The sequence below is a fragment of the Maylandia zebra genome, linkage group LG1 (genome assembly GCF_041146795.1).
Source record: "Maylandia zebra isolate NMK-2024a linkage group LG1, Mzebra_GT3a, whole genome shotgun sequence".
Taxonomy (NCBI): Eukaryota; Metazoa; Chordata; class Actinopteri; order Cichliformes; family Cichlidae; genus Maylandia; species Maylandia zebra.
This window is the reverse complement of record NC_135167.1, coordinates 34,558,532-34,630,620: the sequence shown is the minus strand read 5'-3', so window position 1 is coordinate 34,630,620 and position 72,089 is coordinate 34,558,532. Positions and strand designations below refer to the sequence as shown.

The 72,089-nt window shown below is 39.1% G+C and overlaps 4 protein-coding genes and 1 long non-coding RNA gene across 11 annotated transcripts in view; 3 read left to right on the top strand and 2 right to left on the bottom strand.

Moving 5' to 3' along the window:
• slc67a1 (solute carrier family 67 member 1) overlaps positions 1-1,094 on the top strand; it is a 17,156-nt gene extending 16,062 nt beyond the window's left edge. For all 6 annotated transcript variants that reach the window (XM_076885399.1, XM_076885402.1, XM_012916011.4 and 3 more), the window contains one exon: positions 1-1,094. This exon is cut by the window's left edge and continues 873 nt beyond it. The gene's annotated coding sequence lies outside the window, so the exon portion shown is untranslated.
• A 17,077-nt stretch (positions 1,095-18,171) lies between these two features.
• LOC105940531 (uncharacterized) lies at positions 18,172-19,681 on the bottom strand. The gene is made up of 3 exons (XR_001167306.5): positions 19,391-19,681; positions 19,156-19,219; positions 18,172-18,766 (listed from the first exon to the last, which is right to left on the bottom strand). It is a non-coding gene; the product is annotated as an uncharacterized LOC105940531 (long non-coding RNA).
• Positions 19,682-25,313: 5,632 nt separating this feature from the next.
• LOC101475152 (photoreceptor-specific nuclear receptor) lies at positions 25,314-30,539 on the top strand. The gene is made up of 8 exons (XM_004575144.4): positions 25,314-25,691; positions 26,083-26,233; positions 26,882-26,985; positions 27,127-27,429; positions 28,071-28,249; positions 28,876-29,116; positions 29,461-29,566; positions 29,864-30,539. Exons 1-8 carry the CDS (start codon positions 25,601-25,603, stop codon positions 29,994-29,996), a joined length of 1,308 nt encoding a protein of 435 aa, XP_004575201.1. The 5' UTR covers positions 25,314-25,600; the 3' UTR covers positions 29,997-30,539.
• Positions 30,540-34,437: 3,898 nt separating this feature from the next.
• LOC101474681 (receptor for retinol uptake stra6) lies at positions 34,438-47,783 on the top strand. Of its 2 annotated transcripts, none has more exons than XM_004575142.3 (17): positions 34,438-34,675; positions 34,862-34,928; positions 37,012-37,097; positions 37,171-37,310; positions 37,576-37,742; positions 38,299-38,406; positions 38,780-38,847; positions 40,539-40,618; positions 40,730-40,791; positions 40,892-41,054; positions 41,155-41,230; positions 41,464-41,597; positions 41,993-42,110; positions 42,208-42,309; positions 43,153-43,316; positions 43,529-43,666; positions 44,639-47,783. In XM_004575142.3, exons 1-17 carry the CDS (start codon positions 34,575-34,577, stop codon positions 44,920-44,922), a joined length of 2,058 nt encoding a protein of 685 aa, XP_004575199.2. In that variant the 5' UTR covers positions 34,438-34,574; the 3' UTR covers positions 44,923-47,783. The 2 variants fall into 2 exon arrangements, with proteins under 2 accessions (XP_004575199.2, XP_004575200.2); XM_004575143.3 differs by having other exon boundaries at positions 34,439-34,675; positions 44,663-47,783.
• A 1,041-nt stretch (positions 47,784-48,824) lies between these two features.
• On the bottom strand, positions 48,825-56,769 carry LOC101474301 (immunoglobulin superfamily containing leucine-rich repeat protein 2). Its single transcript, XM_004575141.5, has 2 exons — positions 56,528-56,769; positions 48,825-54,565 (listed from the first exon to the last, which is right to left on the bottom strand). The coding sequence occupies exon 2, from the start codon at positions 54,553-54,555 to the stop codon at positions 52,447-52,449; it is 2,109 nt and encodes a 702-aa protein (XP_004575198.3). The 5' UTR covers positions 54,556-54,565; positions 56,528-56,769; the 3' UTR covers positions 48,825-52,446.
• Positions 56,770-72,089: the final 15,320 nt, after the last annotated feature.

The following is a 72,089-nucleotide window of genomic DNA, read 5'->3' as shown; positions in this document are numbered from 1 at the left end:
TGTGAAAATTGGCCTTTACTCTAGGTTAAAAGAGCTTACATGTCTATGATATTTAGTCAGGGTACTGATTTCCTCACTCTGATTATCACAACATTTGGGTGACAGATGGTGTGTCAGTGGTAATCCCAGCTACCCATCAGCTTGACCCTTTGCAGTGAGCCACCTCCTCCCAAACGATCATGCAGCACCCTCGTCCCCAAAATCTCACCAAGCCTGCTGAGCTACGCAGCCAAAGAGCTGCTTTAAACTGGTGAGTAATGGCTGTGTCAGCAGTCAGTAGATGAGCCTGAGGGTTGGGGAAGGGTTAATGGGCAGTGGGCGGGTATAAGAGCCCCATTGGATCCATTGTTAACACCAGACGTACAGTAAACACTTACTGTACTGTGAATTCATGCCAACTGCAAACACAAAAATAATGTGATTCAAATGATAATATGAATAGCTCGTTTGTTCTTTAACAGCATAAAACTGTAAATAATTCTGTTTTTTCTTCATGAGCATCTGGAAACAATACATACCTGAACTCAACTTTCCAGATCAAAAAAAAGTAAACCACATTAACAGAACATAAACTATCACCCTAACTTTTTTGTACAGTCAAAAAAGGGCATGATAACCAGGTGACACAAAAATGTACCCCCCGGTATGACTCATTGTATAAATGCCACAGTTTTGAATTTTCTGAAATTGAAAAGTCTGCATCTGTCTCCTGATTTTGTGATAATTTGCGCACATTTTTTCTCTCTCTGACATGCCTTTTAGAAAGTACAACTCGCTTTCATTTTGTAAAACAAAGTAGTGGCATTGTATTGTTAACTTCACAAAATATTGCAATGGTCAGTTAAGTTGCCTCATTTGCTGTAAGCTTCTTGTTTCCTCTGCATTTCCACGGGGGTCCTAATCTCATCTAAAGTCATCTGCCTTAATCCACAGCAGCAGAAGCAGTGGTTGAAGTAAATTAGGTCTTTGACTGATAGCCATCTGCCAACAAATGTATAAACAGTTTGTTTTACTGCTGCTAATGCAGAAATGAAATGTAGACAGAGAAAAGTAGATGTACATAATCTGACATTAAAAATGACTTTAATGGAAAATGACAGATTATTTATTGAATCACTTTCAACATTTTGTTTTTAAAATTATTGGAAAAAAACACTGCTGATAGGAGCATAAATAATTACTCATGTGTTTTGAAGATGCAAGTTTTAGGTTTTTTTTTAGAGATGGACCGATCCGATATTACGTGTTGGTCCGATACTGACGTAAATTGCTGGATCGGATATTGGAGAGAAATAAAAAATGTAATCCGATCCATTAAATATCAAAAAAGCACCTCACAAAACTTGTGACACGGCATAACTCGGCTCATAACCGTAGCACGTCGCAGCAGTATGCATCACGTGGGCTGTGTGTATTTGTAGCCTTGCTACCAAACCAGCATTTAATCTCCGAGGAAGTTATCCCAGAGAGAAGTAAAGCAAGTGTGTAAGTTCATCTCTGAATGTTTGTAAAGCATTAAGCTTAACAACCGATATATGGAGCGACTGCCTCTGACTGTCTCTCTCGCTCCCTCTCCTGCTGCTACTTCAATCATGAAACTGATTAATGATCAGCTGATCAGCTTTTCTGTCGCGAGTCCGTCTCTCTTGTTTGTTTTTGGCCCACTTTGCACCAGAAAGAGGAAACCAGCGGCTAAACAACAGCAGCATGTTTAACCTTGATAAGCTGTTGTTAGAATTTATTTAATATTTCTTTCTACACCAGGATCCTTTTCTACGTAGCTGACGGTTGGTAACTGTGCAGGGGCGGATATAGCAAAGTTTAGCCAGGGGGGCCGATAGGCAGTGTTGGGGAGTAACGGAATACATGTACCGCCGTTACGTATTTAAAATACAAAATATGAGTAACTGTATTCCGTTACAGTTACTGTTTAAAAAGGTGGTATTTAGAATACAGTTACTTTGTTGAAATAAATGGATTACACGGCAGTACTTTCCGGTTTCATATTGTTGCGGGTCAGGACTGTTTGGGTTTTGTTTGACAGCTACGTTCTGTTGTTACAGGTGGCAGCGTTGCGGTTGCCATGGTTACAGGGTGACGCTCTCTCTCTGCGTGTTTCCTGGGTGAGAGAGCGCCTTTTTGTTGTTGTGCTAAGCTAATAGGCAGAATGCTACAGGTATAGCTCTAAAGAATGTAGCATCATGGGCAGTGTAGTCCGTGCTGCAGGGAGAATGGAGTGCCATACCCGTTATGTGTCTGTGAGCGCGAGAAGGGAGAAAAAGGCGAGTGGAAAAGTATGAAACAATAAGTTCCATTGGAGCAGCCTTTCAACGCCTCTCTTTGTCTCTCGCAAGCAAAGTTGACCGACACAACAAAGTAAAGCTATTTTTCGGCTACGAGCCCGACACAGAATCCGCCGTATTAGTCAGAGGTCCAGTTCGGAGCCGCGGACCTTCAGTAACAGTAATAAATCACAGCAATAGTACATTCACGTAGTTGTAAAAAGCATGATAATATATTAAGTAATCCAAAGTATTCAGAATACATTACTCTCATTGAGTAACGTAACGGAATACGTTACAGAATACATTTTGGGGCATGTATTCTGTAATCTGTAATGGAATACATTTTAAAAGTAACCTTCCCAACACTGCCGATAGGGCATTAACATGGAAAAAGGGGGCACAAAGACATACTTTTCTTTCTTATTCTCATTTTTAAATAAATAATTATCTGAATCTTATACCCAAAGTTTTAATCTGATGTAAAATGAATAGAAGTCCATTACTGTATATAGTGACTATTAAGTCTAATAAACCCTAGTAAGCTAGTACTTTTTCCTTTGGGAAGATACCATCTGTGCAGTCTGCAATTCTGTTGAAGAAAGACGTTGAATCTATTTAATTATTCTTGAAAAATAATTTATTTCTGTGCATTTTTTCCCCCACACTGCATCAAATTAAAGTTGATTACATCGATTAAGCATCATGAGGTGGAGGGTGGTTCCCTATTTTTTTTGCTGGGAGTTTGCAACCCTATTAGTTAGGTTGCTTAATATTTCTGCTAAGTACTCTTTAAAATACCAGAATAGGAAGGATGGAGTAGGTTTAAGGTTATTAGTTTGATCAGTATTGCTGAACTATGAAATATTTTGGGTGCAGTGTATTTTTTACATACAGGTATAACAGAATAGCTTTAGTGTTGTTGTTTATTTAAACTTGAGTATGAACTTATACAAAAGGCAGCAAGATAATAAAAAAACAGTTTTATTGATTAAAAAACACACTATTCGTATCAGTATCGGCAGATATCCAAATTTATGATATCGGTATCGGACATAAAAAAGTGGTATCGTGCCATCTCTAGTTTTTAAAAAATAATAATTTTTGCATACATATCTATAAGTATTCAGGTCAATTTGTGAGTGAGATGCTATAATATCTCACGCAGTACTTCATAGTAAATAAGTAAATACCTGGAACTTGTAATCCTACTCTTTGATCATAGATGACATTGACAAGGATTATTCAATCCTTATATGGGAATACTGTCATATTCCCATATATCATTGTGATGTTGTTTATTCTATTACTCTTGTTCTCTTCTGCTTGTTCTCTTTTTTTCTTTCTCAACAGGTGATCCAGGTGATCGATATATGCATTTTTTTTCTTTTTTTTTTTCTTCTGCCCATTCTGTTGGTTTTTGTTTTTTGCCCTTCTCCCCCATCCCTCTTCTCAGCTGTTTCTCTTTCCCTCTTTCTTTCTCCCCTTCTTTCCCCAGTCAAGTCTGTCCCGTATTCAGCAAGTGAAAATAAAATAAACAATAAAAGGTGAATCAAATGGACCATTACGGCAAGGCTGGGATGGTCAATTTGGTAAAGTAAATCTGTTGGGCATCTTTCTTTGCCTTTAGACAATAATTCTGATGGCAAAAGAGCCAAACGTGACAGGCAAAAAAAAAAAGAAAAAAAAAAGAAAAAAAGACAAGGATTATTCAAATCTTCTTAAGCTGATTCTCAATTTAACTGTAACAGGAATTTCAGTGCCCAAGATATCAAATACTTCACTAACAACACTGTAAATACAATAAAAGTTTAATCTTATAATTGGAAATAATAAATTAAATTTATATACCTTTTAACAGCAATTAGCTCTGGTGTTCTGAGTAGGTTTAATTATCATTTGGAAGGATAATATTGTGCCATCATAAAATTATTTCTTTCAATTTCTTATTGAATGGAAAAATGGCATCAGCTGAGGACTTGACTGAAAGCACGTACAGTAGATTTTGCCCTTTTCTGACTGGTTGTAAGCTTTTTTCTTTACTTTTATAATGCGCTTTGTTAGAACTGGATGATTTTAAGTTTTCATTGTTTATTGGCCTTTGACTGAATGTTTTTACTTTATCATGTACTCCAATATCTGCCGCTCCTCTGATGTGACCACGTCCACCCCCCTTCTGTATCCTTTAGAGGCCATTACAGATGCACGAGAGGCCATATAGTCTGCTAGCAGTGTCCAGCTCTGCGTCTCTGTCCTGACCTAGATCTCTGACAGTAAACAGCTGCTTCCTAAAGCGATGTCGTGCAGCCATCAGCAGAATGGCCCGAGAGATAAATGTCAGATTGGACCTCGGCTGAGCCTCTTGATACAGCTCAGGGTTTGTTTAGGAGATCTACAAACCCTTAGCAGTGAATGGCTGTGGGTAGTTGTGTTTTATGTGTGTGTTTTGTTGTTTTTATTTAACTTAAAACTGTTCACATTCAAGGCGTACAAGAGACAAAAAAAATAAATAAATCTTCACACTGCCTGAAACTTCACTATAACTTTATAATTATCCTTGAGGTTGGGGCTGTTACAGTTGGAAGAGGATTGCAGTTGGTTTAAATTAGAGATGGCACGATACCACTTTTTTATGTCCGATACCGATATCATAAATTTGGATATCTGCCGATACCGATATGAATCCGATATAGTGTGTTTCAACAAAACTGTTTTTTTAAAATATCTTGCTGCATTTTGTATAAGTTCATACTCAAGTTTAAAACAACAACTACACTAAAGCTATTCTGTTATAACGGTATGCAAAAAAAAATATTTCATAGTTCAGCAATACTGATCATACTGATCATATATATTAGACTTAATAGTTACTATATACAGTAATTGACTTCTATTCATTTTGCATCAAATTAAAACTTTGGGTGTCAGATAATTATTTATTAAAAGCTAGACATTTTAAATGAGAATAAGAAAGAAAAGTATGTCTTTCTGCTCCCCTTTTCCCTGTTAATGCCCTATCGGCCTCCCTGACTAAACTTTGCTATATCCGCCCTTGCACAGTTACCAGCGTCAGCTACGTAGAAAAAGATCCTGGTGTAGAAAGTAATATTAAATAAATTCTAACAACAGCTTATCAAGCTTAAACGTGCTGCTGTTGTTTATCCGCTGGTTTCCTCTTTCTGGTGCAAAGTGGGCCAAAAACAAACAAGAGAGACGGACTCGCGACGGACTGATTGAAGTAGCAGCAAGAAGAGGCAGTTGCTCCATATATCGGTTGTTAAGCTTAACGCAGGAATGCTTTACAAACATTCAGAGATGGACTTACACACTTGCTTTACTTCTCTCGGGGATAACTTTGTCGGAGATGAAATGCCGGGTTGCTAGCGAAGCTCCACATGCTATCCAGACCACCGACAGGTCCCGCATGCCACAGCCGCTCTATCACGTGATGCATACTGCTCCGACGTGCTAACGTTCTGAGGCGAGTTACGGCGTGTTGCAAGTTTTGTGAGGTGCTTTCGTGATATTTAATGGATCGGATTACATTTTTTTATTTTTCTCCGATATCCGATCCAGTAATTTAGGTCAGTATCGGACCGATACCGATACGTAATATTGGATCGGTCGATCTCTAGTTTAAATGAGACAAATATTTTGCAGGGTAATATGCAGAGCATGTTCCACAGCTGTCCATAAAACAAATATATGTGGTATAATTTCAGCCTCCAGTGTTGTTACTTTGCAATTTTAGTATCTATTTAACCGGGATCCGAAAGGTCTTTCAAATAAAAAACTGTCTGTGCCTCCCTTTCATAAATACCCATATGGGCCTCTGTACATATACAGTATACTATACAGCACTGTGTATTTTGTTCCCTAGTGTGATATGACAAATGGCTTAAAATGCCATTTAAACAATAATCCAAACCCAAAACTGTGTTAGGTTGACTAAAAAAATATTTGTTGTATTTACAGGATGTCTTTCTCCATTTAGTGAATAAATAGCAATTGTGACAAACTGGAGTGATATCAGCACAATATTAAAGGTACTGTCAGTAATTTTTTTTAGATTATTTAACAGAAGAAAAGGATAGATTCATAAATCTATCTCATAAACATTCTCATAAACTTGTAATTAATCCATTAAAAACATTTAGGAGCAGGCGCCGGTTTGTGGAAGCCACCATGTTCCCCCCACCATACTTAAATACAGTGACATCACCCTTTCAAATAATCGCATTTTACCCATGTGGCTAGAGACTGGTTATTAGTGGTGCAACGGATCAAAAATCTCTTGGTTCGATTCAGATCATGGTTTTAATTCATGGATCAGATCAATTTTTGGATCAGCAAAAAAAAGAAAAAAAGAAAAAAAAGTAACATTTACTTATTTAAGTATTTTTTGCCTATTAAAAAATTCAACTTAAGACTCATTCCACGCAATTATATGAAAACAAATTAAGGTGCAACACGATAGATGATAACAAGTAAGACTGGTTTCTGAGTTTCACAGCTGGGGTGAACAATGTTAAGCATCAGGCTTTCAAATGAATTAAAAGTCTGTCTTGGTCTTTCATTAATTAATAGGCTGGTGTGAAAAATTGCTGCCACACCGCCCCCTCGGCTTGTGCTTCCAGATTTCTGGTAGTTAGAATGACTCGGGGGTGTTGATTCATTTAAACTAGCATAATCATCCTGCTGCAACCAGGCTTCTGTAAGGCAGAGTAAATCGATTTGTTGATCAATTATTAAGTCATGTACTAACAGAGGCTTGGAGGAGAGAGACCTAATATTTAATAATCCACATTTCACTGTTTTACACTTTGGTTCAGATGTGGATACTGTATTGTTCTTTCTCATTTGTTTGTAAGTGTGTAAGACATACTGTATGTGGATTAGGAGGGAATAGAATCATTTCAGGGTCACAGTCTGCTTGCTCAACAGGTGTGTGATAAATAACTGGCACCATGACTCGTAGTATCAGATTTGGTTGTTCCTGCTTGCAGGGTTTTAAAGACTGTTGTGGTCTTCATTTGAATATAACCTCTGCTATAGTTTTGTTCATATTTAACCAAATAAAAATGCAGACATAAGTGTACACATATTTAAAGAACTTATTTTAACATTGCACTCAACAACAAACAAATCCTCCCTAACAAAAAAGTAACTTCAAGGGCCAAATTGCATTATATTTCTTCACGTCAACATACAAGTAGGGGTGACTTGGGCTGCAAGTTGTCCCTGGGCTGCAAGTTTGAGACCCCTGCTTTAAACAATACAGAGGCGGACCGTTTGTGTATATATGGATACTAAATCACGTATCAGCTGCCAGGCCAAACAGAGCAAACTTCTTGCTCAGGCTTAGCTGTCCCAGTCCCATCACCCCATGCCCACACTCCTGACACTGAACCAGCCACACTGATATCTGAAGAAGCAGGCAAGTTCTTTGATGTCAAAGAAATGTCTTATTTCAGGAGGCCCCTTGGGAAAGTTATCTTTTTCTACACACTATTTTATTTGTAATAATACTAATAATATATTATAATTATAACCCACATATACAACACCTTTGGAGAAGTATGTTCTTTGTATATTTTGACTGTTGCAGGTGATGAGACCTTTTAGTAAACTATAACTGATTAAAACCTACTTGAGTTCCACCAGGCCTCAGGACAGAGACACAGTTCAGCTGGCTATAATTTGTTTCAAAATTAATATTGAAAGGATTATTTAAGTTCTATTTGCCAATATTTAATATTATTAGAAAATATGTAAGGAGTAAAAAATATTAGTATTACACCACTTTATAGAGAATTTAGATTTAGTTTCAGCCGTAAAGCTGATGTATATTTAATTGTTAGGTACCAATCAATGAAAAAACGAAAAAACAAAAAAAACAAAACAAAAAAACAAAGCAAAAAACCAAATGAACCCCTAATGATGTCATCATTCAGAATATTGAAATGTAAAACATGGTTTCAACAATACAACTTTCCCCAAATTAAAAAAATCTCTGTATCGAAGCAGAATATTATCCATATAACAGTGTTGTATTATTTTATCACGGTTTGCAATATTAAAGTGGAGTGGCCCAAAGTCTTTTTTTTTTTTTTTTCATGGGAACCCAAATTCCTGGTGGCACCCCTGAGACACACACACACACGCACACACACTGAGAGTGAAGCGAGAGAGAGAGAAACACAGTAACAGTGACAGGCTTAATGTGGTCAATTCAGGATCCACTGAGATGATTGATGTGGAAGATAAAGATTGCTGCCAGAGCTTTCCATATGACACACAGGTAAGAGGCTCAGCAGCCACAGTCAGATCCCAAAGGCAGCTTTATCATGCTGTTATATAACACACACACACACACACACACACACACACACACACACACACACACACACACTGATGTGGCCGATGTAAGGGCGCAGCCACACTGCCATCGTCAGCACTGGCCAGATCAGATTTAACACCCAACCCCCTCGCACACACGGCCAATCTACCCTCCTCCTTGAGTTCCCTTTAGTGATCCATGGTAACACTTCTGTGTGTGTGTGTATGTACACGTGTGTGTGCGTCTTTCATTTGTGTGACCTGCTGAGGCCAGGCAGGTTACTGAGTGTCAGTGTAGTGATGTAATCTAGAGTCTATTGTAATGTGCGAACAACAGATGTAATAACGGACTCGTTCTCAAAGATGGACTCACAACAGAACCAATGAACACTGTCTGTTTATGCCATATAATAAATATTGTATGACACGTACATGCAAATGCAACCGTTTGTTTGTATTTTAATGCTGTTGTCTGTGAACTGATGCAATGCTTTTATAAAGTGTAATAGTTACAGTAGTGCTCAAATTTCATGTTGCAGGGTAACATGATAACGTCACAATATGTAATCTAGATTAGAGCCTGCAGGGACCTGAGATGTACCAGTGTGTTAAGTTTGCCCAACTCTTGATGTTAAAGAAGGAATTGGGAACCAAAGAAACAAAAACACAGTAAATACACACAGAGACTGTGTGTATTTACTGTAAGATTTATACATGCATATACTGAAACACAGGTAAGCGTGAATTAATTAAGCAGTTTTTATTCAAGTGAATAACCCCCCCCCCCCCCCCCCCTTAGATCGATCGATCTATCTATCTATCTATCTATCTATCGATCGATCGATCGATCGATCGATCTATCTATCTCAAAAACAAAAGAGACATTTTGCGGGACAGATAAAGGACGTTTTGTCAGTTTGAGGCCAGTGGATGTTCGTCTGTGTATTGAAGTATAACAGAGACTCATTATTGTCATTACATAACACGGCTTCTCTAATCATACGTTGAATCCTAATATTAGACTGCTCCCATGCTAATCGATTTGTCTTGGCATAATCTATGGCCTGCTCATGTAAGCAAGTCTCCTCCTAAAACTTGATGGTGTCACTGTGTACTGTAGCTTATTACTATTATGTAAACAGCTATACTGCTGTATTTGGCCTGGCTAGCAGGCTTCAGCCACTCAACTTGATGCTGTCTTCTAAATAGATCTGATCTGCAGCTCCACACCGTCGCTCTCCCACAGCAGGGATCGCTTTTATACAAAGCGGATGTTTTTGATAAAGAGAACAAAAGCAGTGGATGACTTTAAAATGCCTGTTAATTCCTTTCATGTTTTATTCTTCCCTTTTTAAAAAAAAAAAGATTATTTCACTTTGATTGTTTCTAAATTAATAAATGGGTAAACCCTATTAGTAGTTTAATTTGGTGATAAAATGCTGACAAAGGAACACGTGATTTGTTTTTCAGCAGTTACAGTTTTTCTTGATTGGTTTGGCTCATTTCTTGAAACAGAAATTACATTCTCAAAATAACATGGACAAACCTCCAAACCTCTTGGTAAATGTTCACAACAGAATGGCATTTCTCATTCATTTTATCAAATGGCAAATGCCTTAGTACATGTCTCAATTGTCTCAGTGCATCTTTGCAAATGATTAAGTACAGGTAGCCTACAGTTATACAGTTAGCCCACATTTAGCACATTTTCCAAATGAATAGATCTCGTAGATCTAAACTGATTAGTTGATTCTCAGTCTAATTATCATTCCCTCCAAAAAATGTCAGCATGATTTCATTGTATAAGTACTCGCATGCACAACTGTTTGTTCAATTGTCAAAATTGGTCAAGAACATAATACCATGAATATTTGATAAATTGATGACAGTCATTGACAGTCAGGTGAAACTAGACTAACGAAGGGGGAGTGTCACACACAGGTGTTTTCCATGATTGTGTGCTGCCAAACACAGATATATAGTAGGGGTGCAACGATACACAAAATTCACGGTTCGGTTCGGTTCGATACTTTGGTGTCACGGTTCGATATTTTTTCGATACAAAAAAATGTTCATGCATTTTTAATTTGTCATTTATTAAAATTATAAATATATATTTTAACTCAAAAGTACAGTTTTTAAATTTAACCCTAACCCTTGTGCGTGTTTTTTATTTTGACAGCGAATGCGCACCTGCGGACCACTTATGTGCAGCCCTGGTTATTTAGCTCGTCATATTGCAGCCACAGAAATTCTTTTGTCCATGAAACCATAAAGCTGCACTTTCTTTTTGCCTTATAGTCTGATTTGTCATAACTTCTTCGTTTTGTGGTAAGCTTTTCTTTGGCTGTCACTTCTTCACCCTGACCTGTCTTATTTGGCTCAGCAGAACTGAAATGCTTTTACACGCTCACTCACATAAGCTCAGCGATTCTCTGCGCGATCAACCTCTCACATGTTTAAGCTTGCTGCGGGAGATTTCACTTGTCATGTTTGCATAGTAAGCTAACGATTAATAAGACGATGTCAGAGGAATTGGTGCACAAATTATCATCACTCACAGATCAGTGCTGTCGCTCTCTATACACAGTTCGCACGATTGCAAAGTGAAAGCAAAAAAACAAGCGCAAATTCAAACGCGACTTCAATATGTCACATATTGACAGTGGCTCACCGATGCCAATGACATAATTACCCAGCTACATTTCTGAAAGAATGCAAAAGCATTGACATATATTTTTCCTACAATAGCCCGACGGGCAGGGAAGAGATAGATTTTGGTAGCCCGACTGAAAAAATCGCTAGCTCCGGGACGTCGGGCTAGCGATATTGCGAGCCCTGTATCTGATTGAGGAATCACTCATCTTTGGAAAAGAGAGTTTATTACAGAGAAATGGCTCTTTCCAAAATAAAAGCTATACTATCCGCTTCTTCTGGGCTATATTCTCAGCAGCATAAGGAGAATCATGTGCTAACAGCTGTCTAAATGACTCGGCTAAAGTTAGTAGCATGCTTGCTTTTTTTTGTCTGCTTCCACTTGTCTTTGCACTAGGATGATGTCGGCGTAAATGTGCAGTCATATTCGTCGTGTTCCCACTAGTGCTTTCAGGTTAATCTCGTTGAAATGACCTTAACGCCACAACACGGCAAATCTCCGTTAACGAGCTACCGCCGATCGCTCCGTGCATGGGGCTAGACGGCCAACACGTTAACGAGCTAACTGCGCTAGCACACTAGTTCACACCAATGTAATTGAGCATTGCATGGCACATCCAACATACTGTTTTACTTTAGTCCATGACTCGCTTACCTTCAGGGTCATACGTCACATGAAAACCAAAATAATTCCAAACGCCAGAACTGAATGAGGGTGGGGGAGGTGCCCTGCGCTCTTCCTTCTGACTATGCTGTCTGTGTTGAGCGCTCAGTGGATCTGCGCTGGACAGTGCAGCCTAGGCGGAGTAGTCGAACACAGATTCACTGAGCGCTCAACACAGACAGCATCGTCAGAAGGAAAATTGATAAAATAAATTACAAATGTTGTATTGTTCGATACATATGCGTACCGAACCGAAAGCACTGTATCGAACGGTTCAATATCGATACGAATATCGTTGCACCCCTAATATATAGAGCTTGACCAGAGCCAGTCCGATCTCTGAACATGGATAGACAAGGCCAAGCAAACTGACAAGGGGAAGTTCTTCCTCAAGGAAGAGGAGGAAGAAGAAGAAGAAGAGGAGGACTGAGAATGTGTGGTGGAGAAATAGGCGGAAGAGGCCGAGGTGCGCGAAGACACTGTGCTGTCCCGAATGAAATTCGGGCCACAATTATAGACCATGTCATAAACCATGGCCTCACAATGGCAGAGGCAGGTCGTCGAGTGCAGCCTAATGTGCCTCGCTCTACAGTGTCCTCCATCATCCAAACCTTTCTCAGGGAAAACAGGTATGTACTCTATTTAATCTATGATGGAATTATATGTTGTATAGGACAGGGCACTATGCGTGAGGCAAAAAATGTATAACTTACTGTAGAGATTTTGTGTGCATCTGCCTACAGTAGTAGGTCTATACTAGCAGGTGGAGAGGACTAGTGGAATGTTTTGATACTAAATATGACAAGAAATATATTGAACAAATTACTGTAAACTATGGAATTACATAATTTATACAGTTTAGAGTAGTATTCCAGTCACTGTGCAATGTTGCATTAGGATTGTGGTGAAGTTACTGTGAGTAAAACAATAATACAATTACACTGATAACTTACTGTATTCTGTTCTTTGTGTAGGATTGGACGACAACCTCGCGTGGGTGGCAGAGGAAAACTTCTCATTGAACAACAGGAAAGAGAGATTTGTAACATGGTGATGGCAAATGATGCCATCACATTGAGGCATATCCGTGATGCCATCCTTCAGGACAATCATATATTCCAGAACATAAACACAATAAGCATCTCCACAATAGACTGGGTTTTGAAGAAGCATCAGATGACAATGAAACAAATCTACAGGGTACCATTTGAGAGGAACTCTGACAGAGTAAAGGAGCTGCGCTACCAGTATGTAAATGTAAGTCAGTTACATACTGGTCAGTTACATTACAGGTACATACTGTACCTGTAATCACAGTAAGCAGTAGTTCACTTATTTGGTTTCAATACCTCCTTTACCTGATTTCAGAATCAGTATTTGCTTCATCTGACTTCAACAATTTCAACAGAAAACTGCAGTTTACTGTATGATACAATTCTCATTACAATCCTTATTTTGTTGTCCCCCAATCAAATCTATCTAATACTGTAGGTTTTACTGTAACATCTCAGTAAGTCATCAGTATTTCCCACTCCCCTTTCTATCAAATACCCCTGCAGTACTTCCTCATAGGCCTATCACTAGTTTAGAACCACTGGAGTAGTAGCCTGTAGTATATTGAACCTGTGGGGGAGAGCATGTAATTGTCTAACTGTAGTATATGACTCTTCTGTATGACTGATTTTATGTTCTTTACTCTATTTTAGAGAATAATGTCATTGGAAGGACATGAGACCCCTTACATCCTGGTGTTCGTGGATGAAGCTGGCTTCAACCTGGCCAAGGGCCGAAAACGTGGCCGTAATATTATTGGCCACCGGGCCACAGTGGATGTCCCAGGTCAGCGAGGGGGCAATATAACTATGTGTGCTGCCATTTCTGAGAATGGTGTGGCCACTCACATCCCCAGTCTTGGCCCATACAACACACACAAGCTCCTCATCTTCTTGGATCGCCTATATACCAATTTTATCCCTGAAAATGAGAGAGGTCTCATAGGGCCTCACCTACCCATTTATGTAATTGTGTGGGACAATGTCAATTTCCACCATAGGGGCTGGTTTGCAACGCATCCCATGATGGTCATGGGGTTCCTACCACTTTACTCTTCTTTCCTCAATCCGACAGAGGAGTTTTTCTCTGCTTGGAGGTGGAGAGTGTATGAGCATCATGCTCAGGATCAGCCGTCCCTGCTCCATGCTATGGCCACAGCGTGTGACGACATTACAGGAGATCAATGCAGGGGATGGTTGCGGCATGCACGCCGTTTTTTTCCTCGTTGCATCGCAAGAGAAAGTATCCGCTGTGATGTGGACGAGAATCTGTGGCCAGACGGACAACAGCGTGTAAATAATCAGGAGGGTGAAGACAGTGGACAAGAGCAGGAGAATGAGTACAGCGACCACTGAATAAGTCCTTGTTTTTTTGATTTTGTGTTCATACAATTTGCTACTGTAATGTACATTTTCTTTTTACATATGTATGAAACTTTCTTTGCCTGTGAATAAAAAATGGTTATAATTTCCTTGGTAGTGAGAGTGCAATCTGTGATGTCAAACCTTGGAGGCTACTCTTTTCTGTTGTATATTGTTGGTCCTCTGCCATAGTGACAAAACATCTAAACATTTTGTATGGCAGTACTCACACAATGCCAAAGGGACGATGCATTTTGGGGGCACTGACTATTCAGATTAGAAAGAAATGTAGTTTTGACACATGAGTGAACTGTTTTAGGAGAGATATGAGCTTTTGCAGGTGGACCATGTTGTTGTGATCAACCATCCAGGTTTATTTTGACAAAAGCACCAAGAATGATGAGAATGTCCGATCTGTGTCGAGAAATGAGCCAAAACTATTGAGAAGGATCTTTGCCATTTTGGAGACACTGACTGTTTAAATGAGAAAGGGATTTAGATTGAAGCCTGAGTGAACAGTTTTGGAAGAGATATGAGCTTTTGCAGGTGAGCTATAGTGTTGTGCTAAACTGTAAGAGTGTTTTGCCAAATGATCTTAGAGTTTTGAGAATGTAATTTCTGTTTCAAGAAATGAGCCAAACCAATGGAGAAAAACTGTAATAGTGCTTGTAGTTTTGCATTTGTATGCTTATGTGCTTTTCAAACATGGGTTTGAACCATGTCTCGTAGTTTTCAGAATGATCTTGAAATAAGTGGAAAAGTAGAGAATGGCAGCAAATATTCCTACAATTGACCTTTGGACTAAACCAAGTTAGGCATGCTGAGGCCTACTAAGAGCATGACAATCTGCCTGCTTTGAGCTGATTGTTTTCTTACCTGGAGGGTAGATGTAGGAGCAGTTATGACAAACAATTATAATTTTTACTGGATGACCTTACCCGATGTTAACATGTTCTCATCTCTTCCACAAAATCCTGAATAAAATAGCAGAGAACTGTAATTACAAATTTCTACAACAGAAGTATTATGTAGACTCAAGTAAAAATCCAAGTGGCTTGTGCGACATATAATAAATCTGTTTTGTTTTTTTTCATATGCCGTGCGCAGTGATTACAGTCAGCCAAGTAACAATACCGATAGGCAAAGTAAAGGCTAATTACTGGTTGTGAAATGAAGGTGAAGTAGTGCTTGATAAGATCTGCAACAAAAAAGTACCACAGCCATTTTATAAACCCAAATATCTCAAAATTTTTAACTCCAGCGTTCTTAATCCATTTTGGTAATTATACCAATCCCAACCTTCTATACCGGAGTTTCAATAAATAATAAAGCAATAATGCAGCCACTTACATACTTCCAAGCTCATAAGCTATTTAAAGGAACCACCAGCACGTTCTGTGTAGATTAAAGCTGCATTATTTATGAATCTGAAGCAAGTCACATATGAGGCGGTCATTTGAGCACCTACTGGTGAAATTGCTGCTTTTCAAGCTTTTTAACTTCCTAAAATTTTCCAATGAAATGGTAATAAGCGATGGATATTATATTGCCTATAAATACACATACAGTACTGTGCAAACGTTTTAGGCAGGTGAGAAAAATGCTGTAAACAAAGAATGCTTTCAAAAATGGAAGTGTTAATCACTTATTTTCATCAATCAACAAAATGCAGTGAATGAACAAAAGCAAAGTCTTAATCAAATCAATATTTGGTGTGTCCACCCTTTGCCTTCAAAACAGCATCAGTTCTTAGGTACACTTGCACACAGTTTTTGAAGGAACTCCACTGGTAGATTGTTTCAAACAAGAACCAATCACAGATCTTCTGTGGATGTAGGCTTCCTCACATCCTTCTGTCTCTTCATGTAATCCCGGACAGACACGATGATGTTGAGATCAGGGCTCACTTCCAGTACTTCTTGTTCTTCTTTACGCTAAAGATAGTTGTTAATGACATTGGCTGTATGTTTGGGGTCATTGTCCTGCTGCAGAATACATCTAGGGCCAATAAACAATCATTTATATTTCTGAAAGCATTCTTTGTTTACAGCATTTTTTCACACCTGCCTAAAATGTATATGAATATGTAGAATATGCATGCAGGGAGAAGATTTTTGGTACTGGATGTTTTTGGCCAGTCAAATTAGAGCAAACTTTGGTTACAGGGTTAATTTAGCTATAAAGTCAAAAGATATGCCCATTTTATAACATAGTGAATATTGGTTTATTTGAAACAGGACCAATAAACTGACCAGCCTAAAATGTCTGATAAAAACATCTTAATTCAAATGTATTGATATATTCAAGTGCAAGAAAATATATATGCTGCTTAGTGCATTATTGTACATACAATGTGTACATCCTTCTACTATGGAACGCCAGGACTGCCATAATGAATTAATTAAATACACCATTAAATAATTAAGAATTCGCTGAAGAGGAAGGAACACAGTAACTGATTCATCATAGCATTTCCCCAATTTACCAAAAAGATCAGGATAGAAAGAAGAGAGCAGACATAAAATTCAAACTTAGGTTTCCAGGCATTTCATTATTGTGCATGAAGGCAGGCAGATGTGGATGCTGTTAACATTTACAGAGTCCGTCTCAACATAACTAATCAGTGTGTAATTGGGGGAATCCACGCGGAAAAGCAGCAGATCACTGACATCAGAAGACTAATTAAATGGTAAATCTTACAAAGGTCAACAGTGTGTTGGCTAAGGATGAAGAGAGTAGCCACCATATGGCTAAAGATGCCCTCAAGAAGTGTGTCTTCACTGCTCTTTTAATCTTTTGAGCTAATTGTGCCCCCCCTGCACCCCCAGTCTTCTCGTGATTGTGGCCAGTGCTCAGGCAGACAAAATGTGGTCAAACTCTAATCTACTTAACTGCTTGGCACTTTGTTTTTCCAATTATGGTTAGGCCTTGTTATTGTAGTGCTGAAACCCGCTGACATCAGCATTTATTTGGCTTTCTAAGCAAATTTTCTACTCAGAGTTTAACAGACGTGAAACAGTTTTTACAGCGTAAAATAAACAGATACAACCAACAATTTATGAAAGAATCATTTATCCAATGAATACACAGAAACAGTGTGAGGATACTGATCCGATCACTTTTGCTGAGCGTTGTAATGAGTTATTATTTAGCTATTCAGCCCACAACAGTTCACTCTCACTGCTCTCACAGTGTAAGTTTTACTAAAGAATCTCATTAAATTTACTGCTAACCAAGAAAGTGTCAGACTGGCTAATCAACACAGTGGAGCACCTGAAAGAGTACTTGAATGATTGTGAAGATTGGACTTGTATTCATGTTCAGACTTTGAGCAGAGAACACTATAGAAGAACAGCCCATTTTATACTTACCTTTCATTTAGGGAGATGTAAATGAATTGTAAGGTTGCAAATTTTGTAAGGTGCACTGTAAAATCTAATTAGTTCCCAGAACTCCAAAAAATTGAGGAAACTCGTTGCCTCAAAAAAATTGAGTAAAGCTTAGCTAAAAATGACTAAATTAGGACAACTTATTTATTTTGAGTACACTGTACAAGCTCATTTGTTCCCAGAACTCGAGAAAATTGGATCAAGTTTACTTAAGATGACCAAGTTAGGGCAACTTACTCATTTTGAGTACACTGTACAGCCTTGTTAGTTCCCAGAACTCAAAAAAAATTAAGGAAACTCGTTGCCTCAAAAAAACTAAGTAAAGCTTACTTAAGATGAATGTTAGGACAACTTATACATTGCAAGTCTGCAGTATTAAGAATAACTTGATATTTCTGACTGTACAATACTAATTGTTTACTTACTGACAAACATTTCAAGTTCAACTAAATGAAAAAACAATTTGTGGTAACCTGAATATGATTAAAAATAATTAACAACACTTTTTGTAATGATGTTAAAATCAGCCCAACTTTTATTTTCAAACACAACAAAGTATAACAGCCAACATACTGGACACTGTTCTGCTGAACAACAAACAATTAATATTGCCATCACTGTTATAATGTTATAATCTTAAGTCTCAGATGTAATTATTCTGAATAATAAGTTTAGGTCTACCACAAGTTTGTTTTGTACTTACTTATATAATCAAAATAAAATATTTATTGTTCTGTCACAAGTGCAATCTCTGATTTAAACAACACATTTGTTTTTCATTCCAACACAGGAGCTGGAATGTTGTAATGTTTTAAGGATGGCTTGTTTCCAGTCCAGGCATTACTGCCTGAATGACTATCATGGATCGAGGTGATCCAAATGTAGGTGCAGAAGAAAGTCTTTAACTTCCCTTAAATACAGTGGCAGTGGATGTGGGTTGGAGATGCAATGAGCTTGAACCGGCAGGCGACCATCTTCACTGACCACACCATCTGTGACCGAGGACTCATCTCTCCTGGTGTCCTGCAAGCAAACAATCATATTTTTTGGAACATGAACTTAATTGCTTTCTTAAAACATTTTTTTCTGCATTTGGTATAGAACAGACTCCAATTTAGAGAATCTCAAGCTTCCTCCCAATCAAAGAGGTAACAATGTCCCAATTGTCAGTCTGGATAGCCGTGACCACCACCCAACATACAATAATGTCATGAAAGCATCATTTTAAAAAGGGCTATGCAAACATGGCCAATAACTTTCATTCTAATGATGTGCAAAATGATTTGGGCACAAAACAAATTTTGTTGTTAGAAAACTTGCAGACTTCACTATATACAGTGTAGACCCTCTAAACTAAGTTTGGGGGATGTGATCTTTCAAGAAATGCAGACTGTTGTTGTTTGTTTACTTACACAGCATGTCTTGTAGAATTAACTGGAGTCACCAGCAACAGCATAGTGCAGTCATATCTCAAGTCTAATAACAGAAGACAGGAAAAGATCAGTAAAGAAACAACTTCCTCAAACCAAAGCACAAAAAAAAAACCAATAAGTAAAACAGGCTGATCTAAAGTATGATGAAAGTTCAGCCTGATTAATATAAATGTCACTGACAGTTGCTAATATATTGGAAAACCAAAATACTTACCACTGAGTTGATGTCTTTCTGTCCAACAACAGGAGTGCTGGTCCCGAGCCTCAAAGACAGTAAGAAGCAAGCAGAGGGAGAAAAAAAACAGAACATTTTTCAGAAACTGATTTGATCCTTAATGGCTGTGCAATCATTGTTACATAGAGTTTGCTTATGTTGTTAAATAAAGGCTAGATTTGACATTAATAGATGTCACAGATGTTCAAAAGCTGCCACAAAGCATGAAAAAAATGGACGTCTCTGAAAACTTCGGCGCATTTTTGCAAATATGTGATGTCTTGATAACTCGAGAAGATATTTGAACTTTACACAGCTACATTCGAGCCTGAAAATATCTTAAAAGTTTATTTTGTGACCCAGAAAAAGTAATACGTTTTTTAGCCACGCTCCTCCGCCATTGCCACGCTTACAAGTATGCACAGGCTCCGACAAATGCGATCCTCCTTTTCCCCAGACTACCCTTTCTGGGTCACAATATAACCTTTTAAGATATTTTTAGCCGAGAATGTAGCTGTGTAATGCTCAAATATCTACTTAATTTATCAAAATATCACATATTTGCAAAAGTACTTCCACGTTTTCGGAGAGCTCTGTTATCCACCAGCGCGATAGCTGACCGGGAGGTCAAGGCTTGATAACAGTCTGCGAGCACAACTAACTCCTGGCTTATTGTTTTCAAACCCCCTGCGGTCTTTTGCTACTCAGGTTAAACATGATATATATAATTAGTTAGTTAGTTAGTTAGTTAGGGCTATGGATTGAAAATACCCCCCACACCCCACCCCTAAAGGCTGCACCTCCCGAAGAATTTTGTCTGGGCTCTTAACTCACTTTTTTATTTCAAACAATCAACAGAAAATTTCACCGACATAGTTTTATGTAAGGTTTTTAAGGCTGTGGTGTTAATTTTTAAGTAACATGAGCCCAGCGGCAGCAGCAACGCTAGGCTAACACTAACTAGCTAGCAAGATTGTAAACCTGGTGCTAAACTAAGAGAAGCCACAAAATCAGTTTGAATAAGAGTAAACATTTACTCACCAAGTCAGTGTATCAGGTAAAGATCCACAGCAATGACAATAATCTCTTGAGCTGACGCTTTTCCAGGTTTGCTCTAGTGATGTGCGATACCACTGATTTCCTTTCCGATCCGATACCAAGTACTATTCAGGGTGGTATCGACGATACTGATCCGACACCGATACTTTGTACAAAAACTTATTTTATTTATTGTATCTCAAATTATAGTGTCATAATGATTACAGAACATCAGATTATTTGTTCTTATCACTTAATAATGCAGAGTTCATCATAGGGCTGGGCGATATGACCCAAAATTCATATCTCGATATTTTTTACCTGGACGGCGATATAAGATATATATCTCGATATTTTTTTTAAAAGCCATAAAGTAAGAACAAAAAGAGAGTTCTTAGTCAAAGCTGTGTCCCAGATGTCACACAGGCACTTTTATTAACATAGAGCATAGATGTACATAAGATTTACTCAAAAATAAATTATGAGCATTTATTAAATAATAATGCTCCATAAATAAAAGAAAACAATGTTGTTTTTGTGCATAACAAAAAGCTCACAATTGTGCAGTCAAAATGTAAACTAAAAGACGCTGAGCATAGTAACAAAGACAGATTTCACAGGTGCTCTGTTCCCAACTTCTACTGTGTGACTGACAGCCTGGAGTTTGAAATCCTCTTGTAACCACGTCTCTTAACAGGTGCCATTTATAGTCCTTATACACAGTAGGGTAATATTACGTTGAAGCACAGTACGTATCACTCCGCAAAGGCTCCTCGGTAGCCGTAATGCTCTGACAATCCATCAAGCGGTGCAGCACCATAGCTTACCAAAGTTGTACTAAAACATTTTTGACTTTTGATTGCTGAGCGCTGTGTACCACATAAAATCGGTTCGCGGCCATCAAGCACAAACAGAATTCATACATAAGGCGCGCTGTCAACTTTTGAGAAAATGCAAGGATTTTAGGCTGTGCAGCGCCTCTGGGCTGCATGGCGTTAGCGTGGTTAGCTCATTAGCGTGGTTAGCTAGCTAACACGTTGACGGCGTCCAGCCCCACGCACGGCGATGTGCAGTAACTCGTTAACGGAGATTTGCCGTGTCCATCTTGTCGCTTCCTGCAGGTGAAGCGATGGGGGAGGAGGGGCGAGGCCGAGTAACGTTGCGTAAAGACAAAAGTGGACGAAAGAGAGGCAAACTTGCGGCTCCACAAGTATCCGATTGTTCAGTCTGACGTCACTAGCCGTGTCTGGGTCTAAACTCCGCTGCAGGTCCATATATCAAACGATCACTATGGCATTACTGAGAGTTGTCTGTCTAAAGTCTTTCATCTTTAATAAAATGATCAGCGTTCTGCTCTACCAGGTGTAACAATTGAGTTTAACATCCAGGCATCCATGAAAACGGAATTTATGACATTTAACGTAATTAGAAGTTAGCAGGGAGTTAGCTCGCTAGCTTCTATCTAAATACAATATAGCATGTCCTGACTGCGGGGTTTTGGAAACAAATTAAAACGTACAGCTCTGTTATCACTTCCAGCATAAATGAAGACAGAAAACTAAACAGCAGTGACGTTTGTAGGGTTACTGAAGTTGGGCTAGCTGGTATATAATGATGTGCTACGTGACCGCTAGCGACACAGCTATGTTAGCATAATATAAACAAGCTAACTTTTTTTCCACTCGATAAAAGTTAACGTGAGTGTTCTCGGTGGTCAGGAACAAATGTAATCGCATGGCAGGATTTCTCCCAATTTTCCACCCGGACAACAAAATTGAAAAACCATATCGCAGAATTCATAGCGCGGCCCAGCCAATTCCAGTTTCCAACAATGACGGCAGCTACTTAGTTTTAATATTACTCTTATTTGTCTTTCTGGGTCGCAAAAGAACTTTTAACATATTTTCAGGTGAGAATGTAGCTGTGTAAACTTCAAACATCTGAGCCGACCGACACATCGTTTTCAAACCCCCGCGGTCTTTCACTGCTCGCGTTAAACATGATATATAAGTCACTTTGCTAACTTAAAAATGTTATTGTTAGGCTTTTTCAGTGTTTTATTTGTTCTTGAGTAAATTGGTTTGGCTGAGATTAAAGTTATTAGATTAGATTAAATTAAATGTAACTTTATTAATCCCTCGGGAGGGTTCCTCCGGGGTTTTCACACAGCTGAATAAACGTCAAACAGAAAACTAATTAAACAAAGTGTGAGACGGTAGAGAGTTTACGCCAGCGCCCGGTTATATTTTAGATAGCAAGGAGCAGACGGCAGAGTCTCACTCCACCGAGGGAGCTCGTGATGTACTACCCGGCTTTCTTTAGACCGCGGTCGGGCCGGGTCCTCAGGTGGAACCAGCCTCTGAATTTGGACACGGGGGTGTCCAAATTCAGAGGCTGGTTCCAGGCCAGCCAATAATAACGGTGACATTTCGCGTATTTTATCCGATAAATAAACACTGTAAAATGTATTTATCCCCCCCCCCCAAACAGCCCTTTTGAATGTCTCCCTAATTCTGAGGTCTCAAGGTTGGCAATTATGGCCACAACACCTCACTTTTTTTGCCACATGTAGGATCGATCCGCACATCACTAGTTTGCTCAACATATTCCATAACAAATGCTGGCGCCATGAACATGCGGACTGATCCGAGAGGGAGGAGGACGGTAGTCACGTGGCATTTTCAAAACACATCTTTCATCCTTCCGCCCTGAGAAGCAAAACTTCCAGCTTACTTAGTTTTTCTAAGTTAAGACAACTCAAATAAATTGAGTTTATCAGCATTTTGCATATAAAGTACTGGTAACTTATTTAAATCGAGTTCTAATAACAAATTGATAAAAAATGAGTTCAGCCTATTTCATATTTTGAATTAAACACAATATTACATTTTACAGTGTGCTTTGTGATAACATTTATTTAAAAATTGTTTTCATAGCTTGTTTTTAGTTAAATAAAATATAGCTAATGGCAAGTTTTCAGAAATACAGAGGTCATGTGTAAAATTCTTCAACACACCCCACTGAATGCATATTTATTAATTCATCTGAAATATGTGTTAACTTGTTTATTGAAAAATTTAAATGCATTGTTAGGTTGTTAAATTTCACAAACTTACAGAAACAAACTCAAGAAAAGGATCCTTAGTGTCATCCATGACCCTGTTTAAGTCCTCAGAAAGCGAATCCATAGATCTCCAGAGTGTTTCTGTGTGTCTATTTTAGCAGTTATTTTCTATTCAGCTCAGTCCCAGTAAGAAGCCTTTTGTCAGAGAGCTCAAAAAACACACCATACGTGATTTTCTCTGTAATAAAAAGCAGACAGTTGGCTATTAGCTAGTTAAGAGTGTGTAATATATTGGAGCTTAAGACACCAGAGCTGAAATGCAAACAAACATTGGACTTAGATTTATCATTCTGCCAAAACAGACCACGAATGAACACTGTGAATTTTGCTGGCATATGCAGGATGCTGTTTTCTAAAGCGATTATGTCAGATGGTGTAAAACAAAATTAATTAAAGCGTTCATACGTCCAATCTAAGAGCAGTCGTTAGCGCAGTTATTCACACACGTTACAAGCGCAGAACAAAAAGCAAACAAACAGTGAATGAGTACAGATGCCACTGCGCAGATGTCAGAGACCCAGCAGCTTGTGTCCCCTCCAGATTTGCATCTTTCACTTGAACCGCTCAACTGTTCAAAGAGACAAATGATGAAAATGAGCGGGGAGGCACGAGGGCATTGAAGCGTCAAGGGATGACGATGATGATGGCACTAACAGATAGAAGTATTGTTTGACACCTGTTCTGAATTTTACATTTGAAACTTTCCAGCAACCTTCCATCTCTTATCTCTAGTTTGATGTAAAAATCATGTTAGCAAAGAATATTTTATAGTTTGCTTTTCTTGGTTTTGAGTCCTTTCGCACCTTAATCATAAAATAATGTAGAAAGCTTTTCTCTTAGCCATAAACTTACTGGTATTTTGGTAAAACAAGAACCCAGTCTTATTTAAATATGACAAGAAAGTTGCTTGTTTCATATTTCCTACCTCAGTTTTGCACGCTTCTCCTCACCTCCTCACCAGATCCAATCTCATACCTGCTCCGGCTAATAAACTGCCGCTTATGTAAATGCCACATGTATGATAATTCTAGCTTCTCAATAATAAATGGGAAAACCTCATGAATGAGCCAAATTAGTGCTGACCATCACATCAGCCCCCCCAAAACTCCATCATTCTCTCTGTGACCTTTCTCTCCTGGCAACCTGAGGAAGTGGATGATCTCCAGTTTGACAAAAAAAGGGGTAGAAATGGGAGTTAATAGGCAGCTCCTCTGCAAACACTGGGAGTCTTTATGAATAGGAGGCAATCACACAGATCAAATATACAGCAAGGGGAAATGGGTCTGGAATTCAGGAGGCAAAAAAAAAAAAGAAAAGAAAAGAAAAGAAAAGGAGGGGAAATACAAATTGAAGATGCTGGTAAATATAATAATGTGTGCCTCATGTAATTGTCCGTTTAAATGCAGATACTGAAGAGGAGTGTTGACTGATGTAGACAGAGGAGACACAAGGAGGAGTGCCTGGATGGGGACTGGTCTACAGTTACAAGACTTCTAGCACAGAGCTGGAGATTTTGTTGTCATTGCTGATTCTTTTTTGTTTGTTTGCTTGTTTGTTTGTTTGTTTGTTTGTTTGCAGACTTCATGACGATCCATGTCTGAGCAGCACCATTGTGCTGGCAATGTGACTGATTGATCAGTAGATGAACAGTAAAGATTAAGAGGATGACAAATAAGCATGCTGCTTACACAGCGCTTGGGGCTAATCCTACCCCCTCCACCACCCCCCGGGTTCCCTTTTGAGGACCTGCTGCTGAGGAGAGCCCACAGACAGTGACAGACATCGGAGGGAACACACACCCACACACAACCTGTTCACGTGCAACAAGTGTCAGCTGGAGCTCATGACAGGACCCCAGCTCATCTGAACAACCACAGCAGAGGTTGCAACACACAGCACGGGCTCACCCTGCCATCTGTCCACCGGGGACCACCGGAGGCCCTGCGGCCCTACGTATTTTTATTTGAAGCAACTGAGCAGAAGAGGACCAAAACTTTTTCTTATCTGCCTTCGTCAATCACTAGAGGAGATATTTTGAGAGAAAAATAATGGAGGATCACCTTACAAAGATACCCATGATGCCATCCTCTTCCCCCACAGAGTCATCTGGCAGCGGTGGGACTGATGACAGCAGGGGAGGTAAGAGCTCCACACCAACGACAACAAGTTGCCAATGGAGTCTGAAGAGTGTAACACTGACTTGGCTCGGTAACAGGGAGGAAAAGTTAGCACTTAAACAATATGAAAGTTTGAAACACCTGAAATTCTTTACTCAACATGCATCGGGTTATGAATGAAATCCAACACAAAAACATTAAAAACTCTCATAAAAACACATAATTATGAGCAAGCAATGCTTTTTTAAAATTATAGTTAAGGATTTTATTCAATTTTTGTGAGTGTTTAGACAGACTGTCCTGCTACCAGCAGACAGAGCTGACTGTACAGATGGCAGGCACATGTATGAAACAATACCAGCCCTAATGAGTGGCAATAACCGACCTACTCTGTGACTGTTTTTGACTCACAGCCAAGAGTCCTGCACCGGGCAAAGCTCTGAGCCCAGCTCTGGTCTGCAAAGTGTGTGGAGACACCAGCAGCGGGAAACACTACGGCATCTACGCCTGCAACGGCTGCAGCGGCTTCTTCAAGCGCAGTGTGAGGAGGAGACTCATTTACAGGCAAGAGGAAACTCAGCTGTAGACAGTTATTCCAGCTTCATCGTGTGACGTTTCCTCATCTATTTAAAATAGTCAATATTCAAGGTGAAAGGAATATAAACTCTGGTTTTAGCCTCTACAAACCCCATATTTTGCCAACTATTATTGTAAATTAAAGTGTTTCCTATTACTGTATAAGTAAATGCCTTTCAGATTTAAAAAAAATTGTAGCAGCACAAGTCAGTGTGAATGAAAAAAAATGCACTTTTTGCACTCAAATATAATAATAATAATAATAATAATAATAATAATAATAATATTGACAGAAAGTAACTAAGAGAAGTAAAAGTAAGTAAAACACAAATAGCTTTAATAAATATATATTAAAATCCCCTTTAATTCCATCTGTGATTAAAAGTAGAACCCAAAACTTTTCTTTTCACTTTTGATATTTTTCTTTTGATGAATGGCAGGTTAAAATTAAGGACTTAGCCACACTGGTTTACTCAGAATTCGGACATTTTCCATATACATTCTAATAGCTGATCTTTAGTAATTAATATGTTCTTACTGCTTTCAATATTCTGTAAGCCAAAAGAAAATAAGTGAATGTTATTTTGTCATTTTGAGTCGACTCTCCCTTTAAAATGCGTGACTGTTGGTTAACAGGTGCCAGGCCGGTACAGGCATGTGTCCAGTGGACAAGGCTCATCGTAACCAGTGCCAGGCATGTCGGCTGAAAAAGTGCCTGCAGGCGGGCATGAATAAGGACGGTGAGTCGTTTTAGCATTCATGAGCTTCATTAAACTGATTGGTGTCCAGTGGAACTCAAACATGAACCTGTGAGCGGTTAAAATCATTCCTGTATTATCACCTTAGATAACAGGTTGTGCCTTTCTGTCTCCCCCCTGCAGCGGTTCAGAACGAGCGGCAGCCCCGCAGCACAGCTCAGGTCCGCCTGGACTCCATCGATGTGGACCCGGAGAAGGAGCACCTGGCCACCACACGGGAACCCACCTCCTCTTCTTCCTCCTCCTCTTCCTCATCTTCTTCATCATCCTCCAATGGGTCTGTCATCACGTGGCCCCACATCACCTCCTCCATGTCCATCACTTCCTCTGTTGCAACCCAGCGCTGCATCAGTCCCCAGAACAACCACCGCTTTATGGCAAGCCTCATGACAGCTGAGACCTGTGCCAAGTTGGAGCCTGAGGATGGTGAGCAACAGTTGTCAAATGAAAGGTTTTTGCTGTAAATTTAAGGTGAAGCTTTCTCCTTCACATTAGGACTTGCAGGGGAAATGATGGTTAGAAAACACATATTCTTGGGTAAAACACAAATGAGTGGGGTTCAGTACAAAAAGCAGAGCATAAGAGGGTGTTATCAGGTGGGCAGTGAAGAAGGTGGGGTTGATTTCAAATCTGTCATGGTTACATCTCCACTTACCGGAGCATGATGAGATCACCATGATGATCAATCCCATTCTAGAGTGATCAAAAATCTTTACTAGCTAACCAAATTTGCAACTCTGCTTAAATATTCTTCTAATTCAATTTAATATTTTAAAGTTACTATTTAGCAAACATCAGGTGAGTAGTAGCATGTACAAAATGCTAACATGTGAAACTATGATGACATGTTCTTTAGTCTTAGAGAGACTTTTTTTTGTCCATATGGGCATCTGCTGACTTTCAGCTGGAGCTCAAATTTTATGACTTTATTACATAGTAATAAAGTCTAATCTAACCTGAACTGAAGCACATCACAACTACCTGAAGTTTAGTTTCATCTGTCTATGCAACAAGTTGGTTTTGTTTCCTCTGCACTCTTGATTCTGAGCTCATCTTTTCTGTTTCAGTTGATGAAAACATAGATGTGACCAGCAATGAACCAGAGCAGGCGTCTTCAGAGTACCACATGGCTTTGTACCCGTCTGGTTCTGAAAATGTATACGAGACCTCAGCAAGGCTTCTCTTCATGTCCGTGAAATGGGCCAAGAACCTGCCCGTTTTCTCCAACCTGCCCTTCAGAGACCAGGTAAGCTGAAAGTGAGGGTTTTTTTTTGTTTGTTTGTTTTTTAAGATAGTCTCTATAAACTTTTTCACTTTGCTTTGGAACTATTTTTAATAGGTTAAAATTGACCTCTATTCTTGTTAGAAAAAAAAGTATAATGATAAAAGACAAATTAAAGTTACAGATATAAAAAATATAAAATGCAGATGTCTCTTTTATATCTGAAAATATATTGAATCATGATTTATCTTTATATGCGACAATGACAGAAAAAGACAGAAATTCTTATTTTTATCTGTAAATTCCAAATACCGATGTCATTATGTGCTTACAGGATTACATATGTTGATGTAACTTCATGTTCATGACATTCATGACATGGCCACAATGACCACAAAGCACATTCAGCATTATGAAATGACAATATGACAGTTAATAGTACCACAAATACTGTCTGACTATAAATAAGTAAGTGAACACTGAATTAGTGGTCCCATTCCTGTTTGACAACATTACAATGTGATTGGCTCTGCAATAAAAGGGAATGTCAGGAATGAGCATCTATAGTTTTTCTTTGTGATTTCTTTGGGTCGAAGGTGAAGCTGAGTACAGGGGTGCATATTCAGTTTCTGGTTTTTCTTCTTCACCAGGTCATCCTGTTGGAGGAAGCATGGAGTGAACTCTTCCTCCTCTGCGCCATCCAGTGGTCTTTGCCACTAGACAGCTGCCCACTGCTGTCTTTGCCAGACCTCTGCCCTGGCATGCAGGGAAAAACCAGCTACACTAGCCTGGACCTGCGCCTCCTACAGGAGGTCTTCAGCCGCTTCAAGGCCCTCGCTGTTGATCCTACTGAGTTCGCCTGCCTGAAGGCCATTGTGCTCTTCAAGCCAGGTGAGGAACAAAACACTATTCAGTTGATTGTCTACAATCTGGCAGATTACCTTTAACATGATCACAGTACGTAGCTATGTCCACTGTCATTGTTTTCAAGAGATAAGCACCACGCAGAGGCTAAAATTTCCCTCAGTGTGTTTTATTTAATTAAGATCACTATATTACCATACATGTCATTTAGTAATCATATCATCACTTTATAATTATGATGCCCATCAGTATGGTACATCAAAATTATAGAGTCATTTTTTTTTTATTACATGGAATGTTATACAATTTTTGTCAGGAACAGTTTTCCCTAGAAAGCAAAGATTCCATAAAGTATTTCTTCTGCTTCACAGAGACTCGAGGTTTGAAAGATCCAGAACAAGTGGAGAACCTGCAGGATCAGTCGCAAGTCATGCTGGGACAACACATACGGTCACACTACCCTAGCCAACCAGCCAGGTAACAACCTACCTGATAAAGGTCACCAATTCAATGGAACAAAATGACAAAACACAAAACAAAACTCCAGTGTGTTTATAACAAAACACAGAATTTTTGTTCTTTATTATGTTTAAAAGTTGATTTCTGGATTTGAAAGTAACCTTCATTCCTTCATTCTGTTTCATGACAAGCATCCTTAATTTGAGGTTTTATATAAAAAACTGATTTCCCTATGTAACTGATTCTACAATGTGAAAGGCTTTTGCTTTAAATTATTTGACATGGCCTTAATTTTATTATGATCTTTGTGTTTAGGTTCGGAAAGCTGCTTCTTCTCCTTCCCTCTCTGCGCTTTGTGAATTCTGAGCGGATAGAGCTGCTGTTCTTCCACAGAACCATTGGAAACACTCCCATGGAGAAATTGCTGTGTGACATGTTCAAAAACTAAAAGAATCACAGAGAAACCCATGCAGTCATCAGTAATGTCCTGTTTTGGATGGGATGATGACTGACAGATATTTGTTTTGTATATATACAAGAGATTCTGCATGCTGTTGTTTGTTGTCTTCTTTTGTCACCTCCACATCAGTTAATTTGACAAAGAAGAAAATGCAGTTCAGTTTTTGTCATAATGCGTTTTCTTTGTATTATATCAAGAGTCTCTGATTTGAAGTTATGGTCATACTAGTTTTGTTGTTGTTGTTTGTTTCAATAAAAATACTTTGTTTGGTAATAGTGTAATTTGTTTGGTAACGTGTGTGTGGCCCTGCTGATGTTAATGTGACTGTTGTATTTATGTTGTTACGCCTTGAAAAAGTAAAAACAAAGAAGAAAAAATCTAAAATATACCTGTTTCTTTAATTCTATGGAGCAGGAATGTTTTCAGTATACTTGCTATGTTACTAAGAGCTTGCACCGAACCCATGAAACAGTGCCCTCTTCTGTCTGGTTAATACACAGATTCTTCAACACACTCTCACACACAATAAATATAATAAAAAAGATGACTAAGATGTAAGTTGAGCCCCTTTAATCTGTACCTCCTATTTAAATTAGAATTATGAAAATTAAGCAAAGTGTGAGTAAGACTAATGCTTATACTGGCGTATCAGCATTACTGCTTTCCACAGACGTGGAGAGTGACATTTCACTTTATGTCTTTGTGTTAAGCATTAACTGTATCAATTTTCTTATTGCTTCTCTTAAATACAGCTGTGGAGTCATTTGAAAACATTGTCATTCAGCCTTAAGTGAAACTTCATTATTTTGGCGTGTTGGAATGACAGCATCATGTATGTGGCACCTTTCCACCCACTTTCTCAGTGACAACCAACGAAAAAACCAAAACCAAAAAACATTGGTGAGACATCTTTAACACTGCTGGTAGAAGCAAAAAACCTTTTTACTTTTTCACTTTTTTTTACTCCAGATGAACCATTTTCACTCAATTTTTAGTGTGAATGTTGCAGAACACACACTGACAGTTTGGACTGACAGATTTCGGTCAGTCCAAACTGTCTGTAAATACGGGACAGAAATGCTTCTGAATTCTTTTGCAGCTTTTTGACAGGTATATATTGCTGTGTTACTGACAAGATTAGGAGCCAATGTGCAGGAATCAGAATCGCCACTGAGCTCAAGATACAGCTTTTTGTGCTGGACTCACAAGGATCAAAAATAGAAAAGAACTTAACTAGGGAGAGACTAGGAATTTGCTAACTAGGAAACTACAGGAGACACTTGGAACATGAGGACACTCAGCAAGCGGGAATGAGGGACAACACAACAAAGGGCAAAGGGACACCGAGACAATAGCTGTGTCTCACTTCAGGGGCTGCAGTCTTCGGAGGACCCGGCCTTCGCGGTCTACATGTGCCAGATCCTCCGAAGACCGAGAAGGCCGGAAGCGAGGCTGTGAAGTGGGATGGTCTAGCCTTCAGATTTGCCTCGCCAGCTGTCTCGGTGGAGTTTAATAAAATGAGCCGTCTGCTCCTTGCTATCTAAAATATAACAGGACATTGGAGTAAATTCGCTACCATCTCACACTGTTTAATCAGTTTTCTGTTTAATCAGTTTTCTGTTTGATGTTTATTCAGCTGTATGAAAACTATAACTTTAATCTCAGCCAAACCGATTTACTCAGGAACAAATAGAACACTGAAAAAAGCCAAACAATAACATTTTTAAGTTATCTAAGTGACACGTTTAACCTGAGTAGTGAAAGACCGCGCAGGGTCTGAAAACGATGTGCCGGGAGTCCGGTGTTCTCACCTTGGCCACCCGGTCAGCTATCGAGCTGGTGAGTAACAGACGTGTTACAAATATGTGATGTCTTGATAAATCGAGCAAAAATTTGCAGTTTACACACCTACATTCTTGCTTGAAAACATGTTAAAAGTTTATTTTGTGACCCAGAAAGAGTAATATTTCAAACTCGTTAGCCGCACTTCTTCGCCATTGCCGCATTTGAAAAGTATTTTTATATTATTATGGAAATTTTAGGAATAATAATTTAATTAATAAAGTAATAAGAGTAATTTTACAACTAAGTAGCTGCCACCATTGTTGGAAACTGGAATTGGCTGGGCCGTGCTTTGAATTCTGGGATAGGTTGGGCCAGGAAGGATACACCCAACCTATCCTTGAAATCCGGGAAATTGAAGGACGCATTTGTCGGCTGGAGCAGCCTTCGAATTACGTTGCGTCGCTATGACGTAATCGGCCTTCAAATGCGGCCTCTGAAGGATGGACTGAGATACAGCTGGTATACAGTCAATAAAGGAAGAGGAAACAAAAGCAGTTAAACTGAAAACAATGCACACAGGATAAGAGGACCTTCAAAATAACACAGGAACCTGACACTTAGACAAAACAAACATGGACACATGACTGAAACACGGGTCACAGAAAGTAACAGTTACAACTTATCATCAGTTATCATGCTGTAACTGCTCACTATTATGTTATTTCTGCTTAATGTATTTTGTCTTTTTTGTGAAAAGCATTAAATTCAAAATACAAATACACATTTGAATATATAAGTATATGTATACTCCCATGTATTTCTATGCCTCTGATTGTCAATTCAATTCAATTTTATTTATATAGCGCCAAATCACAACAAAAGTCGCCTCAAGGCGGTTCATAGATACAGAGAAAAACCCAACAATCATATGACCCCCTATGAGCAAGCACTTTGGCGACAGTGGGAAGGAAAAACTCCCTTTTAACATCCAATATTTAAAAGGTAAACAAACAAAAAAATTATTTTGACCAGACTGTAGTCAGACACCTGACTACATCAAGAAGTAGTAGGATCTTTACACTCTGTACCACGTGTCTTCACATTTCCATCTACACAGTGACCTTATAACAGTATTATTAAAATGAAGTAAATTCCACCTTGAAATGAGGTTTGAAATGATGAGTTCTATGTGGTTTAAATGAGCATTGGTGTACCTCAGCCAAATGTCAGCTTGATAAGAAACGTCAGTCAGTATTTCTTTACCTTTTGATTCAAACACACTGCCACTATCAAAGAGACACAGCAGAGGAAAGGAAGTGGACCCCTGCTGCATTTCATTGAGACATCAAACTTGTTTTTTTATGCTTGCAAGCTGAATTGAAAGAGTTTTCAGTTGCTTACAAAGGCAAGCAACTGAAAACTCTTATTTTAACACAAATATTTTTCATTCTAAGCTGAAACTGAGCTTGAAGTCTGGGGTTTAAGAAGTTAAGAACAGCATCCAGCACATCTGTGGTGATTTTTCTATGTTGAAATAGCAGCATTTGAGCCATCTGGATCCAGTGCCAGGCCCTTACAGTCCCAGTCTTTGGATCAGATCAGCTGGCCCTCTGCAGCCTTATGACAGAAACTCACCAGTCCAGATTAAAACACTTTCAGCTCCCACAGGCACCAGATTTCCCAGCAAAATATGCTTTGACTCAAATGGTGCTATTAAATTTTCTTTTAAGATACACAGCATGAGCACTGGAAATCATCATAAAGTCCTGCTTCAGCTGCAGTTTGGAGAAGGTGAAGGTCTGTTGTTAGTGTTCGTCCTCTGCAGCGGCACTGGATGCTCGTCACATGGTTTCTTTCTGTCTCATTTTTATTTCATAAAACTTTAAGTTGAGGTCCTTACGTAACGTGTCCCATTCTCATTTTCACCTTTCTGTCACTCGTTCACACAAAGGTTGCCTCTGTTTCAGTGAGATTTTCATCTTAAAAGATTAGTCTGTTAAGTAACAAGCGGAGGGAGGCAAACAGGTTGGTGCCATTTGCTGTGCAAAAATAACATTACCTAATCTGAATGACAAACCCATAGAGTCGTAGGTGAAGATCATGAGATGTCTCATTAGATGAGCAGCAATAGCTGGACCAGTCTGTCTGGCAACAACCAAACGACAACCTAATTTGATGCTCAGTTTGATGTTTCTCCCATGTGACTGGCTGAATTCATATTTGTGCTGAAGAGCGATTGTGCCTAATACATGGCTCTTGACTGTAGTCTTGTTATTGATTAACACTCCCATTGGATAATACAACTTTAGCATGTTTCACTGTAGAAATGGTACTGGCCAGATGTGAAGAATTTACTGGACTCAGACTTATTACTTACGAACCATTTAAATATCTGCACCACCAAACTCAACAATGCATTTTTTTTTGTTAACTTGACTGTTAATTAAATCCCTAAACGTGATGCTACATTGTCTTTGACCAAATATTATTCTATGAATCACTTTTAAATGATTATGTTGCAAGGTTTAAAACATTTGTTCCTCCACTTGCTTCATTTCACGTGAATGTTAAACCTTGCTCCACTCTCCCTCCCTTCTGTGCAGCCCTTAATCTGCTGCGTTTAGTTATTAGCTGGACTGGAATGTGTTGGGGTTCTTGGGCCAAGCTGTCCTGACACGTTGCAGCAGCACCAACAGACTGCTGACTGGAGCTGGACCAGGAGGAGTCCTCTGGATCCTTATTTGTCCTGCTTCACCTGTATGACTTGATTAAACAGCTGCAATGAATCAGAGCAAAGAGGGAGTTGAGCCTTTTCAATATTCCTATTATGACTATTCAGACTGGTACTCAAACAACGCAGAGCCTACAAAACCACCCAAAGAGTGAGTATAAAAAAGTTGAGTCAAAGGTGTCAAATGGGGCCATAAGCATTGATTATTTTCACAGGTTGGGTCCTGGTACATCAACAAGGTCAGAAAAGTGCTGAGATGTGGTGGTTTGATTTGTTTTAGGCTTACTTTGCACATTTTTTAATGATGGTTTTAGTCCTTATTTTCTTTTTGTCGCAGAGTTATTTTACCATGTGACCCGACAGCAGATGACAAGCTCTTCCATATATGCATATTATCGATATCAGTAAGTATACTTGGACCTGACTACTCTCTTAAGGGCGGGGGGTTGTTTTGTTGGGTTACTGCAGATAAATTGGGGTCACTTAAAATACAGCATAATATCAAACTTGTTGAACACATTAGCACTCTCCATCACCATATTCCAAACACCAAAAGAGGGAATAATTTAGAAGAATGATGTTCTTCTTAATCCAGTACAGATCCACAGACGTGGAGAATCAATATTACAGTGCACTGACGTTGTTCTGGTTGTACATGGTGACACAACACCTTACTCAAGTCACTGAGTGTTGCTTTTTTTTCTTTAACTTATCACCATCTAAGTTATGATCATATGGGAAATAATGCTAATAATGCATTAATTTATCGGACCTATAGGCTACTGTAGTAGCACAATGAAATGTAGTATTTATAGCTTTGCTTCATTAATGTATAACTGCAAATTGTTGTTGTGTTAGGCTAAAATAAGTCCCTTTATAATTTAAAAGGTGTCTAAGGAGATGCAGCTTTAAAAAGTAAAGTATTATATATTACTCTTTACTTTTCTTATAAGTAATGCAATGCAATTAATTACTTTCTTTGTGATTCATTACTTAGTAATTCATTAGTAATTCATTACACTACTCATTAAAATGCAATAAAAAATAAGAGGATGCATATCCACTCCTCAAAGGCTGTATCACCCCACAAGCTTTTTTCCTCCTGCACAAGAACTGAAATTGGCTGATTGTGGCGCGAATCAGAATCAGAATCAGAATCTGAATACTTTAATAAGTGCACAGAAAAAAAACATTTGTTAGATGTTTTTTTTTAATCCACCTGTGTGCAGATGACTGAAGAACACAGTTTATAACACAAGCAGTGGCAAAATTTAAACTGTAATGAAATGACTGAATTTAGTTCAGTAACATGCTACATTACTGTGTTGCTGAAAATGTAGTGTGACTACAGTAATGTGTTACTTTTTAATCTGTTACACCCAACACTGCTTGTTTCTACAGTAAGGCAGAATGAACAAGAGAAACACTGATAACTTTGTAGTTTCTTGGGAATGCATGGCTTAAGCAGTTTATAGCAATTATAGACTGTATAAAAGAGTGGACATTGTCACCAATGTAATCCGCTAGTCATCTTAGTCTTAAGATAGCTTTTTGCAAACAAACATAACAAGCAGGGGTCAGCTCTGACTCACAAGCCAAGAAATTTTTATGTAGTATCAGATAAAATTATAGATTTGAATGTCTGCTGCCAACACAGCTTGAACATTTAAACTATTCTCCTTTTAAGTGGAACATAAGAGGATGAGAGAGGTTCATTTCCCAGTACATCCTTTGGTGCATTTTCCAGGAATCCGTCAGTTGTCTTTGCTCCCAAAGGATATGCCATTTAGGGACTTTTACTGTCATTTAGCCTTCAACCAATTACGAATGAACACAACTGACTCAGTCATAAAAATCCTTCTACTGTGTATAGAATGGACACGACCCAATTTCATTGTACGGTAAACAATCTGAAAAACTATTAGAGGTGGGTCATGAAATATGTTTTCTACCAAACAAGGTTATTTATTTGAGGTTCTTCTGACTTATAGGTCAGTTCCTGACATATCTACAGTGCTGTGTTATTTTGGAAAGTTGAAGTTTTAATGAGCTCCTGGAGCTGGCAAAGGCTCTGATAAACACAATCAAATACAACTTAGCCCTGAAAGATAGGGGGCACAGTAAAGCCTTATCATTTAGTGACACGACAGCATATTAAGAATAACGTTTGCAGTTCACCATTTGTACCTGAAACGAATGTCATAATCCTGTCTTAATCAGATTGTCCTATCATTTCAAGGAAGCATTCGATTACACTTGTTTACAAGTGTGTTACAAACAGTCTTTTTTTATGAATCTGCCAACATTTTGGGGCAGCTTTTGACAAAAGGAAACTTTTTAGAACAAGCTAGCCTAAAATTACGTTTCCAGCATGTAATGTAAAAAAACTATACTACTTTACTATATTAGTATATAATGACAATCACTGATGTGGCATTAACTGTATGACGCGTAACGGAAGATCTAAAATTTTGTCCTTCCATCTAGCTGGTGATCATGTTAATCCTGGCAGGTCTCACCAGGAAAAATAAATTCTGCCAGGGTTTCGCAAGAGGATCCTCAAGCATCTTCAGGTAAATTTGGTAAATACAAATTTAACTGCACATTTGTCTCATGTTATCTGAGCCTCCCTGTGTGATCTCACAGTCCAGCCAACTTCCTGGATCAGACTCAGAAAAAAGGAGTGGTTATGGCTGTTTTTGGACTGGTGTTCAGCAAGCTGGCAATGCTGGTGATCACCCCAGACCCTCTGCCTTTCTCCAAAGATACTCCAGCAGATAATAAAGGTAGACATCTGAATGCTTGTTTGTTCTTTAGTTGCAATGAAGATTGTAATTGCTTCAGTTATATGGTGGTTTGATTATCATGCCAGTCAGTGGTTTTTGAACATACACTGCCTTTATTATTATCCCTTTATTATTAAAAATCAGATTATTCACGTGGAGGATTCTAGAGAGTCCTTGTTTTTCCATTTTGTCTATACTGATTAGATTAGAGGTTTCATTTTAGGAACTGATATGCCCTGTCTTTTTTTGGGTCCTTTTTTTCCAGAGTACATGAAGATAATCGCCATATTTTATTACCCAATCCTGTATTATCCTCTGTTGGTATGTGGAACTCTGCAGCGCAAAGCAGGTTATGTGTTTGGGACACTGCTCTCCTTCACTCACTTTGGAGTCCTGGTGTGGCAGAAATTTGACTGTCCAAAGACTCCAGAGGTAAAATACCAACAAAAAAATACTGATGTATAATGTTTAAGGGAAACAAATGAATTTCATATCTGAGAAGAATACTTTCTTTAAAAGTTTATGTTGCCCTTCTGTTTTCAACGTCAGACTTGGTATAAAAAAATCCTACACAGATTTCAAATATCTGCTGAATTTAAAGACATTTGTTGCTATGCAACCTCATGGTAGATTTTGAGGTGCATGAACAAGCTACTGTGGCAACAACTCAACCAATCCCAAAGATTTTCCTTTCCATGTTTCACTTTCATGACATGCTTGTACAGTGTTGATCTTGCTTCTAGTTGTAGCAGACATAAGCTAGTCTAGTTAAAAAGTTTGAAAACAGTGCAAAAGCTGGAAGAAATAAAACCCAAACAAGATGGGAACAGCCAAGTCTGGTTATAGTTGTTTAACTTTTGTGATTTGTCATTAAGTAAGTCCTTTAGTAACTGATAATTTTATATAATTTTGGGTTTGTATAAAATACATCACGTTACAATTGAAGGAACTGATACTTTAAAGGACAGCATATTTTATTTGTTTACAGATCTATAAATACTATGCTCTACTCGCAAGTCTGCCTCAGCTGGCCTGCCTTGCATATCTCTGCATTCAGTTCCCTTTGCTGTTTGTGAAAGGACCAAAGACGGACGAGGTGAGAAAAGTCAGAATACACAAACATTCTAAATTTCAACATTCTAAAAATGTATGATATTTATCTCTGGCTGTGGCTGGTGCACACGAATAAGTACGTAACATAGTTCAATTATGTAAAACAGAACTGTGATTACAATGAGCAGCTTGTGCAGAAAAAGAACAGGTTTAACCCTGTGTCCTTCAGCAGATTATGACGGGAGAGGTGACATTTTCCCACCTTCAAATATATTAATCCAAGACTTATACTTCAAAAGCAGATTAAATCCCCAACAAACACTAATTGGTAACATTGAAATTACAGAGTTATGAAGGAAATTAAACTTGTAGTTATGTTCTGAAATACTGACACCTTAAAATGTTTTTGCTCACAGGACCTTGACAGTAGCTACTACACCAACTATGTGAAGTTACTTCTCAAGAAAAAGTCCTCAACTGCCAGGTGAGCAGAGATTAAAGAGTGATTTATTTTATTAGACTCAGAGTGGTGACACAAAAAAAAACATGATAGAGGTCGGGATCATATTTCAATGAAGACGACAAAATTTATAATGAAAGCTTGCTCATTGGCAGTTTTGCTGCTGACTTTAATGTGTTCAGTTCCAGTTCCATTAACTGTGCCATTACAGTGAGCTAGCAGCTTACTTTGTTGCAGTGTGATCATTTTCTGACTTCTCAGTTTCAGAATGTAATATGTGACAAAGGCCTGATAATGTTTGTAGGTTTATTTTTAATCGATATTTATAGAGTAGTATTTGCTAAAGATTTTCCTTTCAGAATATTATTTTCTTTCTACATTGTATTAGCTGACTGTCACTGGTACAGAGCCCAGGCTCCACAAGTTATAAGCTAAAATAATCGCTCTTTTGGAGTAACTTCAAAAATGAGATTAGTGGAGTCTAGCATTTGATATTAAATCAACTGATCATTTGCTTCTCTGGCTTCATGCAAATCAAATTAATTGCACTTTCAAGCCACATGCCAAAATTATTATTTTTTGTCTGTTTTTTAAAAGTGAGATTCCTACTGGCTTCAACTGTGTAATGGTGTATAATCCTTTAAACCCACAAATATGTTGAAATTTACCACATTTCTCACCACATGTATGCATGATTTTCATTCAAAGTAAAAGCATTTTAAAACTGTGGATTACCTATATTTGCTTGCACCTTCAAAGGTGATAAAATTAGGATAGTTAAAACAACCAAATTCACCTTAAAAATCCAGGTTACTGTTAAGACTGATAGGAAGAAGAGGAAGAACAAAGTTATTTTCAAAACAAGGTACAAAGAGTTTACGTGCAATTAAAGAAGTATGAGTGAAGTTTATTATATAAAGACAGGCCAAAAGCAAGTGACAGTTTTTAAAAAATAAAGAAAATGCTGAATTAAAAAAGATGAAGTGTTATCTTTGTTTATCTTCAACAGGCCATTGAACAATTAAGGTGCTTACAGAAGGTTTACTGTATATTTCGGGGGATAAACCTCTATAACCGAAATGATCATTGCAAAATGGGATTTGGATATTTATTCAGCTTTACCTGACGATCAGTCTGACTGTGTAATTCTGAATCAGCTCAAGTTTGTTTTCTTTGTCTTTGTTGTGTGAGCAAAAAAAATGAGAACAGTGGATTAATCTAATCAAAATCAAAGGTAGTATTTTCTAAATTATTTTATAGACAAGGTTTTTTAATTTTGAGAACTGTAATATGCATAAATAAACAATTACGTTAATATCCTTGTTGAAATTTTAATTATTTAAAGATATTTTTTAAGCATTTATTAAATAAATACTTACTGGAAGACTGAGATGTGAACCAAAATAGGAGGAAATATAGTACTACAGTGTTGCAATGGAGCTTGTGGCCTTGAATTGTTACTGTAGAAAATGTTTGGTTACTAGCGTAACCCAGATTCTCTGAAAACCAAGGGGGATATGAGAGATTATTCTGATTCTGATTATCTGATGGATCATACCGGAGGGCTCTTCCCATAGTGAGGTACTGGGGGAGGCTTGAAAAGGAACTTGCAATTCAGTTGCAGATATCAGCAATACATAAGTAAATAAGTTAAATAAATTAAATATAAATCGCATTCATGTAGTTTGCAGCTCTCACGACTTGTTCTCTTGTAGTTTGTCAGCATCTGACAAACCAGCGCTTGCAGAGAGAATTCTGGAGGTGATTAAGGGTTACATTTATATTCCTGAAAAAGGTGAGTGTTCTCATACAGATATATTTTTTATGTAACGCTGACTTAACTTCTTCTGCATATCTGACATATTGGAAATGCTGCAGTAACCTACTTGATCATTTTTCCTTTCAGTGTTTCGTTTTCCACTGAAGCTGGCGGTATCATCTTTTGTTACCTGTGTGGCTATACACCATGTGAGCTTAAATAAGCCAATAATACCTTTACCTATTTTAAAATGTCATACCATCTTGGTTCATTTGTTTTACATTCACCATTGCCTGTTTCACCCTACAGACCGCACTCTTGATAGTTGTCCTGGTGGTGCCCACTCTCCACATTGTTCGTGCTGGTATTGATGAAAATATCGCCTTCTTGTTACTGGGTTTTGGGATTGTGTTATCAGATGACAGGATGGAGGTTGTTAGAATTGTAACTTTTTACACATGGCTGCTGGAAGGTATGTGGGTCTGTTTGCTGTCCCTGTAACAAAATACCAAAGTATTTTTGTTTTAAAGTAAGACTAATTTGTTTTTTCTTTTGCATCATTTGCTTGTTAGTATGCTACCTCTGTGCGATGACCCTGTCTTGCTTGGTCAGCCTTATTATGCTCATGAGGTCCATGGTTCTCCACAGGTATGTGCAGTAAATCCTCAGAGACTGGAGGCATTGGTTAAAGGAAACTCTATTTTCTCCATGAAAAGTTTACTTATTCTGAATACTGATTATAGTCTAACCCCAATATTGCCAGACTTCTCATTGTTGCCTGATGATAAGTATTTCAACTTTGTTACTTATTTTTCTCTAGATTTTTCTCAGACAGGCCTTCCTGTCTGAACCTGATGTGTCACTGGCTTAATGTGTTTCAGATCAAACCTAAGAGGACTGTATAAGGGAGACATTTACAAGCTTTGCAACAACCAGAAAACCATGCATCCGTCTAGAACAGGTGTTGTCTGTTGGATGGGCTTGACGGGATACCAGGCTGCAATCGTCAGCCTTGGTAAAGCTTGAATAAACTGCATCACTGACTTTAGTTTTAAGAATAATGCTGGAAAATACCACATCATGAAAAGAAAAAAAACAAAACCCTTTTGACTTGTCCTTTTAATAGGGATTGTCTCTCAAAAAGTTTTTTGTCCGAAGAAAAGAACTACAACTAAAAAAGACAGGCTGTTGATCTGGATGGCATGTTCCCTTATTACCATGAATGCACTCATTGTAGTTTACTAAAGTACTAACTATGTAGTAATCCAGCTTTGCAAATGCTTGTGAGTGATGCTTAATAAAACCTGTAGTGCTGGCCATTTAAAAAAGGCTTAAGGGGTTAAGGAAAAAAAATACTTTTAGAAATGATTTTAATATTCAAAGTGGCCTGTTTCTGTGTTAACTCTGCAGGAATGGCTATCCAGACCATTGTGTTTTTCATCTGCTTCTTGTTGCTGGTGTTTTTGATCATTATCCCAGTGTTTTACGGCCGTAACATCATTGTCTTTGAAATTGCAGGAAAGGCATGGTGAGTCAGCAACAATTCATATAGCTCTTTCCTTTTTTCTCTTTTCATGAATCAATGATTCAAAACACTTTCATTTTCCACCTTTGTGATGTCTCAGGCCGGCCTGGGTCACACTGATACTGGTGACAGGGCTTCAGCATGTGACTGCTAAGTTTGCTTTCATCAAACAAAAAGCTGGCACAAGAGACCTGAACAACAGGTGTGTTTGTTTAGTCCTACTCATTTGTTGGAATGCAGTTTAATTAGGTTTTGTTTATTACTTAGACATTTCAATTACTAGTTGTAATTTTATTTTTGTTCGATACTAATAAAAATGCAATGCAATTCTGAGGATGAAACTGTTTAATTATTAGTAACACGTGTCAGTTATTTAGTTTAGCTCTTTTACAGCATAAATGATGTCTTTAAATTACAAAGAACTGAATAAATAAATAAATGGTTTTCCAACTATTAGTACTGAAGGCTTTGTATCTGTATCGTCAAAAAATACTAAAGAAGTAGATTAAGTAGATTACAACATGAATACTTTCTCACTGGGATTCAACTTGTTAATTAGAGACATGCAACTACTTCTGAGGACACTGGGGTCTTTGTTTTGTGGGAGAGGGGGCCTCAGAGAGTTTCTGTTGAGTAGTTTTAGCTTTAGGCTGAAAACTGATTCAAAAACATCCATTTAATACAAAGACATTATTTAATTTATATAGATTGTTAAAGAATAATGAGTGGTTTTATTTAATTTTGTACTGAGGCATAAAGTTGGAGAACAAAGAACAAATCTAGCTGAAAGGGTTGAGATTTCTTGAGTTTTAAGACCTATTATGGTCCAATCTCAAATACCATTTCCCACAATGCAACTCAGAATCCTTTATTTGTTGTTGTTGTTTATTTGTTATTACTTCATTTAAAAATGTGAAGCCTCCACTCATCAGAGGTCAGCACTTTCAGGGTCACAAGCTCTGTCACAGGCTTTGTATTGCTAATGTAATTAACTTCATGTTTACACTCAGTTTTTTCTCACAGTCTCCTCCATGATGCTTTTCAGAGAGAGTCTGTTCCTCCTGACGTACCTGCTGTTCCTAATCAACACCGTGGTGGGGCTGGTTGTTGCCATATGGAGAATAGTAATAACAGCTTTGTACAACATCATCCATCTTGGTCGTATTGATGTCAGTCTGCTGCATCGCACAGCAGAGTCCTATGACCCAGGTACGATTCATTCAATTTGTCTACAACAATGGAATCCTGGAGTATTGAGGAATAGGCTATATAGACCTTTGTGAACACATCCTTTATGTACAGTAACACTGTTACTAATTTTAATCATCTTGAATGACTTGATGATAATAACAAAAGTATGCAATTGCATTTTTCAGACAGTCTGATTTAAATTCTACTCTGTGACCTTTAACTCTATTTAGCCTACTGCTACTACACACACTTCCTGAAGGTGGAGGTCAGTCAGTCGCACCCGGTGATGAAGGCTTTCTGTGGGCTGCTGCTGGACATGATGGTTGGGGGTGGGAGAGCTGGACAGAAAATACAAGATGCAGAGGAAGGTAGAAATCCTAAACTGGAAACACATAAAGACAAACATCCTCTCTCTCTCACACACACACACACACACACACACACACACACACACACACACACACACACGCAAACACAGTCCAGCTTTTGTGCCACTACATTTAAAACATATTGAACATTAAGTATTTAATAAGAATGTAATAATAGTGCTTTATGAAAAAAAATGCGTTGTGGGCAGGAGAGGGAGTTGTTGTAATACCTAGAATGATCACAATTGGAAAAAATTAAGCAGTGCTGACTTATTCTTTTAATACAGCCGTGGTTTAACTTCTGAAGGCCACAATGTGTTACTCTCAACATGTCAAGCTCAGCTCTACACTGTCCAGCTTAATTATCCTCACTGTCAGGAAGAGCTTTTACCGTAGACTCAGCTAATTGCTACTGCTAATGCTGTGGTCCAATCATAATATGTTTATTATTTAGCATTTCTGCTTATTATGCTGCCATGCTGAAATCTGCATCCTGGCAATCCTCACTTTATGATTATTACTACTGCATGTTGCAATTGTGTAACATTGTTAGTATAAATGATAAAAAATTTAGCTTACAGGAAAGAGCAACATTTATCACTTTAGAATGGCATGCCAAAATTAGCACAGGACCATTGTGTTTTCATTAAATCCACTTTTCTCTATATTATATTATAAGTTGCTGACTCTCAGATGAATATGCTTGTAATGACAAATATCAAAATGGATATTTAGTTGTGTAGCTTTTACTGACTACAATTTCTAAACCCACAGAGCTGCCAAATACAGAAGGCTTTGAGTGTTTCTCCACAATGTGTTCTTTTCAGTGACACACACATGAAGCATGCTTATGCTGTTATATGGGGTTGTAACAATTTCTTAGCCACTGTTTTCAAAATACGTCATGCATACATTGATACATGACACTAAGCATATTCAGCCCCTTGGTTTGCTGTCTCGTTCTTCCCTCAGCCTGCTCCTCCTTCATGCTTTCAGGAATTCAGGAGAATAAGCCAAGCAAGGCGAACAGCAGTCAAAGGATTCGCTCTCGCTGGCAGCTGATGTACACATTGGTTAACAACCCCTCCCTGCTGGGCTCCAGGAAGCATTTTCAGACTCTGCAGAACTCGGAGAACGTCCTGAATGGCACCCCCAACCGAACCTCCAAAAAGGGCAGCAAGATGGAGGCCAGCAAGCTGGGCGCAGAGCCAGCAGAGCCTACTGAGACCCCTGAAAGCCAAGAAAAAACTGAATGAGTTTGAGTTGGCAATATATTTCAAAATTGTACTGGGTGTAATCTGCATTAAACAAACCTGCAAGTGCTAAATATAACTACTGCAATCAACCGCTTTGCTTCAGAGATCTTTTAGCATTTAACTTATGTAAATAGTTGTCTAAATTATTCTGTTTATTTCTCTTAGGTTAGCTTTAGGCAACAAAAACATTACATTAAGATCGCATCCAGAAAGCACAAAAGTACAGAATATGTACTTAAACAGAAGTACAGATACTAGTGTTAAAAAATACTCCAGTGAAAGCTGAAGTATGGATTCAACTTCTATACTAAAGTAAAAAAGTACCGGCTCTGAAATGAACTCAAAGTAATAAAAGTAGCTCTTTGGAGAGTGTTTCTACTACCTATTTTTGTGCAAAGTTAACTGAACTCTGTGCTGTATTAATGTAATGATAAAATAATATCAGTAGAGGGAACAAAAAACATGTTTCAGTCTCATTTTTAATTCTAATAAATGTATTCAGCTTGAATCGATTATGAGAAGAGAAAAAGAAGGAAATAAAATAAAATAGCTCTTTTTTTTGTTGCTTACATTGCCGAGGCTGATTTTGCCTCTAAAAATGAGTACAGTCAGGGGTTAAAGTGAGATTCAGCAGGTGCAGGAAACCTAAAATCAGTTCTAATGGCTCAGAGTGGGGAAAAGAAAAGCATCACACATGAAATTAAATAACACAGTTAGGGTTAGTCTACCTCAGTTTTTGTTGCAGCTTGTTTCACAATATGAAAAAAACGTGTAACATGTACAGACCCAATATCTGATTTAGAATAAAATAGACCTTTATTGTCATGTACAATAAAAGTATAGAAATTATAATTTAAAAACATGAAGACATCATGTAAGCTTTAAACTTCTGGTTTATCAAATCCTAATGAGGAAATAGCTGTAGTCCTTATTTCTCTTCTTCCTCTCCTGTCCTGTCTTTCTTATCTCCATCTCTGAATGAATTTAGCTCTCTGACTTTTCTCTCCCTGTGAAATAAGCAGTAGCAGCAGACAAACTGCGCACAAACAGTGTTTTTGATGATGCTTGCTGTGCTGATAAAAATGTTGTATGTGAAATTACCTGCCACTAAAACTATGTCACTCCATTTTTGTTTTGTCCTCTTCTGTTAGGCTAGCTAGATGCTGAAGTACTTGTGTTGTGTCGGTGTTGTGCCAGAAAAAAAGAAAGCACAAACCACTTTAACCCCTGACTTTGGCACACAGGTTTGCCTCTTTCATCTCTTTTCCCCTGGTGAACAGGACTGCCTGTCTTGAGTTACTGTTCAGGCTTAAATCGGTTTGATATATGAAGGCCCGCAGTGACGTAAAATAATAACTCCCTGTCAAATGTTTTAAAACAAAAGTAACAAGTCTGTTAAGAAGTAGAACGTACAGATATTTATTTTAAAATGTAGGGTGCAAAAGTAAAATGTTGTCAGAAAAAAAACTACTCAAGTAAAGTACAAATACCTGAAAATTCTACTCAAGTTCAGTAAGTTTTTGTAATTCGTTACTGTATGTGTAACAAAGTAAATCATAGGCATTGTATGTGAAGTTTGTGTTTACTGAGATAGCTCACAGAACTCCCTCACACAACAGTTAGAGTGACAGAGTTCTCTTTGCTACAAATTGACTCCACCAGTTAAAACTACTGAAAGTGCTGCAGGGACACACTGAAGCCTGACCCAAAGGAACCACTGTGCATTTCTCAGTGCCAGAGAATAAAGGATGTGCTGAGAAGTTCCCAGTCGGTGACCCAAAGGGTCAGAGACCCTAGGTAGTCTACAACTTAATATGTGGTTATAATCTTGAGGTTGATTGGAGTGTCTATCACTAAAGTATCCCTGCAGAGTGTACATCACATTTCAACCAACCAAAAGGAACTCTGAAGAAATGTGGCTGCGAAAAGAAGATCCAATGGGATTCCAAAAGAAATATTAATAACAATGCAGGTCTCAGCTCATGTATGAAAAATATAATTTAATTTTGTTAAGCTTTACTTTACAGTATTGTTCAATTAGTCTGGAAGCCTTTTTAATTAGTTAATACTGACTTGCATGACGCACAGACTGATGGCAGTGATCAATGTCAGCATCAGACATGCAGCACGGAGTCAATAAGCAGTCCTAGTTTATTTTTGTCTGGGTAATGTAGCTATGCCAGCCCATACTGATTGGATATTTGTGTTCTCAGTGGTGTAGGAGGATTTTTAAGACCATGGACGGGCAAATTTATATATAAACCAACTTCACAGCAAAATCTCACAAGCTGAAGATACAAATATTTTATATTTACTCTAGTATAAACATTGTTTTCTGCTGCAGAATACAGTGTACGATCTTAATATGCTGTTAGAAGACTGTATGTGTGTTTGTTTTTATTTACATTTCAGCTTTGTCATAATATCTTATCTCATATTTAGATACCTAATTACAGTTTCCTATTAGTTTCCTATTATGTTTGCTGTTTTACATACAAGTCCTGAAGATAAATAAAAAAGCAAAAAGATAATGTGCTAGTAAATTTGCATATTTCTTTTTTAGTCATTCTTTTAAAACTATGTCAATATTTTTTTAAAGAAAATTCACAGTTTTTATATGAATTTATTTTGTTGATGACTGTAAATTACTATCCAATAATGCATGCATCTTCTGGGCTCAGCCAATCAGAGCCAGCAGATTTCGTTACACAGGCATTTTGCCGTTACAGGGGCAGAAATATTGCTGTTAAGTGCCTTCATAACTTGAATTTTTCGTTAAATGGGGTATTCGTAAGTCGGGGTTCCACTGTACTAAGAATATTAAGCAAATATATTAAATATTATATGTTTTCATGGTTTAATACAGTTCTTGCTTGGTGAGTGAAAATATCCTGAAATGTAAATGTTTCAGACTGGGCTGACATCTTATTACTGTTAAAGAAAGACAATAAACTAAAAGGGTAAATAATGGAGGACATGCTGACCAGGGTAAGGATATACTACTTTACTGTAATTTAACAGTAAAAATTTCCTCCTGTGTACTCTTCCAAATACCAGAATTTATCATATGTTTAGTGTTTATTGATCTTATTATCTTAATCATTAAGCAGCTTTCTTGTTTGATCTAGTCATTAGTAAGTTTTTACTAAGAAGTCTTTTACTTCCTGTTTTTCTTTTTTTAATGTTTAACTTACATTTTTAAGGAATCACATGATCATTTTTACAAGAACTTGTGCATCATCTTCCATGCATGTACATTTCACCTATTGCATTATTGTTTTCTGATTAACAAAACAATGTTAGTGCTTCAAGATGTGCACTGTGAGATAAAATTTTAATGAATAAGAAATTACTTTTTAAAAGTAAACAGGACTGACAGTTGAGGTGCATTACATTAGAGTGATAGAGAGACGTTCCAATGAGTCACAGTGCACGGACAAGTGGACAAGTTACACGAGAAGTACAGGCCAGAATGCTTGAACTGTATGGGTACTTCTTTGCTGCGGGCGTTCTCTTAGGTCCACTCTCAATTGCTCCATTTCATCACTAAGCATCAATTAAAAGTTGTTCTGAGTGATCATCTTTATCCTGTCATGAAACATTTATGTTCTGAAAGGAATGACTCCAGCCACATCCCAAGACTGGTTACTGAATAATCTGATGAATATAAATATGACACAAATTATATGCTATGGCCTTCACAGGGTTAGACACGTTAGCGTGCTGTCCACCATGGCATCAAAAGCATGACATTTGTTTGAAGAATGGCGCTTTGCCCCTGCTATGTGGATTAGAAGGACTTGGAGAATATACTGTAGGTATGCCAAGGTACACTGACAGCTGTGCTGGCAGCATGTCGTAGCCCACTTTGAATTTTGAGAGAGAGGAAAACAATGTGGGGTTTTTTCAAACTTTATTGAGGCACATAGGGCAGTTACAATATTTAAACACTTTGGTAAAAACATACTGTTCCCTTTATCACAGGGATAAAAAAAACAGAAAATAGACAACAAGAAATACTGATCTAAAGTTATTATTTGGGCCATTTATAAGACACAACATACTGTGACTCCACAACAGGCAGCATGCAGGTCCTCTAACACTGTGCCCTGGGAAAAACAGCAGGACGGACACATGACCCAGATACAACAGAGCAATAACAGAGCACACACACACACTCATAGGTGCTTCTACATTTGGAGTAGGGTGTCTACATTTTATCACGATGGAGTCTGTTTAAAGCAGCCTTATATTTGGAGTCAACACACTTCTCCTTATTGGACATGTTTACCGTATAGCTGAACAAAATGCTCACAGCTGCAGTACACAAAGATTTGATGTTTTTTTTTATGAAACAACACAGTTTTCATTAACATTTAAACTCCATTAAGTGATTTTTTATTAAATTTCTATTTTAAGCCACTACACTCCTAATAGAAGCACACACATTTACTTTAAAGCAGAACATAGGCATATTTGTTAGTACTGATTTCACTACGCACATTGCTTTGCGCTGCAATTCATATGTGACACAAGTCATTTTTTTTCCCTTAATCAAACCTTGATTGTGACTGTTGTACTCATCCTGACAGGCAGAAACGTGTGCTCTCATCCATGACCCGCCTACTGTTATCTAGAAACAGGTTTAGCAACAGTGCTTAAAAATGAATGCGATATCAACGTTTCTGAGGTTACATAGGCTTCCATTTCTTGTCATACCTGCACTCATGTAAACGTGGATATAACCGTTGAATAACTGGTCTGAAAAAAACATTTACATGCAGGACTTAGTGTTGGTTAGTCATAGTGTGCACTTTGAAATTATTAATAGATATTCAGTCCCTACTGTGGAAATTTTACCTTCACACCACAGAAGATTTTATTCTTGCTGTTTTGGTCATACTGTGAATTTTTAACTCGTAACTTTCTGATTTTATGTAAACAGCATTTACTGGGATAGAGTTACTAAAATTTGGTCAAGTCCGTGCATGTTTTGTGGGGCTTTTTTTTCTTTCTCAAGATCACCAGTACTGAAATAAATTTTTAAAAAGACGTTTGAATAGTATACTTGCTATTGTGTGCATGTGTGTATATGTGTATTTTCGTGTAGATCTGTATCTAGTAGGGGTGCAACAATACACAAAATTCACGGTTCGGTTCGATACTTTGGTGTCACGGTTTGATATTTTTTCGATACAAAAAAAATGTTCATGCCTTTTTAATTTGTCATTTATTAAAATTATAAATATATATTTTACCCCAAAAGTACAGTTTTTAAATTTAATGTTGCTGAAACAACAAAGTAATAAAAAAAAAAATATATATATATCTGATTGAGGAATCACTCATCTTTGGAAAAGAGAGTTTATTACAGAGAAATGGCTCTTTCCAAAATAAAAGCTATACTATACGCTTCTTCTGGGCTATATTCTCAGCAGCATATTAAACATATCAGGTCCCCATAAGGAGAATCATGTGCTAACGGCTGTCTAAATGACACGGGTAAAGTTTGTAGCATGCGTGCTTGTTGTTTTTGTCTGCTTCCACTTGTCTTTGCACTAGGATGCTGTCGGCGTAAATGTGCAGTCATATTCGTTGTGTTCCCACCAGTGCTGTCAGTGTAAATCTCATTGAAATGACGTTAACGCCACAACACGGCAAATCTCCGTTAACGAGCTATCGCGGACCACCCTGTGCATGGGGCTGGACGGCCAACACGTTAACGAGTTAATTGCGCTAACACACTAGTTCCCACCAATGTAATTGAGCATTGCGTGGCACATCCAACATACTGTTTTACTTTAGTCCATGACGCGCTTACCTTCAGGGTCATACGTCACATGAAAACCAAAATAGTTCCAAACGCCAGATCTGAATGAGGGTGGGGGAGGTTCAATTTGCCATGTTGCAAGGAGAGCTTAACTTCTGTCTCGCTAGCTCGCCCTGCGCTCAGTGAATCTGCGTTCGACTACTCTGCCTAGGCTGCACTGTCGTGCGCAGATCCACTGAGCGCTCAACACAGACAGCATCGTAAGAAGGAAAGTTGATAAAATAAATTAAAAATTTTGTATTGTTCGATACATATGCATACCGAACCGAAAGCACTGTATCGAACGGTTCAATATCGATACGAGTATCGTTGCACCTCTAGTATCTAGGTGCACATTTAAAAATGTAAAAGATTTTTTTTATTCAAAGAAGAAAACCAGGAATTCTGCAGATGTGGTCACAGTGCATGCGTCCTCTATGCTTTTCAGTTTGCTTTCTTTCTTCAACTTTCTCCAACTTTTTATTACAGTTTTCGTAAATTCACTGTAACCTCGAACTTCACCAGGCAGAACAGATCTCTGCATTAAATACACTTCACCCTACAAGCGTGATATTAGAAAGTCTACACACTGCGTGGTTTGCCCACGTGTGAACAGAGCAGGCGATAGTGTGCCCGGTGATGAACATCACATCCTGCCTCCTGCACGCTCCTCACAATGTGCAGGAGGAGTGTTTTCAGTAGTAAATACACATCTGTACAGACAATCCCCTATTTTCTCTTACATGTGTGAAAATGACCAAATGAACTCTTTTTACCTTTAGTTGTTTAGTGCTAAGATCAATCAATGGTCACCATGGTGATAATCATGTTCTCACCAAGAAGAGAAACTTCTTTCCAAATTTTAAAATAATAATTTTCAAGTCATCTCTTAACAAGGTAGAAGTGTACAGACAATTCCTGCTTTGATGGAGGGGATTTTATCAGCGCGTTGTTGTCCTATTTGCTGCACTGGAGTGTCTGGAAAATTTCCACAAGTGATCAATAGACAGGCAACCAGTTGCCCATCCAATCATTGAATGCTGCAGCATGGATTGTTGTTTCAAGCGAGTATAGTAAAGTCATATTTCTATGAAACTGAATGGCACCAACAAATGAAGCAACATAACAATTAATAAACAAATGATAAACAATCCTGGATCCAAGATAATTAAATTCATAATTTAATTATCTTGGATTAACTGATTAACTGATGTAGTTTATTATTCATAAACTACATCAGTAGTCACATTTTAGGGGAAATATGGTTTCCAAAGTCATCATCTACGATAATTTAAACCAGGACACTGTGTTTCAGCTCCTCCGTGGAACCTTTTGATTTAAATTATCATGGTTTGGGTTAAATTCCATGGAGACTGGTCTTGCGCAGCTAATATTTACATAATTGCTAAAAAATGGAGCATCAGAGAAAGGTGAAAATATAACTGATATGTTAATTACAATCAGTATTAATGAAACAAATACAATCATTCTGGAGGATGTCATTTAGTTGTGTGGGATTGTAATTTTGAGGTGGTGGGGATGTTACGAAAGCAAGTTACATTATATCACAGGTAGTGATATTTACTTTTTAATTATTTTATTTGCATTTTTAATCACTAGGGTTTGAGAGTAACGAAATTTCTATTCTCTGTATGTCCTGTACATGTGGCAGAATTGACAAATAAAGTTGACTTGACTTGACTTGACTTGACAAGTTACTGACTGGGATATTTGTAATTAGTTGTAATATTCACTGCTTCAGCTCCCAGAGGCAGCCTGTCACTGTACTCAGATCCCACCTCACAGTCGTCCAAATTCCCCCTGCACTGAGACAAAGTAAAGGAGTCAGTCACCACACTCTCTTCCGTATCAGCCTCCTTGTCCCCATCTCCGCTCTCCGTCTCGTCTTCCTCTTCATCCAGCTGGCTGCTGTCAATCTTCTTCAGAGACTCGGCGTGAGGTGCGTAGATGTTGAAGTTGGTGGTGAGGTTCCTCTCTATGTGATACTGGTCTTTGGCCTTAAGGATCAGCTTGTAGGTCTTGCTGCGGTACTTGTACACCAGGTGGAAGCACGTAGCCCCGAGCAGAGGCACAGTGGACACGGTCAGGAGGCAGATGCTGACTGAGATGATGATGAAAAGGTTTGGCACCTTCCTTCTTGTGGTGAACAGCACGTGGACCTCACAGTCCTCCCCTCTGTAGGTCAGGCAGAGGGAGTAGTTGGTGCCTGGTCGCAAACCGCTGAACTGATACGAGTTGACGCCATCCCTGATCTTCGACCATTGCACGGCAGAATGTTTTAGGTCCGCGGTGACGCACAGATACAAGCCATTTGAAGGGGCTTTTTCTGAGATGTCTGGAAGGCCGTGGTGCTCTTTGTTGTCAGAGGTGGCATCAGCTGCCTGGTTGCCCTTTTGTCTGGCCATGAGAAGAGGATTGAGTCGCACTGTTGCCTGTGTTTCTGACACTCCTAATGCAATCACACCAAAGTCAAACATGTATTTAATGTCATCTAGGCTCCCGTTTGAGACAGGGCTTGAAATATAGCTCGTATTAGCCGTCAAGCCACATTTGCTAGATAGATATTTTGTTAAATCCTCATTAGGTTCGGAAACACTGTTTGCAGTTGGTCGGTGAGTGGGTATGATGCTCGTAATTTTTTTTCTCTGCACGGCATTAAAAGCAGATGCTTTGACTGTTTCCTGGCGTGTAGAAGGGTTTGTTTTAGTGTAACTGGGTACTGTGGTCATTTGCTTCGTGGGTGTTGGTGTAGACAGCGCCATCACCTCAACTAAAACTGAATCCTCCGCTCTTCCAAGCTCATTTGTGGCAGAGCAGCTGTAGTTGCCCCCATCTTCCTTCCTGAGGTTTGAAACGAGAAGTGTGCCGTTATTAAAGACTTTGACTGAATCCGACTCGTAGGACGCCGAGGAGTCCTCGCTGGATTCTGCAGAGCCCTCCTCAGCAAACAACAAAGCCAGCTCCTGTTTTCGGCTTTTGCTGTGAATGCTCCACAGGACTAGTGGTTTTGGGTTTCCTTTGAAATCACAAGTCAAGACCAGTTTGCTGCCCTCATAGAATTGTGCATTATCTGGCTCAGTCCATACTGTGACATTGGGGCTTGTACATTTTGTCTCAGGCAGTTTCCTGATCTCCATTCCTTTAAATTTCTCTGGTGTTGCACAAGTGATGGGACTGTGCTCAGTGAGTGATATGGTGGTTGTTGAAATCCAAACTCTGAACCATTCCAGGGAGCAGGTGCAAGCGAATGGATTATTATAAATCTGCAAATGTGACAAAGACAGCAAACCTTCAAATGTTCCTTCAGCTATGGTCACAAATCTGTTATTGTTGAGCCGAAGAGACTTCAGATCTTTCAGGTTGGAGAAGGCGTCCATTGGCAGGCTGACCATCTCATTGTGATTCATCTTCAGCATATACAGTCCCGTGAGGTTCTGTAGATCCTCCCAAGGAAAGTCTACTATTTTATTGTGGCTGATGTCTAAGTTTTGCAGATGAACCAAAGGCACAAGCGCCCCCTGTTCAATGGACACAATCTCATTGTGTGACATCCACAAGGAAATCAACCTGGTGACATTGTCAAATGTCCCCAGAAGTAGTACACTGATTTTATTAGCAGAGAGACTAATGGTCGCAACACTGGGAGGAAAACCCTCTGGGACTTTATCTAGCTCCTTGTAGGAGCAATCTGCAAAGAGACGGCTGTATTTAACCGAGCAGGTGCAGAGCTGAGGGCAGATCAGTCCTGTGGTGAAGGCTGTAGAGACCCACAAACTGAAGAGGAGGATGTATGTAGCTGCCATTCTTCTGTTCCTGTAAAATGGAGTCACAGTCCATCTGTTAGTGAGTGCATTAAATCGGATAAAAAGTGCTGCGAAAAAGTATCCGCCCCTTCCTGATTTTTAAAAAAAATAAAACCATCATTTAAAAACTGGATTTTGTATTAACTCTGGTTATCTTTGTTTAACTTGAACATTTGTCTGATGATGTGAAATATGTAAGTGTGACAAATATGCAAAAAACTAAAAAACAGGCAAATACTTTTTCACAGTGCTGTAAAAGACAATATTAAAAAGAAGAAACATTGGCATATAAACAACATGAAAATGGAGCGTGTTTATATAATCCAAGACAGATTTGTAAATCATTCAGAGAGTCTCCAAATGAGTTCAAAAAGCTGGAGAAAGTCCTGACTGCATTAACAAGCGTGCACACTGCTCTCTCTGTCAGTCTGCAGCCCGACAGAAGCTACACAAAAAATCTAATTTTCCCAACATTTACACCATTGATACAATGAGCTTACAGATCACCTTACTTTTAGCCAAACTGTGTATTTGTGCTTGAGACTTTACATGGAAAGGAAATGCACACAAAACATCATTTAAATAATTTGCTTCATAGCTTGAAAGGACTGATAATCTTTAGAATTCATGGAATTAAAATAAAATGAAGCTTTTTCTGTTAAAACAGCACAGAGGTGGTTCCAGCTGGAATACTGCTCTATGACTTCAAATTGTTCTCAATTAAAAGCCAAAAGCAGTGAAGTTTGAATGTTTAAGATCCTGGCCAGCAAACAAAATTAAACCAAAAATATAAAGTCTCAAATATTTACAGAGTGTCTCTGGCTCAGTAAATGTTACTGATGCTCTAACTGAGCCCATCTCTTGCAGATACAAGACTAACTATGGAGAAATTTCACTTAGGCATTGGAATTCCTACAGATACAAAAGCAAAACTGTCACTTTTTTTTCACAGTTTTTATAATTTTAACAGTGACAGACAGATTGACCATACCATCATCTAAAGAAACAACTTAGAAACAAAGCCACTGACATCTATCAGTCTGGAAAGTGTTACAAAGCAATTCCTAGCCCTTTGGGACTCCCGCGAACAACTTTGAGAGCAATTATCCACAAATGGAGAAATTTTTAACAGTGGTAAAGTCCGGTCCAGCAAAATGTTAATTTCTCAGTTATTTCTCTGGCTCAGTAAATGTCACTGTTGAACGCTTAAAGTTGATCCATCTCCTGCAGGCACACGAAAAGCTGTGGAGAAATCTCACTACAGTTCCTGCAGAGACACAGACACTGTTCCATGCAGAGAACATGAAATAATATTTAGCAAGCATGAGTTATTAATCCATTTACAATACAATGCTAACCTGTTTTACACCGTGCCGTCTCACTTTTGTTCTTTCTGCGATTCACATAAAACAAACTGTACTGGAGAAAGAATGCCCCACCGCTGATATTCCTCAAGTTTCTTCTCTATTTCTCTTTAAATATTTTCACGCATTCGTGGCTTTCTCTCATGCCAGCTCTGTACTCTGACTAAACACGTTTCTATCGGAAATGGCAAACAAGGAGGAGCCCTGTAGCGTCTGGAAAATCAGGAAAGAAAAGAAAACAGTGACAACGATGTAATTTTCGAAGCTTCGAAGGTATGCGCTGACAAACTACAGTGAGTCAGTGTATCCTTCAAAGCAGCAGTGGTGGAGCTGAGTGCTGGGCCGCTGGGGAAAGCCTTTGGTTTCAAACTACGCAGCAGCCTCTGTCCTTGGTTCTGAAAGATGAGCAGCGCGTCTGCGTCCACGCACCCTGTAATGTCGCTGTGAAAGAAACTGTGAAGCTCGCCACCCGCTGTTGGTCGACCAAAACACCAAAGTTTTCCTGTGCGCAGAGACTTCGACGTTGGGTCAGCATGTAAAAATAATGCGGGAGGAAAGAGCACACCTATTCTCTGCGTTAGCGGCCCTAAACCCGGTGACGTGCTTACCTGCGTGTGATTTGTTTTGCTTGTTTCTGCAGAGAAGCCGCTGTTTGCAGTCACGGCACCGCGAGCTTCAGGCCGGATGGAAGTTTAAAGCTGAATGTGACTTAGCTCGGCTCTCTGGCTGCCTCTACATGATGAAAACACGCGTGTCTCCTGGGATATATGTCAAACTGAGGTATCCCCCCTCCTCACACACACATACACATCTCCCCTACTCATCCTCAGCCCCGGACAGAACTGCACCAGTGTCTCCCCCCCCCCCCCAAAAAAAAATAAATTTAAAGGGGAATTGACCGGCTTGGTTTGAAATACATGGCGACTGATGTGAGAGCTCTTTAAATGTGGCAGAGCTGCTTAATCATGACAGCAGCAGCCAGCGATTATCCTGCTGATCAGCCAGATAGTTATTCATCAAGTCTTCATGTGTATTTCAAAGCTTGCTTACTTATCGTACTTAGTTAGTTACAGTTAGTTAGTTGTAGTTAGCATCTGTAAATACGTATTTGTGCTTCTGATGGTTTCCCCAGAAATTGTGTGAAATAGTCGTTAAACCTTAATCTGAAGCAGGAAAGAGGTTTTGAACACACAGCATCACGTTTTCTGATATCAAACAAAACCAAGTTCCTCTCATGCCCACTTAAACCTGGCTCCAAAACAAAACATTTCACTCAGACTTCAATGTTAAAATATCTGAAATATCAAAGGAAAAAGCATTAAAAGATTTTAAACCTTCGAAAATGACCTAGACCTTAAAAACAGAGAACCAGTATATGATCATAGCGAAGAGGTTGGTGCATTTCTACCAAGTTGAAACAGGGCCGGCTTTAATCTTATCTAGTACCACTCTGAAACACAGGATGGGGAGCTGAGTGAGTGTATACAGTTCAGCAAGAGAGGTCTTTCAGCTGCCTTGGGATCTGGAGCTGTGAGGGATATACTCCTGTGTTCAGTCTAGCACAGCAACAAATTCAGAAAAATTTAGATTAGGAAGCACTGCTCAGGCATCACTAACAATGCAGCAAGTAGAACCTAGACCCTTGCTTTTGGCAGGGGTATCAAAATAAGGCACATGGGCCAGAACTGGCCCAGCAAAGACTCCAATCTGGCCCAGCTTCATGGCTTTGGAAAATGTGAAGGAGGACATCAGTTCTGGACATTTGACAAAATTTTCTGTCAAACATTACAGCTTTTGCTATACTCATCCTACATCAGAGTACTTAAGTAAAAGAAAAAGAACTCAGTGACTTTCTGTGTCATAATTACAAGACAGCCTGTGCTATGAACTACCAGAACTTTTTCCGTAACTGCACATGTTTATTTCTTCCAATTTAAGAAGAAAAAGTCGCACTGACAGATTATTTACTTTTTAAATTTCTTCAGCAGCATTTCTTTATCATGTAGAAAAATTGAGATTAGATTTATTTTTATTGTATTAAGATATCTCAGGTTTTAAATATGTAGTTAAACTCCTTTACGCTGACAGAAAGGGGACTTCGGCTGGTTGTGCCTTGAGGCGACAGTTGTTGGGAACTGGCCCAGCTTATTATACACAGCAGTTGCAGTACAGATTACAAGGTTGACAGTTTTACTGCTGTTTATGTGCACTGCTGCTATCTTGGATTGTGAACACAGAGTTATTGGGAAAGCTCCAACTTTCCGAGTTGGAAATATGACTTATTAAAGGTCCATTTGAAAATTCTGACTGGGAACTCAAGAATATCAGCTTCTGACTTGAAATGGAGTGGACTGATATCAACATTATTCAAGATAATGTTAAACATATAATGTGATTCATGTTATTCACCAATTTACTTTGGTACCTATGAAAGCACAGATTAAAACACAAAAAACAAACAACCAGATATTTGTTTCAAAGTCATTTTTCAAAATAAAAATAAAAGGTATTTGGATGCTCCTTATTCCCCTCACAGTACATCCGTATATTTGATTTACCACTGACTTTATGCTGGATGTTGATCCTGATGCTCTCATTTACCCAGGCTTGAGACCAATATGAGGCACATATTAGCTTATGCCCCCTGAGATATAAACATCTCAAACTAGGGATCTTTTTCATGAAGGGCAAATGTCTTAACCAATTGCTACATCCCCAAACAAGGGCTAGAAGATGAAATGAGAAGTAAGAGCCAGGAAAGACAGAAGTCAAACTGAGTGGTGTACATAAAGAGTAAGCTTTCATTATTTATTTTTATTTTTATTTAAAAAGGACAGTGCATATTGATGAACATATACCAGTGTAAATATGCCAGATTTATCCAGAAGGCTATTTTCCATCTGTAGTCCCTGACAGGTCAGACAAAAATGATATATAAAGAATATAGCACACCATCAGACAACAAACCCAACATGAAGAGATGGCTGTGTCACTGTATCAGCTAAATACAAACCTAAATATCCTAAAAGAAAAAAGAAATGGTTAAACAAAAGAGAAACAAACCCAAGCTCCTCACTAGCAGCACTAAAACAATACTAGGCTCAAACAAATCACATCACAACAGCTCTAAACTCTCAGGGCTGCTTCACACACTAACTGACCAAGTAGCTCTTAACCAGGTTATTACTGAGTGAGGCCCCGTGCACGCTGGCTTCTCAAGAGCAAGACTACACACACACACACACACACACACACACACACACACACACACACACACACACACACACACACACACACACACACAGATCTACTGCATGTAACACCAGTACACAATGGAATAATTTCTTATGAAATATTCTTCTTACATAGAAGAAAAGATTGAATCATGTTGTGCTAGACTTAAAATTTCTGGTAAAAGTCTGCCACCTTATGGTTAAAAAAAAAACCTTTTGAAAAGAATGTTTTGAGTCTCTGGTTTTGCTAATTCTGGCAAAGTTACTCCAAAACTGAAAGGATTCAGTTTAAATGTACTTTTTCTAAGACCATGGCATAATGAATGCTAATTCTTTCTCATAGTTTAATAAGACATTGATCTGAACTTTGACGAGGTTTGTTTGGCTTTTTGTCACACCTAAGAGGACAAAACAATATCAATATGTATGTGATGCATTCAGGGTCTGTTAGGATGCCTTACCATTTCATTTAATATTTGTGTTATAAAGTCTGTATTTGAGATGACATGTGCTCTTGTGAACACTCAGTATGGCCTAAATCAGGGGTTTCAAACTTGTAGCCCGGTGACCACTTGCAGCCCATGTCACCCCCTACAGCAGGTATATTGACGTGAAAAAATATAATGCAATTTGGCCCTTAAAGTTACCGGTTTGTTAGGGAGGATTTGTTTGTTGTTGAGTGCAATGTTAAAACAAGTTCTTTGAAAGGCTAAAAATTATTTAATATGAAGATAATATGAGCAAACAGTACAAACATGTTGAGGGACTGGCAGTAAGAGAGTTATTTGTAAAGAAAACAATTTTCAGCAGCAGTCGAAAACTAATTTGTACACTTATGTCTGCATTTTTATTTTGTTAAATACGAACAAAATTAAAGCAGAAGTGCTGCCACATCTGACCAGAAAGAGAGTACCAGTGTGTAAAAAGCTTCAGTTAGTAAGGAGTGATGAGAAAACAAAAAATAGGTTCACGTTTGCAGTTTTGTCTTGTTATACAATATTTGAAATATAAAAAAACAATTTTTGGAAATATTGGAGGGTGTTTTCTTGTTTGTTTTGTACTATTTGAACACTAAAGTGGCCCTCTAATGAGATGACAGTGCCAGCAGTGGTGTCATGGCTACTGAACGGACTCACGCGCAGACAGTTCTTTCTAAGAGAACAAAAGGAGATTTATTTACAACAGGGATCACGTCAGTGCTATATATATGTACAGTGAGTTGGGAGGGGGGTTTCCCTGGGTCTTTTCCCGGGTTGTAGTTGTGTGTCTTATTTTGAAATAAATTTTTGTGCATTACCATACCGACCAGAGAGCATTGAGCGGCAGAGAGGAGGATGTTACGCTCAATGTTGTTGGTGCATTTCAGGAGGACACTGCTAATAAAGTTACACAATTACACAGTGAATTCGGGTTTATTATTATATTTACAAAATACCACAGTTTTTGTCTTGGTCGTATCATTTTATTTTGTTGTATTTACTCCCGACACCGTGAAAATACATTAAACCGGTCAATGGTGCAAAAAAGGTTGGGGACCGCTGATCTAAAGGATATAACTTGTAAGCTAGAGAGGAAATGGCACCTCACTAATTTAGAAGATCATTTAGCCTGGAAAGATAGTTTACTGCTTTGTTTTGTTTTTTTTAAAGCCCACTGTAAAGCTTATTATTCATCACTGATTGAAAAAACAAGAACAACCCTAACGTTTTCTCCAGCACTGTGGCCAGGCTGACAAAATGTCCGAGCTCTGTTTAGCCAAGCACTTTAACATGAACTAGTAATGACTTCATGAATTTCTCTAAAAATAAAAATTTTACCATTAGAGAAAAAATGACTCATAAATGACTCATAAAGGCTTATAACACACAAGCCATCTCACAGACGTAGCATTATGGACAGCTATTTTCAGTACCATTGATATTTATCTAGACTTTTTTTCTTTCTTTTTCTTTCTTCCTGAGTTAACTTAAGTGAGTTAACACACACCAAATAGTTAAACTGCATGAATGTCTTAAAGACATAAAGACCTGGATGACCTCCAATTGTCTCTTTCTAAATCCAAAGGTTATTGTACTCGGCCCTAAAAATTTAGAAATATGGTACCTAACCAGATTGTTACTCTGGATGGCATTACCTTGGCCTCCAGTAACACTGAGAGGAAGCTTGGAGGTTTTTTTTTTGACCAGGATATGTCCTCCAGTATACAGATATTAAACAAATATGTAGGACTTTCTTCCATCTGCACAATATCTCTAAAATTTGTAATATCCTGTTTTAGACTGACTCTGTAAAATAATTAATAATTAAGGCTGCACCACCATTATTATCAAGTTGTCCTAAAAAGTCTTTGAAAAGCCTTCAGCTGATCCAAAATGCTGCAGTGAGAGCACTGACAATGTGCTCTAGTAACACAGAGCACATTTCGCCCAGACTCTTCATTGGCTTAAATTCTTCTCATCATGTACAAAGTCGTGAATAATCAGGCCCCATCTTATCTTAATAAGATTATAAAACCATATCACCCCAATAGAGCACTTTGCTCTCAGACTGCTGGTTTACTTGTGTTTATTAGGATATCTAAAAGTAAAATGGGAGGCAGAGCCTTGAGCTTTCAGGCCCCTCATCTGTTGGACCAGCTCCCAGTCTGGATTTGTTTCATGTGTGGCATCATTAGACCAGTTTAATAACATCAAATGAGTGAATAGTAGAATAATCCACTAGAATAGCTCAGTGAATTAAACATACAGTACCAGAAGTCATAATGAACTTTAAATGGTGCACAGTTTGTTCTATTTGAGTCTGTCTTAAAGCTGCACACTGTGTAATCCATCCTTCTGAGGCAACAGTGCAATGTTCAACATGAGGTCAGTTTTATCATGTTTAGATGTGATCTGCCATTTCCTGAGCACAAAAGCCTGGTTTCAAATCTAATGAGGCATATGAAATCAAAGAGAAGTCATGTTTTCAATTAGCAGGCAGCAACTGTAGCATCACTGGGCCAGATGCAGGGAGGACTACAGTATCACGTCCTGTCAGGTTTTCTGTTGTCTCTGTGAAATGATCTGGTAGTATGGAAAGCTATTTCTTGTAAAAATTCAGGAAAACATGGCCCACACTGTGTCATGAAACAATACAATCAAATAAGTGTGAAGAAAAACATGGTAAATGTTTCATTTCAGCTTAACGTATACGTTAAGCTGAAATGAAACATTTACCATGTTTTTCTCTGTAAATCACAAAATCAAATAAATTCATTTTTAAAAACATGTTTTTCGTAATGCAACTGGGTTTGATCATCAGTGAATTTTAACTGATCACCAACATGTTTGAGTTACCAGCAGAACTACTGTGGTCACCCGTAGTTAAAGGGGTTATGTATGTTGTAGAAAAGAGGCATAAATCAGTGTCAGGCTTCTTTCTTCTTTTACTCTTTACTCTCTGTGATTAGCTCTATGGCTCTATCGTCAACAAAATGAAACCAAAAGCCCAGAAATCATTCCTCCCGAGTAAGTGTTTCATAGTTTATTTTACAGTGGCTGTAGAGCTTGTGCTAAAATAAATTTGAATTTTGCAGTATTACCATGGACTCAATGTTACCTGGCTTGTGTATTGAGAATCATTATTGCTGGGTCTCATCTGGAACTCTTCCACTGAAATTCCTGGTTGTTGTTTAAGGTCTTCACATCCCACCTGGTCACAGCCAGTGACAGCCAAGACCTGAAGCTGGGTCTGTCAGAAGTCTCTTCCTGTTCATCTCATCACATTGGGTTTTTCTTTCTTTAATATTGTGTATTACTGGATTGAATATCCTGAGAGGATATTATCTTCATACCACAGCGTTTTCATAGTTATATTTAGTTATATTGGCATTCCATTGTAATGCAAATGTGTACATGGCTAAAAAGACAGTAAGTACATAACAATAATGTGTCTTTGAAATTTGACGTGGTATTCTTTGTGATGGTTTTTGAAAGAGAGGTATGTTTTAAGAGCCGTTTAGCTTAAATGCGATCTCATAATCTTCATTTTTAGTAAAGAAAAGCAACACAGTCTTTATTTTAATGATTTTGACACTGTACAGTTTTATTAATTTCAAGTTCCTGTTTGTTTATTTAAATACTAAAGACATGGAAACAGGGTGTGTTAGGTATTTTAGTACCATGGGAGCATTTACTGGATATTGTTTTATAGTGACATTATGCAGGAAAACTCTGTCATTCAATAAGGCCCCTTTGTTTCAGTGTTTTTCTCTTTGACCCAAGAATTGATGTGTGAGAATCACAGGCTGGTACAAGGTTGAAATACCACAGAGATCACTCCCTCAGCTACATTAGTTTCTTAATCTTTTAGACGCCTGTTGAAGGCCAAATGGTTTGTTTCAGATTTCACTAATGTAAGAACTCTTCGTTTTGTGCCTTGAAAATATGTCGCTGAGATAATCACAATTGTAGCTGAACTAATAAACTACACAAAGGATGCTTCTTCACCCAAGGGCAGGAAGACGCTCCCTTATCTTGGTCTGTACTGGTTTAAACTGATAAATCTGCTGTCTCATGAATTTTACCCTCTATATAAACTGTTGTACTTGTGAATAAAGTTGAGTCACTTTGGGAAGACAATCTAAAGCAGTCTCTGTTTTCTTGTTCTCCCAGGCTGCTCCCGAGCTGCTCGTACTAACACGCTGAATGGCATGCTTGAATATTACTTGAGAATATATTTGACTGTGTTACAGACTAAGGGACATTCTCTGCTGATAGGTGAAGGTACATTCTCTGCTGATAGACGTCCACGCCTCGGAGGAAGCCGATCCACGGAGTAGGCCCTGGAAACAGTTTCCTTCAGGGTGATTAAAAGAGATTCATAGGCACACTGGCAATGTGTCTGGGGTTTGTTGTTTAAAGCAGATAAAGAGAAAAAGAGACCTTTTTTTTACATTGTTTTTTACTCTTTTTTTTGGTTTACATTTTTGTTGCAAAGAGGTGAATTTACCAGCAGATGGCACCACAGTCCTTTTATGCATACTCCTCCCTTTACAAGTGCATGATGGCAAATATGTCGCAAAACATGAAGGAGCATCTCTTCTAGTCTAAACAAAATAAAATCACGATTTGCTTTCACATCAAGTAATAGTTTGCATCAAAGTGAAAAAAGAGAAAACTTGTCTTTCTGCTGTTATCTCAAGTTTATTGTTTTTATCAAGTCTCAGTGGAGAGTTTTAATTGACCATTTCTTTATAAACAACATTTTAGTAAATACTTAAAGCAGTCATTTTCTGTTTTTTGAAGTTGTTTATTGAATTCAATGCTTCTTGTGCAAGTCGCAGCCAAACAACAAAAAAGCAAAGTGTTGCTGCCATCAGGCTTGTTGTTAAGGTTTTCTTTACATTTAATTGAACTGCTTCTTTTCTAATCCAGTATTTTTTGATTTTGGCCAGAAAGCCTGACCACTCATTAAAAAAAAGGTCTTGCTTTTCCAGATGCTTTGCAGGGTTACTGGTACAGTTAGCTTCTGATGACACACTGACCCTGTTTATGCATTAAAACACAAAGGTGTACTACAAAGTGTGATTAATGGCTCAGTGACCCATATTGAGCTCAAATACTGAGTTTTCTGTGTGGTGAAAGTATATCTGTTTTTACCTGGCCCAATGTCCACGGTAATTTTTGCTGAACATGGGAAAGATTTGATTTGTGAACATTTGTGAATAAAATATGGGCTTATGAGATTTGCAGATCATAGCATCCATCCATCCATTCGCTTCCACTTATCCTTTTCAGGGTCGCGGGGGGCGCTGGAGCCTATCCCAGCTGTCATAGGGCGAGAGGCAGGGTACACCCTGGACAGGTCGCCAGTCCGTCGCAGGGCCAACACACAGGGACAGTCAACCATTTGCACTCACATTCACACCTAGTGACAATTTGGATTAATCAATTAACCTATCCCCACAAGCTGCATGTCTTTGGACGGTGGGAGGAAGCCGGAGTACCCGGAGGGAACCCACGCAAACACGGGGAGAACATGCAAACTCCACACAGAAAGACCCCGGCCTGATGGTGGAATTGAACTCAGGACCTTCTTGCTGTGCGACAACAGTGCTAACCACTGTGCCACCGTGCAGATCATAGCATTCGGTTTTTATTTGCATTTGTGATCCAGCTTTGTGGAATTGGGGTTGTAAAGTGAAGATTCCTCATAAATGAAGAGACAACTACTGTAAACAGAAACAGAAACAATTAATCACATCTATCATAAATACTTAGTGGGGCACTTTCACGTGTTAGTTACCAGCAAACAAACATGTAACTGTTTATACAGGTGGCTGTAATTACTTAAATGTTGTTACACTGGGGGGAAAAAACAAGTCAATAAAGGAATATTCTAGAGGTCAGCAAATAAAATTTATAAAAGTAAAACATTAAACATGGTAGAATGAGATCATGCAAACTGACCCATATATGTACATGTAAATATATACCTACATACACATATCAAGGATTGAGATCAAACCATGTCACATCAGATTTGAGCTCATTCTGCTGTAGCACCTCTGCACCAAAGTTAGCAGGGTTTACAGTTTATGGCATCTACCATAAAGGTATCTGTGCTCTATCTAAATACACTCAAAATGTAGGCTTATTGGAATGGTGTTAGTTTTGCAGCTATTTGGTATTCAAATGTTGGACAAACTTAAAACTTAAATTTAATTATGACACTAAATCAGTGGTCAGAGGTGAAAGTAGTAGTAGTACACCTTAGGGTGGTCAGAGGTGAAAGTAGTAGTAGTACGCCTAGAAATCCTAAGGTGTACTACTACTACTTTCACCTCTGACCACTGATTTAGTGTCATAATTAAATTTAAGTTTTAAGTTTGGAATCCTGCTAAAGGTGTTTCATGCACAAGTGATTAAAAAATATAAATCAGTTGCATTATGTATTATTGATTCCTAAACTAATTAAACTACACTCAGTTTAGTGACTGGATTAATTGTTTGTTTGTTTTTAATATTCTGTATCATGTTTCACTGTAATTATAAGCTGGTGTATAGTGTGTCAAATGCTATGAAACCTACAGAAAAAGTAACTGACAAACACAGTCATGTTCAGAAAATTAATAGATGATAAATATAAATAAATAAATGACCAAGAAAGACTAATCTAGCCTGTAAAAGAGTTTTGTCAGTGCAGCTGCTTCCCTGCCACTGAAATATGACAGAGAAAATGACTAAAGATTTAGTTCAATTTAACTTCATCATCTTAGGGTCAGTGCATGGCGACGAAGTGAAGTGATAGTTTTCAATCTACATTATGGTGCAGTGTTGTATTATTTTTAAGATGGTATTTGGCTGGAGAAACAATTACTGAATAAATTATTGATAAAAGTTTTGAGCAACAACACCCTAGATGAAAAACTAGAAAATCCTGAAGGTGAATTTAATGAATACTAAATTTAACGGCAGTTAATTTGATAGTTCTTGAGACATTTCACTCAAACCACAAATGTCAACCACACGGTAAGGTCAGCAGAGCTGCCAAGTCATTACAGTCATTACAATGTGTCCACTGGGGACTATAACTGTCTGAAGAAATGCTGGTGTAAATTTGTAGACTTGGAAATATTTAATAGGATAAGGGAAACCTTTGACCTAGCACTGGTTAAAATACACTCATATAAAGTTTTCATGTGACTCTATGAAGTCCTGTTAAAAAATGCTTCCAGATGACTTAGCAGTGAGGTGCTGTTAATCAAATGCACTTTTGATGAAGTGATCAAAAAGCGTGAAATAAAAGGAGAAGTTTTGGTAGTTGGGTTTTTTGTTTTGTTTTGTTTTTTTACATCTGGAGCATTCAGCTGTGTGTTAATACATCCATCCATCTTCATCCACTTTATCCGAGGCTGGGTCGCAGGGGCAGCAGCCTAAGCAGAGAGGCCCAGACCTCCCTCTCCCCAGCCACCTCCTCCAGCTTATCCGGGGGAACACCAAGGCCAGCCGAGAGATATAATCTCTCCAGCGTGTCCTGGGTCTGCCCCGGGGCCTCCTCCCGGTGGGACATGCCTGGAACACCTCACCCAGGAGGCGCCCAGGGGGCATCCTTGTCAGATGGCTCGAAAGGAGCCTCAGCTGGCTCCTTTCGATGTGGAGCAGCAGCAGCTCTACTCTGAGCCCCTCCCGGATGGCCGAACTTCTCACCCTATCTCTAAGGGAGAGGCCAGCCACCCTTCGGAGGAAGCTCATTTCTGCCGCTTGTATCCGCGATCTCGTTCTTTCGGTCACTACCCACAGCTCGTGGTGATAGGTGAGGGTAGGGACGTAGATCAACCGATAAATTGAGAGCTTCGCTTTTACACTCAGCTCCCTCTTCACCACAATGGACCGGTGCAGCGTCCGCGTTACTGCAGCTGCAGCCCCAATCCGTCTGTCGATCTCCGGCTCCCTTCTCCCATCACTCCGACCCGGAGTGGGCACTCCACCCTTTTCCGGCTGAGAACCATGGCCTCAGATTTGGAGGTGCTGATCCTCATTCCCGATGCTTCAGACTCGGCTGTGAGCTGTTCCTGTGCGAGCTGGAGGTAATTCACCCGATGAAGCCAACAGAACCACATCATCCGCAAAAATCAGAGATGAGATTCTGAGGCCACCAAAGCGAAAGCCCTCCGCCACTTGGCTGCGCCTAGAAATCCTGTCCATAAAAATTATGAACAGAACCAGTGACAAAGGGCAGCCCTGACGGAGCCCATCACCCACCGGGAACGAGTCCGACTTATTGCCGGCAATGCGAACCAAGCTCTTGCAATGGTTGTATAGGGATCGAATGGCCCGTAGCAATGGGCCAGACACCCCATACTCCCGCAACACCTCCCACAGGACACCCCAAGGGACATAGTCGAATGCCTTCTCCAAGTCCACAAAACACATGTAGACTGGTTGGGCTGGTCCAGTGTTCCGCGACCAGGATGAAAACCGCATTGTTCCTCCTGTATCCGAGGTTCGGCTAGCGGACGAACTCTCCTTTCCAGCACCCTGGCATAGACTTTCCCAGGGAGGCTGAGGAGTGTGATCCCCCTGTAGTTGGAACACACCCTCCCCTTCTTAAAGATGGGGACCACCACCCCGGTCTGCCAGTCCCCGGGTACTGCCCCTGATCTCCACACGACATTGCAGAGGCGTGTCAACCAGGACAGCCCTACAACGTCCAGAGCCTTCAGGAACTCGGGGCAGACCTCATCCAACACCAGGGGCTCTGAAACCAAGGAGTAGTTTAACTGCCTCAGTGACCTCGCCCCCGGAAATTGGCGGGTCATTCCCCTCATCCCCAGACTCTGCTTCCTCCTCGGAAGACGTGTCAGTGGGATTAAGGAGGTCCTCGAAGTATTCCTTCCACCTCCTGACAATTTTCTCAGTCGACGTCAGCAGCGCTCCGCCAGCACTATACACAGCGCAGGTAGAGCACCGCTTTCCCCTCCTGAGACGTCTGACGGTTTGCCAGAATCTCTTCGAGGCAGTCCGAAAGTCTTTTTCCATGGCCTCTCCGAACTCCTCCCACATCCGAGTTTTTGCTTCAGCCACTGCCCGAGCCGCATTCCGCTTGGCCTGTCAATACCTGTCGGCTGCCTCCGGAGTCCCACAGACTAACCAAGCCCGATAGGACTCCTTCTTCAGCCTGGTGGCTCCCTTAACCTCTGGTGTCCACCATTTGGTTCGGGGATTACCACCACGGCAGGCACCAACCACCTTGCGGCCGCAGCTCAATGCAGCAGCTTCGGCAATGGAGACGCTGAACATGGTCCATTCGGACTCAATGTCCCCAGTCTCCCTCGGAATACTGTTGAAGCTCTGCCGGAGGTGTCCGTTGAAGATCTCGCGGACTGGGGCCTCTGCTTCCCTGCAAATTCACCCCAAAGTAAACTTGTAATGCTCAGAGATCTTGCAAGAGATCCAAGAGCTACTTCTCAGACTCTACAGGCCTCACTTAGCATGCCAAAGGCTTTTAGCCTCATAACGGCACAATTAAAAAAAGTCTTTAAAAAGTATGGCTCATTTGGAAGGTTGCTGGGAGACAGCCTCTATCTAAACCTCTATCTAAAATTACACCTGAAGAAACCACAAAACTTCCCGAACAATGACAAAATCAATGCACAGTGTCACATTTAAACGCCTCATACCAATTATCAAGCACGGCCGAGGAGGGGTGATGATTTGGGCATCTTGCGGTCATTGAGTGGACAATGAACTGAGTAAACTGTGACTCAGTTGCAAATTAACTGTGAGTTAATTGTGTGCCAACCAGAGATGGGCAGTAACGCGTTACTTGTAACGCGTTACTTGTAACGCGTTACTGTAATCTGATTACTTTTTTCAAGTAACGAGTAAAGTAAGGGATTACTATTGCAAAAACGGTAATTAGATTACCGTTACTTTCCCGTAGGAACGCTGCGTTACTGCGTTACTAAAACCGTGATTTTTTGCGAGAATGTCTCACGACAGTGACGTAAGCGAGTGCGTCGTTAGTGACAACAGCTGTGTGCAGATCAACAATGGATCACATATCGATTGTGGGAGAGAGTATGAGCGTGCAGCGTTTAAAGCGTGGAAGTACTGACCTTACTTTGAGTTTGATTCCATAAAAAGTGACAAAAACATTAGTGTCCATCGTGCATGGGAAGAAAACTTCTTTTTACAGCGAAAAAAACCCCTAAACTTCCAAGCAAGCACCGAGTGCGCAATGACGTAATGGGAAACTCACAGAGAAACTCGCGGATTCTTCAACTGACCGTGGCACACCTGCACCAGGGTAAACCTCCGCCTACCGAAAAGGGACCTCTCCATTTGATTACATTTTGTATGATGGATTATGTAGAAAAAGTCGAATTGGGCTGAAAGATCTATGCTTTATCACCTCTTCAGGTTGTAAATCGTGTTTTTAAAAAGTAACTAAGTAACTAAGTAATTAATTACTTTTGAAAATAAGTAATCAGTAAAGTAACGGTATTACTTTTTTGGGGAAGTAATCAGTAATTAGTTACTGATTGCTTTTTTCAAGTAACTTGACCAACACTGGTGCCAACTAGAGTCAAATGTGAGTCCATCTGATGTACAACTAAAGCTTGGCTGCATCGTGGTCCTTGTACGAGAGGACAATGACCCCAAGCACGCCAGCAACTACAACAAAAGAATTACGGTGTTGCAATGACCCACCCGACTGAAATCCAGCGGAAGGACTTTAAGAGAGTTGTGTCTACATGAATGCGCACAAACCCAATTAAACTGAGGTCACTTTGGAAAGAAGAGTGGGCCTCCACATCATTCTCAGAGTCTTACATACACATAGAAAATTAGGACTTCAAGTTATTGTTGTTCTACAAGCTGCTGGTGTACTCATTTTTGAGCATCTTTTCAGTATTTTGTACCAATTCATGAAGGTAATGTTGTTTTCTTACTTATGCAGGGTTTGGTAGTTTATGGCCACCTCCTCCTATGTGTGTGTTTAAATGTGGAATGGTAAAGTGCTTTGTAAAACCCCATTTACCATTTAAATTTTTTTACTTCTTCCACTAAAAGTAAAAAATATCTACTTCATGATGTTGTTACAGGAAGATGAATCCAGCTGCCAGCATTGCTAAAAGTGATAATAATCACTCCTGCACTTCACTGAAAGCCACAAATCGATGCTACAAAACTGTGTCATAGGGTCTGAAGGAGCATTTCTCCCGTTAACACACTTGAATTTCCAAATGCACCAGAGGTGGGTGTGCAGCCAGTCAGTCAGTACACGCGCTGCTTTGCATCTGAATCCAGCCGAGACACAATCTAATCAAGTCATCATCCATATTTCACACTGCCAGGGAAATTAAAAAGAGATCATACGTGTCAGTGCAAATTGTGGAGAGGCCGCACCTCTCCCCCACCTTCATCGCCCTCGCCTCCTCCTGCGAGCTTCATCCATTTCCCCAGTAACTTACACCCCTCAGTGGAGGAGAGCAATGTGATTTCAGCAGTAATGCGTTTCTATTGCTCCTCCTGTGATGCCCTGCGGTATCACTGACTATCACACCGCTGTATGGAGAGCTTGGAGGGGCTGTAGAAAGCCTCATTTACCTCCATAATCTTTCACATTCATCGACACGCAAGTACAGTGCAATGCACTCATGCACACACTCTAGACAGAGTAAGAGAGAATGAGCCTAAACACAAAAGAGTCCTCTTTACATGGCTGAGTTGAGGGAGGATTAACATAGTGAAGACTCTGCATTATGCAAATATGTTATGGTTCCTCTTTGACAGTGCTGGTAAATTGGATGATGTTTTATGATGATGTAAGAGTGAGTTAAGGCAAGGCAGATCAGTGCATTTAAAACCTTCTTTGATATGTGTCTTCCTCCTCAACTGAGCCCCCATCAGCCAACTCGGAGATGCGTTTGGCGTCTTGGCTTCACAACGCTTCCCACAAGCTGTTACGAGCCTTGGCGTTCAGGCCCAGAGAGTTAATAAGACAATAAAACAGCATTGGATTAGCCTGCGGATGAACAGGGGGAAGATGCTGGCTGTATCAGCTGACTGTGTTAAAGCTTACTACTGGCATAAAGGGATTGGAAATGTGTTCAGGCCTGCCACGGCTCACCTGGCGGTCATTTTTACTGAGTTAAAAAGAAAAAAAAAGAAAAAAAGATGCGCGTTTTTGGTGAGGTTTGCAGTCTTGAGGACAAATAAGGATAAACGGATCATCAGGAAGGTCAGACGCTTAAAAATAAACACGAATTAATCCTGTTACAGTGGCTAAGGTTGGGTGAAATAAGGGAGCGTTGCAGTAACACACACAAACACACACATACACAGCAGCACACTCGGGACGCAGCCTTGGCTTTGTTCTAAAGCTCTTAGCCGTTTGTCTAGTGTTACACAGGCTCCATTTACTCCTGATTGCCTGTGACTGGTGACCT

Bases quoted from the DNA above. Each gene is read 5' to 3' on its own strand.
- LOC101474681 (XM_004575142.3), top strand. From the start codon at position 34,575: ATGAATCAGAGCAAAGAGGGAGTTGAGCCTTTTCAATATTCCTATTAT. The intron at 42,111-42,207 runs GTGAGTCAGCAA...GTGATGTCTCAG, and splicing joins GAAATTGCAGGAAAGGCATG to GCCGGCCTGGGTCACACTGA. The intron at 43,667-44,638 runs GTAGAAATCCTA...TTCTTCCCTCAG, and splicing joins AATACAAGATGCAGAGGAAG to CCTGCTCCTCCTTCATGCTT.
- LOC101474301 (XM_004575141.5), bottom strand. From the start codon at position 54,555: ATGGCAGCTACATACATCCTCCTCTTCAGTTTGTGGGTCTCTACAGCC.
- LOC101475152 (XM_004575144.4), top strand. From the start codon at position 25,601: ATGGAGGATCACCTTACAAAGATACCCATGATGCCATCCTCTTCCCCC. The intron at 26,234-26,881 runs GCAAGAGGAAAC...GTTGGTTAACAG, and splicing joins AGGAGGAGACTCATTTACAG to GTGCCAGGCCGGTACAGGCA. The intron at 27,430-28,070 runs GTGAGCAACAGT...TTTCTGTTTCAG, and splicing joins CAAGTTGGAGCCTGAGGATG to TTGATGAAAACATAGATGTG.